Source organism: Acinonyx jubatus, chromosome X (genome assembly GCF_027475565.1).
Source record: "Acinonyx jubatus isolate Ajub_Pintada_27869175 chromosome X, VMU_Ajub_asm_v1.0, whole genome shotgun sequence".
Taxonomy (NCBI): Eukaryota; Metazoa; Chordata; class Mammalia; order Carnivora; family Felidae; genus Acinonyx; species Acinonyx jubatus.
In genome coordinates this window covers 102,913,051-102,985,139 of record NC_069389.1, presented here as the reverse complement: position 1 = coordinate 102,985,139, position 72,089 = coordinate 102,913,051, and positions in this window count along the sequence as shown.

Genomic DNA, 72,089 nt, shown 5'->3' with positions numbered 1-72,089 from the left:
TAATGTCCTCTGAGAAAGTAGCTAGTTCAGCTGGTGACTCAAACAGTAACAGAAGTGCTTTTCCTTGAGACAGGTATCATAGTTCAGTATGTATCAGAAGTGCTTTATGCAAATTTTATATTTTGTCACACAGAGTATTAAAAAGACACACACTCAAGGATCATGATTTAATAAAATTAATAATTTTAATGCTTTACTGAGGGTATTTTAAAATGAAACTTTTTTTGTCATGCATTTACTGCAAATGCGTGTCAGTGAAGACTACTGTAATAACTACATATTGTGCTACTGCCTTGACTCATACTAAGCTACCAGAAGTTTTAGCCACCATTGCTTTTGTACCATCAGAACAAATGTTAGCACAATTAAAAGACAACAGTTATTCTTATGAAAATAGATTTGAAGTCTCCCTGAATCACTGAACCTCAGGTATGCAGACCATACTTTGAAAATATCTTTAAAATGCTATTTTTTTTACCAGACTTTCAGAAGTTCCAATTCAAGAATTTGGGGGAGGAGTCCAGTAATGTGCATTTTTAACTAGCATTCCAGAGGATTTTGAGAGATTTGGCCTGTGAAACACAATGTTAAAAATCCAGCAGTATAGAAGAGATACTGCCACTTTGGCTCTGATTATGTGAACTGGAATATATGTCTGCCTAAAACACCTAATTATTTAATTTAATAAAATTTATTTTGTTTATAAGCAAAGGATTTTGCTTATTCTATTAAAGGATTGCATTGATGGCACTTTCTAGTGTATAATAATTTCCTCCCTCACATCTCCCATATCCACTTCTTTAATTATCTTTTTTCTTTATTTCTTTGCTAGATTGTGAAAGTTAATATTGGACAGAAATGCAGTCTTCTGAGGCTCTGACCATGCTAATAGGAAGTCCTTGCTATGTTTTCACATCTTAAAATAGTAACTGTTCTCCTTAGCTCTTCCTTCTTAGCTATATCTTTCTAGCCCTGTTTCTACCCCTGGAATTCTGACCATTGCTGCCATGCCTGTGGAAAGGCAGAGAATGAGTCTTGCCCAGGACTTTTATAGTTGAACAGCCTGTTATGTCTGACAATGAGGAAAAGAGTAAGTGTGAGTTGGAGATAAACCTTGAAAGTGAGTATGAGCATTCCTTATGTAATTGTCCTACTTCTGTTCCGTTTCCCATCAATGAAATCTCTGAAACTAGGACCCAGCCACTCTTTTGATCTCTATTCATCTTTCCATGTTCAGGTATCCTGCAGTTGACTGCCTGGTTTCAGAGCTTTTTTTGAACTTGGGAGACTTCACACCCCATTGTCCTCCCTTGCTAAAATGTACAAGAAATTTGCACAGCTCACCCCTTCAGGCTTAAAATCTTCCCAGGTGAGAAGAGATTGCATAGGTCTTGTTTGCATTTTTGGCTTGACCTGTTCACCTCATCCTTTAAGCCATTTCCTTTGATTTTGAGGGCTCACATTTTATCACCTCAAATACAGTTATGGATCACTATTAGTTTCCAAGGCAGTTGGGTAGTACTAAGCAAAATTTGCTACCCTAAATGCTCAAGCAGGCAACATCACACATCAGGGAAGCAGACTTTCAATTACAAAGTTGTTTCGTTTTAAATCTTGCCTGGGGGTCATAATTTGTGTGATAGTGGTATTGATGTAATTTAACTGAAAAGACTATTGTGTATGTGAAATTTTGTTAAAGAGCTACTTTAAAGGGATATAACTTTAATTTTCAAAGATTTTTAATTAATGAGTATGGGACACTGAGACATTTAGTATTTCCTTTTAAAAATCTTACTTTCAAATGTGTGTATTCTTCCCTATTCACTGACCCTACTCCATGCATAGATATGTATATATGTACACAGCTGTTTAAATTTTTAAGATCAAGCACTGGTGCATGTAAGGAACCTACGGCAAATAGAAAGTTCCTGATTACACTTCTATTCCTAAAACGAATTAGATATTTGTGCAACTAATACTTTCAGACTTTATCAGATGTTAGCAAATAGATGTATTTGTAGAACTTACCCTCCTTGATAAAAAGTTCAAATCTATTTGTGGCAAAGCAAGCACATTTTTATAATGATTATTCCAATCAAGTCAGAATCTTTCATACTTACACAACCACTAACAACAATAAAAACAACATTGGGAATAGAAGCATAAACTAAACCATAATTCATGCAAATTTTTCTTCCATGCAATAGGAATTAACTTAATTTTATTTTTGTCTGTGACTTCTACTGACTTATGTGTGACAGGAAAATTTATTGTGATATTGATTTCTGTATTATTGATTTCTATATTCTTATCACTGAAGTGGACATTTCTTCCACCCCCCATACTGAAAAAATAGCCAAAACTTTTTGTGTCTTTGCCAAAGAAGTGGCAGAAGTGAGAGTGGAGGACTGTTAAATTTTGAGTCACTGAAGGTGGTAGTTTCCAGAAACACAGAAGGTGACCACTATCTAAACCTTTTAATTTTCAAAAACAGTTTCCTGGAAGGATTGGTTAAGAGGAAGAGAAGTTTCAAGATATGGAAAAGGTGGAATAAGGCCACCTGGAGAGTAGAGATTTGGGGTACAGCTTTCCTAGGTCTCATAATCAGGGATTTTTAATTTGTCAGGAGCAGGGGAAATGGAATCCACTTGCTTACAGTGCTCCAGATAGGAATTACTGCAGAATGACTATGGAGGTATTACCGTATGTATCATGTACTTAAGAACAATGGTGAAGTTCTTTGTTAGCGAATCTTTGGTTACTTAGGCTTATTAGTATAAGAGGCAATCTGAATCCCATCAGAGCAGAATGACTAAATTAACTTGGAGGGTCTCCATGACAGTGGAATTATATTGTCTAAAATAAAATGTAAACGATGATAACTATTATGTGCTATCGATTTGTATCACCCCTCAATTTTGAGTCACCACTTAAGCCTGGGATTCTGATATAGTCTTGTGAGGGTTGGGAAGATGTCTCCAAAAAGACTAACATCCAGGTTGGTGAACAGTTTGGGAATATTGCACAATTGGGAAATGTAATAAAGACATTCCTTAAATCTAAATATTGTGGAATAAAATCATATCTATCACAAATGTCTCTACAAACAGGTGATCAATGAGTGGTGATATTTTTCTCATTAGTTTACTTATTTCTCCAATTTACAGTAGCTCAGTTTTTATTAAAGTACAATGCTAATTATAATTACATGCAATCTTACTAAGGAAAAAAATATTGCTGGTCCATTTGAAATACTGTGATGGCATTTTTATTTGTTATTATTTTCTGACCACCTATCAGAGTGACATAGTTAAAGTCCTTGCAAAATATGATCAGCATGGGGGGATTGAATCTTGTACAGTAAATATTTATTTTGATTTAGATTATGTAGAAAATAATAACAAATCTAGATTTCAAAGAAGACAGAGGTATAATTTATATCTCACACTGTTGTCCAAGGGTGTACTTGTTCAGAAAATCTCAAAGAGAATAAAATGACTTTTATGCTCTGTTCTTTTCCTCTATGACTTACAGGATTGGTTACTATATATTGTAAAATTTGTGGTGTGTGTAGATAGCAAAATGGCTACCTGAAAAACTTATTTGAACTTAATGAAAAATTGCCCAGTTCATGACATGGATATAGGAAGCTCTAAAGTTAGAAAAGATCTCACAGCTAGCCTAGTTTATTTTGTTGACTGTTACTTGACTTCCACATAATAAACACCAAACTTAAGGCTTTGATAGTCTGCCTTTCTGTCACTAGATCATGTAGTAAGTGGTAAGCCATGCATTTTGTATACATACACATCTCCAAATCAGAGAAGAGGTGGTTAGAGGAGGACCATGTCTCTTCCTACCTCTTTGTCCATATTTAGTAATCAAAGACATTAACTCAGGAAAAACATAACAAAATACAACAGCAAAACAATACTGAGTGGCTTAGTTCTTTGTTCGAGATTAATAGAAAAATGAGTCAAGTCATGGAAGATGTTGAATTCCCATTCAGGAGCTTATGTTTAGTCTTTTTAGGAACTCACTGGGAAGCAACCAGAGTTATTTGAGGTGAAGAAATAGAAGTGGCATTTTAGGAAATAATTTTGCAGTGCTGTGCAGAATAGACTGGAATATGAAAGACATGGGAACACTGGGAGACCAGTTGGGAGGTACTACTAAAATTCAGTTATAAAATGTATTACTTGTTTATATAATATGCAATTTATAACACTGGATTGAAATACATACCACTATCACACTGTTCAACTATTTGTTCCTTTAGATTTCAAGTCTTAAGCATTTTTTAACTCACAACAATTACTTTAATGTAATTAAATGTAATGACTTCCTGAGTGTCAAAACACTCACTGTAACTGTTGAGAAACAAAGGAAAACATGCTATGATAACATAATTACTCATTTTTTAAAGAGTATGTGAGCTAAAGTGTTCCTCATTACTAATAGAGAAAAATTCTCTCACAGTCTAATCTAAATTTAAAAAACAATTTATCTGATAGAATAAATTAATTTTTGCTAGAGGTAGGCTATCTAAATTTAGTCCAGGATAAAAAATGTATTCGATAGAATGTTTCCCTCAAGTATTGGAAGTGAGATTCTGAATTTTGAGCTTGGATTTAGTCTGACCCAGTAGTGCTTTGACTTCGATGTTAGGTCAGTGTCCTAAACTCAGCTCTGTTGGTAATATATAATGTAGTTACATAGTATCATAAGAATAAGTCACATGATCTCAAAGGCATCAATCAATTTTGCCATTTAGAAAGAAATATTAGAGAATAAATGGTAACACCCCATATGACAGGGCTAACGATTCATTTGGCTTTACCATATTGTTTATTTGTGGCATTTGCATCTCCAATGCACACCCAGAAGGAGTTGAATAAACACTTCCTGAATGAATAAATAAAAATGAAACAATAGCATAACACTAAACCATATGTAGTTCATTCATCATTGTACCCTCAAGTACTTAAATTCTTGGCACTTGGAAGGAGAATTAGTCAAGTATAAATCTCTTTGAAGAAAAACAGCAACCTAGTACATTTCAAGCAATTAAGTCCATGATTATATCTCATTTCTGGGGAAACAAAACTTTGTTTTTTAAAATATTTTTTAGTGTTGGGGCGCCTGGGTGGCTCAGGCAGTTGAGCGTCTGACTTTGGCTCAGGTCATGATCTCACAGTTCATGGGTTGAAGCCCCGCATTGGGCTCTGTGTTGACAGCTCAGAGCCTGGAGCCTGCTTTGATTTCTGTGTTCCCCTCTCTCTCTGCCTCTCCCCTGCTCATACTCTGTCTCTGTCTCACAAAAGTGAATAAACATTTTTAAAAAGTTATAAATTTTTTTAATGTTTATTTTTGAGAGAGAGAGACAGAGTGCGAGTGGGGAAGTGACAAAGAGAAAGAGGGGGAGACACAGAATCTGAAACAGGCTCCAGGCTCTGAGCTGTCAGCACAGAGCCAGATGCAGGAATTGAACTTGGGAACAGCATGATCATGACCTAGGCAGAAGATGGCTTCTCAACTGACTGAGCCACACAGGCGCCCCAGAAAACAAAACTTTGTAATGGGATTTACTTTTTTAACTGATTTCTTCCTTTTGTATCAATAACCAAACTGAAATCACTAAGACAAATTGGTCATTTCGGGGTTTTTTAGTAGCAACGGATGCTATGCAGACTGATGACCATGCCTAGAGGACACATATGAGAGCTCCTGAAAATTAATTGGCTACCTGTTAGAATCATCTGTAGGATTCCTTGGGGTCAGGGGACTTTTTAAATTCAGAGGTATACAACACCAATGATTTACTTTTTTTTCTAATGTTTTTATTTATTTTTGAGAGAGAGAGAGGGAACGCTAGCTGGTGAGAGGCAGAGAGAGAGCGAGACAGAATCAGAAGCAGGCTCCAGGCTCTGAGCTGTCAAGCAGAGTCTGATTCAGGGCTCAAACTTACAAAGCACGAGATCATGACCTGAGTCAAAGTCGGACACTCAACTGACTAAACCACCCAGGCGCCCCAACACCAGTGATTTCTAAGACTACTTGTGTGAATAAGAGACGGAGTAACTATTATCTCTATGAAATAAATCCCTTGGAGCTTAGGTGTGTTCTGGAACATCCTGTGTTTCCTAGCAAATTCAAACCAGGGTATACCATATTTAAAATGTGTACTAGGCAGAGGAAGACCCACAATTCATATGAAGACATAAATTTTCCAGGAATTTTAGATTAATGGTGATGATGAGGAGGAGGAAGAGGAAGAGGAGGGGGTGTAGTAGTTGTAGCAGCAGCAGTAGTAGCTAGCACTTATATAGAATGCTGGGGATATGCCTAATATTGTTACATGTTTTACACTTAATCCTTATATTTGTCCTGTGAGGTGGTGGTTGTTATTAAATCACCATTCTACAGATGAGGAGACTCAAGCACAAATATATTTAGTAAGTTGCCCAAGATCACATAGATAGCAAGTTGGTGGAGCTGAGATATGAAACCAGGCAGTCTGACTTCAAACTCTTGACCCTATTGTAAAGTGCCTCATAATCAGGTGCTTTTCAGACACAATTTCCTTGAAATGTAAAGGACTACAATTTTATATAGAAAGCCAATATGCCAAAGTTTATGGTTTTCCAAATTTTCTACCTCAGGCAACTAAAATGTACCTGAAGGCTTTACTCCATGTGTTTCAGAAATACCTATATAATTACCTCATTAACCACTATTGCTTCCTTGAGGCCAAAATTGGAATCATTATTTCTTTAGAGGATTTAGTGTTTTCTCTTTTCTTCAGCTCAGATTACCTTAATCAATCCTAAATTCTAGAAACTTCTATCAAGCTTTCCCTGGTAAAAAGGAAGTATGGAACTACTGTGTATTTTGCTCTAAAGGTTGTTCAGACGTATGCTTGAAACTGAAGAAATTTTCAGTGTCTTTGTCCTTTCTGTTTAATAATTATGGCTTTTATTTTAAGCTATTCAAATAAAACTATAAATAGTTTGTTGTGCATTTATTTGTATTTAGTAATTTTGTGTAAAATTTATTATTAATAGTTAAGTAGAAATTCTGTTCCCTTAAAATATTCTGTGGTGAAAAAATATGATGCTTTTAAGTTTTTATTTTAATTACAGTCAACACACAGTGTTATATTAGTTTCAGGTGTACAATATAGAGATTCATCACTTCCGTAAATCACCCGGTGCTCATCATGACAAGTTCCCTCCTTAATCCCTGTCACCTATTTAACCCATTTCCCCAACCTCCACGCTTCTGGTAACCATCAGTTTCTTCTCTATAGTTAACAGTCTGTTTCTTGGTTTGTCTCTGTCTTTTTCCCCTCATGATCATCTGTTTTGTTTCTTAAATTCCACCTATGAGTGAAATCAAATGGTATATGTCTTTCTCTGCTTTATTTCACTTAGCCTTATACTCTCTAGCTGCATCTATATTGTTGCAAATGGCAAGAATTAATTCTTTTTTATGGCTGAATACTATTCCATTGAATATATATACCATCTCTTTTTTATCCATTCACCATCCATGGACACTTGGGTTGCTTCTATAATTTGCTATTGTAAATAATGCTGCTATAAACATAGGGGTGCATATATCCCTTTCAATTAATGTTTTTATATTCTTTGGGTAAATACCAGTAGCATGATTGCTGGATTGTAGGGTAGTTCCTTTTTTAAATTTTTGAGGAAACTCTATACTGTTTTCTAGAGTGGCTGCATCAGTTCTCATTCCCACCAACAGTGTGAGAAGTTTCCCCTTTCTCCACATCCTTGCCAACACCTGTTGTTTCTTGGGTTGTTTGTTGATTTTAGCCATTTTATATGTGTGGGATGATATCTCATTGTAGTTTTCATTTGCATTTCCCCGATGTTAAGTGATGATGAACATCTTTTTATGTGTCTGTTGGCCATCTGCATGTCTTCTTTGGAGAAATATCTATTCATGTTTTATGCCCATTTTTAAATTGGATTATTTGTCTTTTTATTTCCAAAGTTTATTTATTTTGAGAGAGACAGAGAGAGAGTCAGAGAGAGGGAATCCCAGGCAGGCTCCACACTGTCAGCATGGAGCTCAACGTGGATCTCAAATACACAAACTGCAAGATCACGACCTGAGCCAAAATCAAGAGTCGAACACTTAACTGACTGAGCCACCCAGGCGCCCCAGATTATTTGTGTTTTGGCTGTTGAGTTTTATAAGTTCTTCATATATTTTGGATACTAACCCTTTATCAGATATGGCATTTGCAAATAATGTGTTGCTTTTTAAAAGAGTAATTTGATTATGCTTGAATCAAATTTTTTTTCCAAAGTAATACATAATCAATTTTACAATGAAAATCAATGAAAAACTTGAGAGCTTCTATATAGAATTGTGCATTGTAAGCAAGTTTTGGGACATACCTCCACTCCAAAGAGGGAGAAATTTTTATTTTCTATAGTTCCCCACTGTGGCAAACCCTAGTGCTTGTGAACTTTTGCTTAGTCTTACCTTTTTAGGGAGTAGTGCTTTGCTGTGGATGCAAGCTTTAGTCAGTGATATTGAGGCCAGATAGGAAATGGGTAGGCTTCAATGTTTAACTATACCACAGATTAGAAGTTCTTCTCAAAGGAGTTTTGGGGTGGTGGTCCACTCTGAAACTGGTAATACTTGTTTGTGAGTCAATTCTGAAATGATCCAGGCTCTGCTGCAATTAGAAGAAAGTGAAAAAGTGTTGAAAGCTTCCCACTACCTACTCCTTCAGACTGAGAGGGAGGATCCTGGTACATTATTTACAATGCTTGATTTTGTTCAACTCAGTCATAGCAGATACAGCATCTCTTTTAATGGAAAGCTTCTGATTGGCTGAAGACAAATTTACATAGACTTCCATCAGTAATGGGCCTTGAAACAATTATTTCTGAAAAACTCTCAAGAGAATAGATCAGGGACTAGCCAAGTTTTTCTATAAGGTATTAGGCCTTGTGAGCCATATAGTCTCTGCTGCAACTATTCAACTCTGCCATCACAGCACAAAAGCAGTGATAGTACATTTAATTTTTGCATATCATGAAATATCCTTCTTTTTATTTTTCAACCATTTGGTAATATAAAGCTTGCAGACCATACATAAAAAGTTTATAGGACAAATTTGGCCCATGAATTAGAGTTTGAAAACCTCTGAGATATACCAAATGAATTTTTACTATAATCTATTCATCCCTTCACACTTTTCATGCCTTACATCCCTTGCCATAAAATGAAACCCAAACCACCAGGTGTTGTCTGAAAAGGTGGAAACTATTGGGTGATTTATAGTTGTTGTGTAATGAATCAAATCAGCTTCTTATTTCAATCAGATAGTATTGACAGCTCCTTATTTTCAATCAGATGGTATTGACAGAACCATTATCATAATAGAAGCAGGTCAAACAAGGGGTGTGAATCAAAGAATGAGAGACTACAAGGTGTTGGGCATATATGTCCATTACAGGCCCAGCAACTGGAATTGATGGATTAGAGTATGAATAAGTCTATTCTTCTGAAAAAACACACGAGACAGCTAAAACTGTATTATTATGGATCCTGAGTTATCAGGTTCATTTTTTTGTTAGTGAAAGTCTTGGCTTTACATGGAATTACTTTGTTAGGAGGTATGATTATGATCCTTTTGTGGGTATAAAGGAAAACAAGACACATGAAAATAATGCTTATAAAACAAATAGAAAAAATGATGTTCGTACATAACAAAGGTTAAATAAATGTTTACTATTTTTAATTATCATCATCTTTGGGACTTCATGTTAAAGAGGAGAATACTGAAGCCCAGGAGAAGTGACTTTTCCAAGGTCACAAAGTTAATTAGTAACTGTAGTGCAAATTTCCTGACATCTAAGTCACTACTCCTTCTGTCATATCAAACTGCCTCTTAATCTCCTATGTAAATAGAGCTTGGTAATTTTTGCATTACGCAAGAATATCCATGAGGAGAAGAACCCCTCCTTTTCTATTTTGGAAGGGGGTTTCCTGCTAATAGGAAGTTTAGTCTTACTCTCTTTCATGCCTGAGGATGGGGGTGCTCCACTGCCACTGCTGGCCTATAGACCTATCCATAGATGTTAATTACCATTGGTGACATTGTGCAATAATTTACCCAGGATTTGATGCTACCTCAGCCCTCTTGAAATTCTCCCACAAGATTATTGCCCAGTGGTTCAGTCCTTCTCTGAGCGCTTCTTGCTCCATCAATCTTCCCCAGACCAAATGTGTTGGGTATAAATAAAGTAGTTAGTGTTTCTTAATTAAGAATCAAGTAGCTCTTAGAACAATGGTATGGCTTGGATAAACAGAGGTTGGAGCTCTAACCTAGCAGTTCCTTGTGTCAAACAAGGGGAGGTCTATATAGGTTTGGGCCTTTGAGGAAGAGAATTTTTCTACTCACCTCCCCTTTCATTCCACAGAGACCCTTTTTCAATTCTCCTAGATTTGTGTCCTATCCCTCTCCCTCTGAAAACCCTAAATTCTTCATAGGAGGAAATATTTTAATTCTACAGTTTCTTATTTTGACAAGTTTTTTTTTTTGGAAGTTTTAGGTTTTTGTCAAATGACCAATGAATTTTTCCTTTGCTTCAGAGAGTGAGAGGGACTGCCTCTAGTCTAGTCAAATATCTGATTCCAGTTCAATCTTCCCAACAGAGGTAGCTTGGGCTTATTTCCTAGTGAGGAAATGCCCTAAGAATTAAGCATTAGAGACAATTTAATCTATAATACCTAAAAACGATATTTTTTCCTAGCAACAGGACTTTCCCTGGCTCCTTAAAAGAACAAGAGAGAGAAAGAGAAAGAGGAAGAGACAGAGAAAGAGAAAAAGAATCTGCTGTTATTAGGATAAGAAGCATTTGCCTCTTTTTAAAGTCTGCCTTGAATTACAAGACCTACCATCTCAAGTATTTCTCAAGGTGAAAGTCGTTCAATTGGACCAATCTATAAGAATAAAATTACCCCCGCCAGTAAAACATTTAGGTAGGCATCTCTGGAATATTTGGACACTGATGTCAAGAATATGTCCACTTAAATAATCCTGTACTGTGTACAATGAGACATTTTTATACAAATACTATAAAAGTTTGTTCAAAGATTATAGGCTTACTCTGGATAAATTGTCATTTTAAAGCTTGTGGATTAATCACACCAGGTATACACTAGCAGAATGAAAGTGATAAGCTGAGTTAATTATCTGAATTATTCAGGTCAATACATTTCAATTGCTTCCATTTCCTGGACCTATCAGGTAAAAGCCTATTTTGGCTTAAATTATTTGTACAAATTTCTCAGTTTAAAATTTCTGACAGTGGAGCCCTAAGGCTTTGAGTCCAGTAAGCATTACTTAGAGGCATGATGTAAAAAATGCTTATGGGCCTTGGCACCATATTACTTTATTAAGCCTCCTTATAGTGCCATGTTGGAATATCTTAATGGTGAAATGCAGCACCATTTTTTTAGACAAGAAGAAAGAACCATCTAATAAAGATGATAGGTGCAATGAAAAAGATGAGTGGAAGCAAAATCCCTTTTCCCTGGGTGGGAATAAGGAGAACTGACTTTACCAGCCTTACTATCACTTATTATCGTCAGCCATGCTATCACTAGGCATGAATAAATTGCTTCCTTTATTTTGTAAATTGCGATGAACTAAGGTATCAGTACAAGACAGGCAGAACCTGTTGCAGGCAACCTGATAAGTAGATCAGGTGTGCTTTGCGTGCTGTGTTCCTCTTTCCTGTATTATTCTTTTCCTAGTGCCTTCGTGGATGTCCAGGAACATTTCACTTGGCTATACTCTGTCCTTGCTCACATCTCCTTGTGTGACTCATCACTCTAGGGTCTGCTTCTTCCTGAATGTACATGAGCTAAGGTTATTGGTGATCCACAATCACTAATATAATAAACTTTCTAAAAACTACATTTACACTATCCTACCTATTTACACTATGACACAGCAATAGCACTGCTAGGAATTTACCCAAGGGATACAGGAGTGCTGATGCATAGGGGCACTTGTATCCCAATGTTTATAGCAGCACTTTCAACAATAGCCAAATTATGGGAAGAGCCTAAATGTCCATCAACTGATAAATGGATAATGAAATTATGGTTTATATACAGAATGGAATACTATGTGGCAATGAGAAAGAATGAAATATGGCCCTTTTTAGCAACGTGGATGGAACTGGAGAGTGAATGACCTAAAACATGTTCTCACCTCCTTATGTATGTCTTTTCCTTGGTAAAGGAAGGAAATGATCCCTATCCTAACAATTCCACAAGATTGAAGATGGAATAAAATGATAGGTATACTGTTAAAAGGCAAAGGCAGAAGCATGGAGAGCTCTTAGGAGATTATCAGTAATCCAGGGGAGAGCTGATGATGGCTTGGCTGGCATAGTAGAGATAAAAGTGGTGATTAATACTAGTTAGTGGCACCACTTACCTAGAGCAGAGGAATTTCCTAGCCTAGTCTTGCCTGAGTTTCTGTCCCAAAATATCATGAGATATAATGGTTGTTGTTTTAAGCCAAAAAAATTTTGGCATAATTTTGGCACAATTTGTTGTGAAGCAATATATAGTGCTAAGCCACTGAATTCTAAGCAGGCCAGATACATGTTAAACTCACAAGAAAAGTCTTATATTTGATGAAACAGTAAAATAACTGTTTAACCAACCTAAAATGCTTGACACATAGCAGTCACTCAATAAATGAATGAATAAACCCAGTGTGTACAGTAACAATTTAGATTTTTATACTTTCTGTGGAGTGTGTGTGTGTGTGTGTGTGTGTGTGTGTATGAAATGCGGTACCCTGTCGAGGTTCCTGTGCTGGTAGACAAATAAGTACTGAATAGTTACAGAAGACCCAACTCTCCATAATCCCTTGGGACTTGCCTTTTTCTTACTGGTGACATTGGCAAGAGATATGGCAAGGAAGATATTTTTTGTCATTTTAGTCACCAGCACCTCACTCTTTAGAGATCAAATTCCCACTTTCCTCCAATCCTTGGCATGTATTTTTAGTGTATTATTCCCTCTGTACTTGCTTCCATTTCCTGATAGAGCATAAAGAATCAGGGAGTTGAGAAAAGTAAGGTATTGCCCTATGTGTACAAGTTATTTTCAACAAAATGTCAGTTTTAGCAGGTGAAGTAAACTATGAAATGCAGCATCTGAGTATTTGGTCAATGTTTAAATCCCTAAAAGCCCATTGCAACTTGGAATATGAGCCATGAGGGCATACCTGATCAGAGAGCAATCTCAACATTTTCTTCTCAAAAAATTCCCATAATAAAGATTTACACCCACTATCAGAATATGCATTTAAAAGACCCCACATACATATTTAATGAACTGTAAAATGTACTTTAAAAAGTTGACTCTGGTTTTAAAATCCACAAAATTTAATTTGGACTAGAATTCTAGAACTCTTAAATTTTAGAGAGAATACAAAAGTTTTGAATGATATATTTAGTGCCTGCTTGTGTTGAATCCTCTCATGTATTGTATTTATAAAATAGCTTTCACTTTTGAAAGAGACCTTGCCTCTCCTTGCCAAAAGGACAGTTCTCTTTCTACCATCTCCCTCCCTCTCTCCCTCCCTCTGACAGTCCTTTGCCCCTTGTCTCCTCTCCCCTATCCTCCCTTCCTCCAGTTCCATCCTTCTTTCCTTCCTTCCCCTCTTTTTTTCTGCTCTTTCACTTCCTGTGTTTCAAAGATCTGTCTCAGAAAAATGAAGATTTATACCCTGTATCAATCATTCACTTTTCACCAGCTCAAAGGCATATCTTTGCTGCGAGAGCTTTCATGATTTCCAGCAAGCTGAAATAAAGCAAGTGATATCACTCTACTCTCTGAGATGAAAGTGAAGACTTATCCAGTATGCCAGTTAGAAATGGGTACAAATGGACACAGCCTTAACTTGTGCTTATTGTTACAGCCCAGATGGTGAGGCAAATCCACATTTGTAGAGGCAAGGGCAGAGACAATTTTTGAAAGTGAATTGAAAAAATAGCAGGATTCATCATGTCTGAACCATAGAGCAGCAGCTAGAACTTTTCTGTCAAACCTGCTATTTTCGTTACCTGATTCAAAACCAGTTCAGTAGTAACATTTTTGGAGAAAAGAATACACAGTGCCTTAAAAGTCAGTGGTTTTGGAGTAATGCAGGCTTGGCTGCATACTTGATTCAGAGTCATTAGCTCCTAAGTAGCCTTGGTGAAATCACTTTACTATTCTGAGTTCCAGTTTCCTCATCTATAAAATGGGGATAATAATCCTACTTACCTCATAAGGTTATTATGAGGATTCACTGAAATAGTAGTATTGAACATATTGCCTGGTACAGATCAGTGCTCAATAAACAGTAACAATAATAGTAGTTGATTTGCTCTTATTATGATTATGACTTCTTTGTTCAATGTAAAATGCCTGTATTCATACACAGACGAGTTCAGAAAAAAAAAACAGGTGAATTCCAATAACTGCCTAATAAAAGAAGTACTATTTGTTGAGAACCTATAGAGTATGTCATTTTATCATAACAGCAAGAAGGTAAGTGATTTTACCAAGAATATACAATTAGTAAAGGGTAATGATTGGGATTTAGACTTTGTTTAATCTACTTCCAAAGCCTGTTTCTTTCATCCCTCATTATACCGCACAACCAGTTGTTTTCTCTGTGTTCTTTCTGTTTATATCCTATTACTTCATTCAAGCATCCTTGGTCCATGGTGATAAACATACCTCTCATTTGGCCTCCTACAGTTATTTGTATTTTAATTCATTTTCCCCTATAATCAATAAATAGACTACTAGTTCCATACAGGGCAAGAGCCATATCTTTAATTTCTTTGTGGTATGCATAGCATGTGCTCTTATATTTTTTGAATGACAGTATCCTGTTTGTTTGACCTACTTCCCCTTCAAACTGATTTCTGCATACATATCAATACCATAAAGACACAGGATGAGAAGTGTCCTCTTTGATATTATTTGCCAAGCATAGCTACTATTTTCTCTTGAATATTTACATTCCTTTTATTATATTTAAAAAATTTGAGGATCCACTCTTCTCCAAATCTTTCTTCTGACTTCTTCAGTATCTTCCTTCTTTTTGAGATAAAGAAGTCACTCCATTAAGAAAATGTCACAATTAAATCAGTGTACACAAAATAACTTTCAAAATATATGACAAAAATTAGCAGAACTAAAAGATGAAATATACAAACCCACAATAAATTGGGAAACTTGAAAACATCCTTCTCAATAACTTAATGAACAAGTAGACAAAAAGGTCAATGTTTACAAAATATCTGTGCAATACTGTGAACAAACTGCTTAATTGACACATAGAATATGTTGCCTTCCACTGATAGAATTCTTATGCTTTTTATAATTTAAATTGAGGTATATTTGACATGTAGCATTATATTGGCTCCAGGTGTACAACATAATGATTCAATATTTATATACATTGCAAAATGACCAGCACAATAAGTCTAGTTACCATAAGTTACCACACAAAGTTAACTTTGGCAACCTCAAGTATGTTCTACAATATTATTTTATTGTGGTCACCATGCTGTACATTATATCCTTGTGACTTACTTATTTTATAACTGAAAATTTGACCTTCTTCACCCATTTTTCCCATTCCCCAATCTCCTCTCTCTCTGGCAACCACATTCTTTTCTCTGTATTTATGATTTTTGTTTTGTTTTGTTGTATAGTTCCCTCAAGATCTACCCATGTTGTTGCAAATGACAAGATACTACTCTCTTTAATGGCTGAGTAGTATTCCATTGTGAGGTGTGTGTGTGTGTGTGTGTGTGTGTGTGTGTGTGTGTGTATCACATCTTCTTTACCATTCATTCATCAATGTACACATAGGTTGTTTCCATATCTTGGTTATTATAAGTAATGCTGTGATGAACATAGGGGTGAACATATCTTTCTGAATTAGTGTCTTCATTTTCTTCAGGTAAATACCCAGAGGTAGAAGTGCTAGATCATATGGTAGTTCTATTTTTAATTTTTTGAGGAACTTCCATATTGTTTTCCATAGTGACTGCACTAATTTGCATTCCCACCAACAATGCACAATTGTTGTTCCTGCATATTTTTGCCAACGTTTGTTATTTGTCTTTTTGATAATAGTCATTCTAGCAGGTATGAGGAGGTATCTCATTGTGGTTTTGATTTGCATTTCCCTGATGATTAGTGATGCTGAGCATCTTTTTCATATGTCTGTTGGCCATCTAGATGTCTGCTTTGGTAAAAAATGTCTACTCAGATCCTATGCTCATTTTTTAATTGAATTGCTTGGGTTTTTGTTTTTGTTTTGTGGTTGTTGGTTATTTTTGTTTTTGTTTTTATTTTATTTTTCACTTTTTGCTATTGAGTTGTATAAGTTCTTTATATATTTTGTATATTAAGCCATATTGGATATATTTTCTCCCATTTACTAGGTCATCTTTTCATTTTGTTGAAGGTTTCCTTTGGTGTGCAAAAGCTTTTTAGTTTCATGTAGTCTCACTTGTTTATCTTTGCTTTTGTTGACTTTGCTTTTGGAGCCAGATCCAGAAATTTACTGCCAATACCAATGTCAAGTGGCTACTGCCTATATTTTCTGCTAGGAGTTTGTGGTTTCAGATCTTACACTGAAGTCTTCCATTTATTTTGAGTTCATTTTTGTGTATGGTATAAGAGAGTGGTGTAGTTTCATTCTTTTGCATGTGGCTGTTCAGTTTTCCTAACACCGTTTATTAAAGAGACCATCGTTTCCCCACTGTATGTATATTCTTGCCTTCTTTGTCATAAATTAATTGACCATATGTGCATGGGTTTACTTCCGGCTTGTCTGTTCTGTTCCATTGATCTATGTGTCTGTTTTTATAACACCATACTCTTTTGATCAATCTATCTTTGTTGGAGTCTTTCACGGTTTCATACAAACTTTAGGATTGTTTATTTTATTTCTGTGAAAAAATGCTACTGCTATTTTGACAGGAATTGCATTGAGGGGCGCCTGAGTGGCTTAGTTGGTCAAGTATCCGACTTCGGCTCAGGTCATGATCTCACAGTCTGTGAGTTCGAGTCCCATCCCGGGCTCTGTTCTGAGAGCTCAGAGCCTAGAGTCTGCTTCGTAGTCTGTGGATTCTCCCTCTATCTCTCTGCCCCTCCCCTGCTTGTGCACTCTCACTTTCTCTCAAAAACAAATAAATAAACATTTTAAAAAAGGAATTGCATTGGATTTACATATTGCTTTGGGTAAAATGGGCATTTTAATTTTTCTAGTCCATAAGCCTGGAATATCTTTGCATTTCTTTGTGTCTTCTTCAATTTCTTTCACTAGTGACTTACAGTTTTTAGTGTACAAGACTTTAACCTCCTTGCTTAAATTTATTCCTAGGTATGTTATTCTTTTTAATGCAATTGTAAATGGCTTTAATATTTTTTAATATTTTTAATGCTTGTTTATTTTTGAGAGAGTGGGAGACAGAGCACAAAGGGGGAAGGGCAGAGAGAGAGACAGAGAGAGAGAGAGGAAGAATCTGAAGCAAGCTCCAGGCTCTGAGCTGTCAGCATAGAGTCCAAGGTGGGGCTCGAACCCATGAACTATGAGATCATTACCTGAACCAAAGTTGGATACTCAACTGACTGAACCACCCAGGCGCCCCTTCAATATCGTTTTAAATGGAACTTACTCATTTAAAACTTTTTATAATCTCTCTCACCCTCAGTTTTCTTAAAAAAAAATAGAGGTAATAAATATGTAACATATAGGTTTTGGAGGAAGAATTAAGAGCAGAAAGTGTTTAGGATAGAGCTTGGTACATAGCAGGTGCTTACTAAATGCTAATGTTTATTTCCTTTCCTTTTAAGGTAAAGGTGTGCCATTGTTCACTTACTGAGATGTACTCTTTCTGTCATAGTGACAAAGGCCACCCTGGGCCCATTGTCACATGAGTAAGAAACATATGATCAAGATCTAGGAACAGCTTAACTTACAGCTAAGTTTTTTGAAAAAGCCATTTGGCCCATAAAAGACCAAACCCATGATCTTGGCTATTTATTCACCTTTTTATCGCTATGGAGAAGAAGGCAGTAAACCAGTGTTTTGGTGATAATAATGATGATGGGGAACCCTATTTGTTTATGGTGGCAGCCAAGCTTTTGTCTATTTCCCCTCCTTGGAGGAGAATTCTTTCAAGATTCTCCTTGGAGGAGAGATTCTTTCAAGCCTGCCTGGAATCAAAGGAGAAGCATTTCTGATCTGGAGAGAAACCTTGAGAGAGCTGCTGAATCCACAGCAGAGGTGAAAGGGTATCCAGGAATTATTTTCTGTTATGCCTGACTTTTTACAAATTTGTTCATCCTCTTATGGTAAGCCAAACATATTGGTCAAGCCAATGACTTTTGGGACTTTGTTATGAGACATGAGGCACTCAGTGCTTGCTAAGCTTATATCTTGCTTTGAGGTTGACAGTTTTTTAGAAAGGTGCTGGGAATTGGTCAGGGAAAAACAAAATACCCAGCTCCCAAAATTTAGTTTTTTTCTAAAGTGCAATGGAAACAGAGTTGGTTTTCTGGGGTTGGAGAGAACAAAATAAACTGCAGGCATACTATCCAAACAGTAAGGGTCAGTGATCTCTCTTTTTGTACCTCTTTGTCCCTTCTTGATTCTTCATTAGTACAGAGAGGAAAAAGAAAATTTTTTTAAAAGGCACATTTGAACAGTTCACACTGCTTTCATGAGAAAGTGAAAAGCATAGCCTTAACGCTATTTCCTGAGCACAATGGGAATTCCAGATGCAATTAGCAACTCCATCTAATGTTCTAGGAAGATACCAATGCCTAAACTTATAGCTGTCTGTTGACACAACCATCTTTAACCTTAATATATAGGCTAATTTTCTTGCCCTTTTTCTTATTCTTTTCATTCTAGTACCTAATTATCAGAAATCTATTGTTGTTCATATTGGGTCATGCCTACATCTTCTTTCTCCATTTACTTATTCAATATTCATCTATTAAGAGCCTATTTTGTGTCAATATCCTGTTTAGCCACCAAGGATAAAGATATGAGTAAGGCCTGGTCTTTGCCCTCAAGGAGCTTACATTCTAGTGATATTTCAATTATTCTCTATAATAATCTAGTACAGAAACCATGACTTCTATATCTTAGTACCTACATAAAAATAGAAACACAAAATATGGTAAGGTAAGATTTATTGAATTAAATTTGGTAGGATTTTGCTGAAAAATCTTGTTTTCTAGGTTGGCTTCTCAGTAGGTAAGGCAGTACATGAGAAAATGCAAGTAACCTAGGATTGCATCAAGTTTTATTGCTTGACACAGCATCCCAAACAACTTCAAATACAGATTGATACAATATATATATTTTTATTGTTAGGAAATTATCAAGTATGTCTATGCAAGCTATCCCTGGGCAGCTTCAGCTTCCCCAGCATCAGCTCATTATTCTTCTGTTTCAGTGTTTTTTATTTACACTTACGTGTATACACAGCCCCTATTTTCTTGTGTGTGAAATATCAGAGAGGAATGCCCATTTTTTTCCTGGTCTTTCTTTTTCTAATTCATTCATTCATTCATTCATTCATTCATTCATTCTCAACTTATTTAACAAACAGTGTAGTCTTGCCTTCAAGAGTAGAACCCAGTGATTCATCTCTTACACATGACACTCAGTGCTCATCTCAAAAAGTGCCCTCCTTAGTGCCCATCACCCATTTAACCCATTGCTCACACCCCCACTGCCATCAACCCTCAGTTTGTTCTCTGTATTTAACAGCCTCTTATGGTTTGCCTCCCTCTACGTTTGTATTTTTCCTTCCCTTCCCAGGTGTTAATCTGTTAAGTTTCTCAAATTTCACATATGCATGAAATCATATGATATCTTTCTCTGACTGACTTATTTTGCTTAACATAATACCCTCCAGTTCCATCCACATTGTTGCAAATGGCAAGATTTCATTCTTTTTCATCACTGAGTAGTATTACATTGTGTGTGTGTGTGTGTGTGTGTGTGTGTAAATGTACATACATACATACATACCACATCTTTTTAATCCACTCATCCCTTGTTTTTTCTACCCCGAACTGGGCTGTCTGCAGAGAAGACTGGGTAGTCTAGTTTCCCACCCCTTACTTATCCAGTGACAAATTGAATTGTTTCTTATTGTGGGATACACAGCAGTTAGTCCTTTACAGACTCTCCAAAGAATAATATAGCTTTCCACAGCCTTAATTTATCAAGCGAAGCAACTTTTCAAGGCAACACTGGCTAATCCAAGAGTTCATATTTCGGGTTTTGCCAAATCAAAGACCCTAAGGAAAGCAGGACAATCTGGGGATTAAGAAGTACATTTTTAGTAAAGATGAAATGGGTCACATAAAGTCTACCTACTGCCTAAGCAACTGGACTGTTTCATGAATTTCCTACAAAATTGTTAACTTGCGTTTTTCCTATTTCCTAAGCCCTCTGGTAGGGGTGATAAACCTCTGGACAAAGAAATCTTTTTTTTTTTTTTTTTTTTTAAGAATTAGTAGTATAATTCCAGCTATTAGGAAAGGGCTGAGCTCATATCCCGTGTAAGCAAGCTGCAGCATTAATGTATGTCAAGTTATCTTTTCTTTCTTTTTGTAGGGATCCCACCATATGGCTTATTTGAGTAATCTTGGCATGTTTTTGAAATGTTTGTTTTGAATGGATGAGTTTAAACAGTAGCAATTTGTTACATCAACACTTCTTGCACACCTAGAAAAAGATAGCTCTTTGCAGATATATTGTCTTCTCTTTACCGAGGACCTCTTTTTCTCTTGGTATTTTTCAGATGACATGAAAGGAATGGAAAAGTTTAGGCCTGAACAGGAGGTCAAAATTGATTGATTGACTGAAAACTAGTCGTGGATGTCTAGATTAGATGGTAAATCTCTCTGAAAACATCCTTTCACTCATTCTCTCTCTCTCTCTCTTTCTCTCTGTCACACACACACACACACACACACATACACACGAAAAGAAAAATTGAAAAACTTCTGGAAAATGATGTTCTCTCTTAACTAGTGTATATAATTTTATTTTGTACTTTTCTAATGCAGATATTTCAGAAAATGTATTTGTATATCTGTTTTCTAAAATCATTTGGTTAATTTAGCATATTAGAGTACTTTATTTTTTAGATAAGCTACATTTTATTCTTAAAGTCTTGGGGGAAAATATGAAATTTATGTAATATAAATATTAAATTGAAAGGACATCCTTCTTCATAATTTCCAAACTCTTTATAGTTGTAGATTATTGAATCTGAAAATTAAATACCATTTACCATGGCTGTCCCTAGGTGGCACAGTGTCTTTAACTCAAAGGGGTATGATTTCCCATTGGATATCAAATGCTTTTTTAATTTAATATTATTGTCAAGTTAGCTAATATACAGTATAGTCTTGACCTCAGGAGTACATTCCCTTGATTCCTCACTTACATACAACACCCAGTGCTCATCCCAACAAGTGCCCTCCTCAATGCCCATCACCCATTTTTCCCAACCCCCCCCACTCCCATCAGCCCTCAATTTCTTCTCTGTATTTAAGAGTCTCTATGGTTTGCCTCCCTCTCTGTATCTTATTTTTCTTTCCCTTCCCCTTTGGTCTTCTGTTAAGTTTTTCAAATTTCATACATTAGTGAAATCATATGTTATCTATCTTTCTCTGACTTATTTCACTTAGCATAATACCTTCCAGTTCCATCCACAATGTTGCAAATAGCAAGATTTCATTTTTTCATCACTGAATAGTATTCCATTGTATTTGTGTGTGTGTGTGTGTGTGTGTGTGTGTGTGTGTGTGTGTGTCTACACTGCATCTTCTTTATCCATTCATCACTTGGTGGACACTTGGACTGTTTACATCATTTGGCTATCATTGATAATGCTACTATAAATGTTGAGGTACATGTGCCCCTATGAATCAGCACTCCTGTATTCTTTGGATAAATTCCTACTAGTGCTATTGCTAGGTCACAGGGTAATTCTATTTTTAATTTTTTGAAGAACCTCCACACTGTTTTCCAGAGTAGCTGCACCATTTTGCATTTCCACCAAAAGTGCAAGAGGGTTCTGCTTTCTTCATATCCTCACCAACATCTGTTGTTTCCGGAGTTGTTAACTTTAGCTACTCTGACTGGTGTGAGGTGGTATCTCAATGAGGTTGTGATTTGCATTTCCCTGATGATGAGTGATGTTGAGCATCTTTTCATGTGTCTGTTTGTCATCTGGATGTCTTCTTTGGAAAAGTGTCTATTCATGTCTTCTTCCCATTTCTTCGTGGGGTTATTTGTTTTGTTTGTTTGTTTGTTTTCTGGGGGGTGTTGAGTTTGGTCAGTTCTTTATAGATTTTGGATACTAACCCTTTATCCAATATGTAATTTGCAAATATCTTCACCCATTCCGTGGGTTGACTTTCAGTATTGTTGATAGTTTCCTTTGCTGTGCAGAAGCTTTTTATCTTGATGAAGTCCCAATAGTTCAGTTTTGCTTTTTTTTCCCCTTCCTTCAGAGACATGTCAAACAAGAAGTTGCTGTGGCCGAGGCCAAAGTTGTTGCTGCCTGTTTTCTCCTCTAGGGTTTTGATGGTTTCCTGTCTCACATTCAGGTCCTTTATCCATTTTGAGTTTGTTTTTGTGAATGGTGTAAGAAAGTGGTCTAGTTTCATCCTTCTGCATGTTGTTGTCCAGTTCTCCCAGCACCATTTGTTAAAGAGACCGTCTTTTTTCCATTGGATATTCTTTCCTGCTTTGTCAAAGATTAGTTGGCCATTCGGGGTCTTTTGTGGTTCCATATGAATTTTAGGATTGCTTGTTCTGGCTTTGAGAAGAATGCTGGTGCAATTTTTATTGGGATTGCATTGAATGTGTAGATAGCTTTGGGTAATATTGACATTTTAACAATATTTATGCTTCCAATCCATGAGCACGGAATGTTTTTCCATTTCTTTGTATCTTCTTCAATTTCCTTCATAAACTTTCTATAGTTTTCAACATACAGATCTTTTACATCTTTGGTTAGGTGTCTTCCTAGGTACTTTATGATTCTTGGTGCAATTGAAAATGGGATAAGTTTCTTTATTTGTCTTTCTGTTGCTTCATTATTAGTGTGTAAGAATGCAACTGATTTCTGTACATTAATTTTGTATCCTGCGACTTTGCTGAATTCACCTATGAGTTCTAGCAGACTTTGGGTGGAGTCTCTCAGGTTTTCCATGTATAATATCATGTCATTTGCAAAAAGTTAAAGCTTGACTTCATCTTTGCCATATTTGATGCCTTTGATTTCCTTTTGTTGTCTGACTGCTGATGCTAGAACTTCCAACAGTATGTTAAACAACAGCAGTGAGAATGGACATCCCTGTCATGTTCCTGATTTCAAGGGGAATGCTCTCAGTTTTTCCCCATTGAGGATGATATTAGCTGTGGGCTTTTCATAAATGGCTTTTATGATGTTAAGGTATGTTCCTTCTATCTGGACTTTCTATTAAGAAAAGATGCTGTATTTTGTCAACTGCTTTTTCTACATCTATTGACAGTATAATATGGTTCTTATCCTTTCTTATATTAATGTGATGTATCATGTTGATTGATTTGCAAATATTGAACCAGCCCTGCAGCTCAGGAATGAATCCCACTTGATCATGGTGAACAATTCTTTTAATATACTGTTGAAATCGATTTGCTAATATCTTGTTGAGAATTTTTGTATCCATGTTGATCAGAGATATTGGCATGTAAGACTCCTTTTTAGTGGAGTCTTTGTCTGCTTTGGGCATCAAGGTAGTGCTGGCTTCATAGAATAAGTCTGGAAGCTTTCCTTCCATCTCTATTTTTTTGTAACAGCTTGAGAAAAATAGATATTTACTCTGCTTTAAATTTCTGGTAGAATTGCCCTGAGAAGACATCTGGCCCAGGTCTCTTATTTTTTGGGGGGAGATTTTTGATAACTGATTCAATTTCTTCAAAGGTTATGGGTCTTTTCATATCTTTTATTTGTTCCCTTTTGAGTTTTGGTAGTGTGTCTAGGAATTTTTCCATTTGTTCCAGATTGTCCACTTTGCTGACATATAATTTTTCATAGATTTCTTTAATAATTGTTTGTATTTATGTAATATTGGTTGTGATCTCTCCTTTTTCATTCATAATTTTATCTATTGGGTCTCTCTTTTTTGAGAAGTCAGGCTAGGCGTTTATCAGTTTTGTTTTTTCTTTCAAAAAACCAGCTCTTATATTCATTTATCTGTTCTACTGTGGGTTTTTTTTTTTTTTTGGATTATATATTGCCAATTTCTGCTGTAATCTGTATTATATATCTTCTGCTAGCATTGGCCTTTGTTTGCTGCTGCCTTTCTACTTCCTTTAGGTGTGAGGTTAGATTATGCATTTGGGAACTTTCTTGCTTCTGGAGATAGGCCTGAATTGCAATATATTTTCCTCTTTGGACTGCCTTTGCTGCATCCCAAAGGTTTTGAACTGTTGTTTTCATTTTCATTTGCTTCCATATAATTTTTAATTTCTTCTTTAATTTCCTGGTTTTGACCCATTCATTCTTTAGTACGATGTTCCTTAATCTCCATGTATTTGGGGGCTTTCCAAATTTTTTCTTGTGGTTGATTTCAATTTTCCTAGTGCTGTGGTCTGAAAATATGCATAGAATGATCTCAATCTTTTTATACTTGTTTAGGGCTGTTTTGTGACCCAGTATGTTATCTATTTTGGACAATGTTCCATGTGCACTTGAGAAGAATATATACTCTGTTGCTTTTGGATGAAAAGTCTGAATTTATCTGTTAAGTCTATCTGGTCCAATGTGTCATTCAGAGCCATTGTTTCCTTAATGGTTTTCTGCCTAGATGATCTGTCCATTGTTGTAAGTGGAGTATTAAAGTTTTCTACAATCATGGTATTTATGTTTGTGAATAAATGTTTTATATATCTGGTTTCTTTCATGTTGGGGGCATAAACATTTACAACGGCTAGCTTTTCTTGATGGATAGACCCCTTAATTATGATGTAATGCACTTTTTCATCTCTTGTTAAAGTCTTCGTTTTAAAGTCTAGTTTGTCTGATAGAAGTATGGTTACTCCAGCTTTCTCTGGATGATGTTCAGTTGCATATAGATAGTTCTCCTTCCCCTCACTTTCAATCTGTAGGTATCCTCAGGTCTAAAATGAGTCTCTTGTAGGCAGTATATTATATTATATAATATGATGATATTTATTTATTAAAGATATATATACATATCATTTCTTTCTTTCTTTCTTTCTTTCTTTCTTTCTTTCTTTCTTTCTTTTTTTCTTTCTTCCTTTGGTTGTTTGCTTGCATATATGTATAATGAGAATTGCCCAAAAATCAAATCAGAAACTATGGGCCTGATTCCAAAGGACAAAAAAAGAGGAGGGTAGAAAGAAAAAGAAGGTACAAGAGAAGAAAAGGAAAGAAAAGAAAAGAGAAGAAAAACAGACTAACATACAAAACCACAAGTCAGTTGTCTGTTGGTGTCTGGGACCGGTGGCTATGGTGGTCTGGAGGAGAGGCCATCTGGTTTGTTCAGTGTTAGTCCTGCTCCAGTAGATAAGCAGTTACAAGGCATGGAGAGGCTGGGTTTGGTGTAAGTCTGTCCCACCTCCCCTGTGGGCCACTGTCCTATTCTCTGAATCCCCACCATGTTGGTGATGGGAAGAAAAATGGTGACACCCCAATCTCTCCTCCCTGGACCAGGTGTCCCAAAACACGCTGTTCAGGCAGCCCTCACAGAATAATGTGGGCTGGTGGGTTTGTCTTGCTCCATAGTTCTGCTGGGCCTCCCAGGCACTCGGATGGGATTCAAAACTCCATGTCTTAAAGGATCCTACACTATGTGGACCTTGTTCTGGGGTAGCACCATTCTGCCTTGCTAAGAAATAGACTCTGGCTGGCACCTGCAGGGTCTTTTGTCCTTGGGGGGCAATAAACCCTCTTCCCACAGTACTCGAGGGAAGAGACTGTTCTCTCCCAGTGTACCCCTAAGATAGCTACCATGCCCTGGGGCTTGCTCTCTCTCCCTTAGGCATGCACACATGGTGGTGAATCTGGTCCAGAGGAAGCTGTGTACCCCTGAAAACTCCAATCTATGGTCTGGAGAGGTTTTTCTCTTATCCACACTTCCACAGCCTCTCTTTCTCTCCATTTTATCTCTCTACAGATCCCTTCCCTCTGTGCCTCTGCCACCTGCCATTTTATCTCTCCTAATTCACATACATGCACCTCTGTCCTGGGAAGCTGTCTTTGTCTACCTGTGGGGACTTTTCTGTCACTTCACAGACTGTATTTCTTGGTGTTCCAAGTGTTCTGACCTCAATATAACTGTATTTGAAAGATGAGGGAAATCCCAGTCCCCTACTTCTCCACCATCTTAACTCCCTCTAGAGTACTTTAATCCTGGTTTAGAAATTATTGTTTTGGTGCCTAGGAAGATTATGAGAAACTTATAATTATGGCTGTGAAAAAATTATATATTATATGTGTTCATGTGTGTAATATATACAAAAACGTGCTAAATATAAATTGTTAAACTATTGTCTGAAAAATAATAACTGGATGCAAAATTTTGAGTGTGACCAAAAATTAGACAAGTATGTTGATCATTATATTCTGAAGCAGCTAAATCTAATGGCCTCTAAGGGGAGAGAAAACACCCTAAAAGCAAAAATGAATGAGGTCAGTTAATCCTATAGAACCATGTAACTATTTTTTATTTCAAGTGAGAAAAATAGGGTATGATTCAACTTTGGCAAAACCTATGGTTGCTGAATTAATATGAAAACGATTACATTTGTTTAACAGCCTGATGTAATTTTGTGACATGGCTCTCCTGTCCTTGCTATTTGCAGGTCAAACAACTCAAGGGTAAGCTCATCCCTGTCACTGAAAAAGATGATAGTGACAATCCTATATGGATCATCTGGGTAAGAGGCCTCAACCTCAGGCAACCAAGAGTGAAAGTGAACTTAGCTTGAATTGATTAAGCTGTCATGACTTTGTGATGATAGATGAAGTCTACCAAGTATACTATGGGGCAAAGATAATAATGAGCACATGTACTGCTAAGTGTAGAGGATGTTTCCGAGTAAGTGCATGTTCTCAATCTCTTTTGTAACATTTGTGGAGGATAATATATTTTCTCTGAGTTTTATTGAGATATAATTGACATACAGCATTGTATGTTTAAGATGTACAGCATGATGTCTTGATACACATGTATAGTAAAATAATAACCTCACATTTAGTTAGCATCAATTACCTCAAATAATTACAAAAAAAATTTTCCTTGTGATGAGAACTTTTAGGATTTGCTGTTTTAACAGCCTTCATATATGTCATATAACATTATTAGCTATAGTCATCAGGTTGTACATTACATTCCCAGTGCTTATTTATCTTATAACCAGATTTTTGTACCTTTTGAGCACCCTTACTCAATTCCCCTACCCTCCACCCCCTGCCTCTGACAACCACAAATTTAATCTCTTTCCCTGAATGTGCTTTTTTTTTTAAGATTCTACATATAAGTGAGATCATACAGTATTTGTTTTTCTCTAACTTATTTTACTTACCATAATGCCCTCAAGGTCTATCCATGTTTTTGCAAATGACAGGATTTCCTTCTTCTTTATAGCCGAATAGTATTCCCTTGTTTTATTTATCCATTTATGTTTATCTAAGATATCTAAGATAGCCAACGGATAGTTAGCTATCTAAGCTATTGTGAATAATACTGCAGTGAACATGGAGGTGCAGATATCTCTTTGAAAGTGATTTTCTTTCCTTCAGATATATGCCCAGAAGTTAAGTTACTGGATTATATAGTAGTTCTATTTTTAATTTTTGAGGAACTGCAATGCTGTTTTCTATAGTGGCTCTACTAGTTTACATTTGCACCAACAGTGTACAATGGTTCCCTTTTCTTCACATCCTTGCCAACATTTGTTATCTCTTGTCTTTTTGATAATAGCCACTCTAAAAGGTGTGAGGTGATATCTCATTGTGGTTTGATTTGCATTCTCTATTGATTAGTGATGTTAAGCACCTTTTTATTTGAATAACTTCTTTGGAAAAATGTCTATTCAGGTCTTTTGCCCATTTTTTAATTAGATAATTTATTTTTTTGCTATTGAGTTGTATGAATTATTTATGTATTTTGGATATTAATCCCTTATCAGGTATATGATTTGCAAACGTTTTCTCTTATTCCATAGGTTGCTTTTTGATACTTTATCCTCATCTCAACCACCTTCTTTTTCTCTGCCCAAAATAATTTTTTGTGATCCTCACTGATTGTTGCAAAAATGTGCTGACTCACCACGAAATCATGGTTTGAAAGGTTGATTGTTTTAATAGTATAACGTTTTAACAGCATAATATATGTAGTTCTATATATATTGATACCTTCTCACAGAGATAAACTAGTTATTGCATATATTTCGGAAATTTGGAAATTTATGATATTCAAACCATTCCCTTTAGTATGATAAGATGTTCAACAGGTGTCTTTCATCACCTCTTTTGCACATTAGTGCTTCAGTACAGTTATTTTACATGACATTGTATATGTTTCTTAGTACTGTTTTATTGGTTTTATTTTCCCATACTTTTTCTGTTCATCTAGATTTTTAACTCCTTGAATTCAGAAAATACATATTCTATTTTCATGGATTAGTTTACTATGATTAAACTAAAGAAGGGAGAGAGAAGAAGGAAGTTCCTGCTGAATCACAATGTACCAGGCAAAGCAGGAATGGGAATGGGGAAAGGTGATCATAAAAACGGTACATTTACTTGAAGCTGTGTGATCATTTTAACATCTCTCCCTCACTTTTTTTCTGGGGCAGAGTTCAACTAAACTGATTTGCTTCTTTCTGGAAATTATTATCCGTTATGAGATCAAGGCTCTTAATATCCATTAGGAAGTATAAAATAGGGCAGAGAACAAATCATCTCTGTCTAGGGTTAAAGTTCAAGTTTGCTCATTAATGCTGATCTTTTGAGTCCTTTAACCTTATGGACTCTGAATCTTGTCTGATTACTTATCCATTTATGACCTGCCTGCTGCTCCCCACCTTAACCAACCTCTATAAACATAACCCTTTTATTGCCTACCTAGATGGGTCTCCCACTTACTTAATGGAACATATAGTGCTAGTACCTCCTGACCAGCCACATCTTTTTGTCACCCATACCTCAAGTAACAGAAGCTAAAATGTTGAATTGCACATATTGAGTTAATCTATATACAGGAAGAATAATTTCTTGTTTGGGAATTACCAATGTAGATTGAGGGAGATATGGTTTATAGCAATATTTACTTTATAAAAGTGATAGGACTATTACAGGAATGACTCCATACACAGGGCTTGGCACATGATAATAAGTACACAATGAATGCTATTTTAGCTTTTGCAATATTTTCTAAATTGCTCATCTATTCTTGCCTAAGATCATAAACATTATAAAGTACTCTGATGATAGTCACACTCCCATACCCACCCACACCCCCACACACACTACTCTGAAGATCCATTCTTTCCCCCACATTTGTATAACTAAAAGCTGCTGCTGCAGTGGTCAGAACTGAAAGGTCAGTGCTTGATCCTTAAACATCACTTGATATGTGGACAGACTTTTTGATAAATTGCCTCTTATATCATTTAGGTTGTATGCTTATTGACTAATACTGTAGTTAGTTTTGACAAAGGTAGTATCAAAACGACAATGACTGAGTACAAGGTGGCTCATAGTTTTCTCCTTTCATCAGTTATTCAGTGAAATCTCAGTCTTGGTAACATGCAACGAATGAATGAAGTGCTCTTGAAACAGGTGAACTACAACATGACAATCCCATAGATCAGAGCTGATAGTCCAAGAAATCATTTTTGATATTCAGTGGTGATTTTTCATACTGAAAATTGGGCTAAGAGAGAACACAATGGCTGGTAAGAATAGAGCTTTCCATTTGTAACTTATGATGACTGTCACTTAAATGGTCTATATATTACACTAACCTGTTACAGGCCCATGGCACCTAATGCAAAGAAGGTGTCATGCAAATAATTTACAGCCTATTGTATGGGTGATGAAGTGTCTTGCATGTACACTCTTTCCAACTTGCAGATTGAAACAGAGGCTTTCAGAGCCAAGGCTTCCATGTACTCATCCACCTACAAGCCAATATTTTCAGTTAGGTGAATTTCATATTCTCATCAGAACACTGGTAAGGATAAAATTTTGGTTCATTTGACCAATTTTGTAATATTCTTTAACATTGTAACTGTATTTGTTAATCTTTCTAACCATTCTCCCCTAGTCTTAGATGTTTAAAGAAAAAAAGTATTTTAGTTGATATGGTTTTAAGTGTAATGTTAAAGTAGAAATTCTCTTAGGGTACTTTCTACACAAAACAAACAAAATGAGTCTGCCCAACTGCCCTTCTAACTTTCAAATTCAGTATATACTTCTGATGGAAATATGCTGGGACAGCTTTAAAGTAGGATAGAATGGTCATTCTCTATTACCTTTATCAGCTTTAAGGCAGCTGGACATCCCCCATGCATCTTAACCTCCTTTAATGATCCACAGTTCTATTATCCACAAGGTTTTCAAAACTTTCTTTCATCCTTTATATTTGTAATGTGCACCATATGTTCATTCCCTGTTGTATAAACTAAAAGAGCAACTTGATATTATGGAGATTGAACAAGTAGCTTTTTGTAAAAGGAAGAACTATGATCAGTTCCTTATGGTATACCTTTTTCACTTTATTTGGGCAGTCTAAGGGATGTGTAGACATCTGCCAGTTAGCTGTGATTTTGATCAGTATGGACAGCTGAACCAGATAGTTCATCCAAATCCAGGTTACACTCTGAAGTTACTGAATAGAAGGGGGTTGGAAATGATTCATGAAGTGTATAGCCTAGGATTCAGTTCATCCAATGGAAGAAGTATAAAGAGCTGATGAGAAAAAGGATAGAGGCTGAATGTTCCTTTTGGTGTTGGAGCAGATGTTTGTACATTTGGACAATACCACAAGAGAGATATGGGCAACCAGTGCCAAAGTCAGACAGAGCAACAATAAATGTAGCTTTCTGAACTATGGTAAGAAAGTGAAATAGGTTGAAAATAATTCTCCTAAGCAAATAATCTGGAAATTCCTTTAGAAGACCCAGATTGGGGATGCATGGGTACTTCAATTGGTTAAGTGTCCAACTTCAGCTCAGGTCATGATCTTGCAGTTCATGGGTTTGAGCTCCACATCAAACTCTCTGCTGTCAGCACAGAGCCTGATTCAAATCCTCTGTCCCCCTCTCTTTCTGCCCCTTCCCCACTCATTCTCTCTCTCTCGCTCAGAAAAAAAAAAGAAGAAAAGTTTAAAAAAAAAGAAAAGAAAAGAAGGCCCAGACTGGGCTCTGCCTTCTGGCATCTGTTGTCCATACTTATACAAACAACTAGGTGCTATTTGTAAAGGCAACTAAAATGTGACTATCATTAAATAGAATCTATGTTCAACTATATTTCTCAGTTCTCTTTTCAAAGTGCTTTCATATAATACATCTCGCTTTATATGTGAAGAGATGTCTGCATTTTTCCACAATGAAATTATATAATCCTAGTAGTTAATCCAATCTAAGTGTATTTCTATAAAAATTCATCTTTAAGAGTAGAATTTCCCTTCAGAGTCAACTCTGCCTTTTGGCAGTGAAATGGTTTCAGGTATAGAACCAGGAGCTATGGAACTGTTATCTCTTTCCTGACCACATATGATGATCTTCTGAGTATACATGTTCACATGAGATTAAGCAGGACTATAGTCTGATTTCATTTGGGGTTCAACAAGCAAAAGAGAAAGGTAAATGTGGAAAGGGTAGGCTCTTGTCTTGACAAGTGGCACATGTGGGATTTAGGGTTCTATAAAGAGATGTCTTTTCAAGCTAGGGCATAGTTAGTGAATTGAAGGAATTGGGTAATAATATATTTAAATATAGTCATTCTTTATACACATTCTTTCACTCCCAGGGATAGGAGGTTTTCTTGAAATATCTGTTGTAAGTTGAAAGATTTCTTTGTTAGCATGTACTCTCCTGTTAACTCATGAAAAAGATGACCAAAATATCCTCATACTAGCAATCTGTATTATGTGTAAAACTATATTATGCATAATATAGTTTATCTCACATATGGTTCTGGGCCCAACTCCAACACTGCTTATATCATAAAAAATATTGATTATAATTACATAATTCATTGGTGTACCATAGAAGGAACAACAGACTGGGATTTAGGGGATCTAACTGCACTGGTCCTAATTGTACCTCCAGATGGCTGTGTGAATGTAAGTTTATCACTTAACCTTTCTAGGGATCTTTTTTTCCTACCTCTGAAATGGGAAGTGGGAATATTGGTCCAGATTAGTAATTTTAAAAGTGGCTTATTTATATGTATGTTTGTGTGTGCATTTTCTCAGCATAAATTTTTCTCTGAGTAAAATTGTATATAGTACTCCCACATATAGAACAGAATAAAATAGAGCTGGTCAGCTTGAAGCTGGCCTCTATTTCATCAAACCTGTCCGATATGTATCAGCCTTTAGGTTCATTGCAACATAGTTTAAAAATAACTAGTTAGGATCTAAGGCCCCCTCATCACTCTGATCTTTCATGATTCCTAGACTTGGCAGTGTTGAGACAGTAGGTCCAAATGATTCAATTAAGGTGAACATTATCTTTATTCACCAGGATGAGAGACCCCATTGACTTATTTAACAGTGCCTAACATGGGGAAGATTCATCCCAACTATTTATTGTGGTAGACACTTAGTGTCACATGTGGTGAATTAATTGTTGCAGCCCTATTTAAAAAATGATCAGAGCTCTATGTTTAATCAGCCACACACTGTGCTAGAAATGAATTTGTCCCATTAAGAAGGGGCATCAAGAAATAAAGTCTATCCCAGAGGAAGGCAGCTGGAGAAGTTACTAAATTACTCGTGTATGTTTATGTGTATAATATGTGGTGGTAGAGATGTTTGAAGTTTTTACTGCAATGAGTTTGCGGTGGCCACATTACTTATAAGTGGCAGCACTAGGCGTAAGTTATGCTGGTCTTCCCAAGTAAGTGGCAATAAAAACTTTATAGCACCCCACACCATCATCACATATTTTATTTAAACCACTTATTTTCCTTGGACTTTGTCTCTTTTAATCCATCTCTATTTTTTCCTTCTTCTTTATGTTATTCAACATGGAAATATGGCCTCTTTGGAGTGGGTGGGGTCAAGAACATTTCAAAACGGCAGTGTGGACTCAATTTATGTTCCAGTTAGAAATTTATGATTTGGTGTATGAAGCCCATAGTTTATCTGCTGATGGTTATGGTCAAATATGGATTAGGAAAAATAAATTATACACCATAATTTATAATAATAAATGTGAAAGGCATTTAATACACTGAAATGGGTATAAAGCTGTTAAGTATCGTTAACTGTTTTCAGTAGCTTTGCTAATTCAGTGTGCTCTTTATAGTAGGCTTGGTGAATATACATAATCCAGCCCTCTACATAGACAATAACTTTGGCTTTGCTTCTAGATTGAATTAATATTGGAATATAAGCTTCACTGGAGCACATATCGTGTATGTGACTCACCACAGTCCCTAGTGCCTAGAAGACTACCTGGTTCTCAGTATTTTTTGAATGAATGAATAAATGATACAATCCTTATTTTTAACAAGAAAATGCACATTTTTAGCCTGTATCACTGAGTGGGAAAAAACGTTTATCAAACTCTTGCTTGAATCCCTACCAAGCATCTTATGAATCTTTTAACCTCCTCCAAATTTAGAAGTCAGTAGCTTAAAATACATGCAGAATGGAAACCTTGCATCTGGACAGCAGTGAAATGTACCAGAATAGAAAGTTATGTTACTTGGCAACCAGACACATCCATTCAGGTAGACTGGGTGATTGGGGATAAATCTAGTTTTCGATGATGGAATAAATTTAACTGAGTTTCCTGATAGTACAATAGAAAATGGTCAGTAGCACTCCAGGAAGACCATCAGTATTATCCCATGAGATAACCTAAATGGGAAAAAACAAACAAAAAGTAATAACAACAACATAGAGATGGAGGGCAAATTATTTCTGTCCTAGAGTCATTATTAATTCATTTATTTTCAATTAAGTATTTATGAGTATCATTTATTAGTCCTCAGTAGAGACACTGTCTCACATTCTCTGGACATTTGATTTTTACCAGATTGAACTTTCATGTCCCTAGCTTTATCTGAATTTCTGTTCTTAACCCATCACCTTCTCTGATGTTAAAGCTTTGTGCTATTCTTTTAGATTCTCTAAGTCTTTTAAACTTTCATTCATCTATTCAGTGAGTCAACAAAATATTGTCTAATGATGTATATTACCAGGGATTGAAATTATAGTGATAAAAACATAGATAAAGCCCCATCTATCGTAGTGCCTACAGTCTAGACTTTCCTATTCCCCATGCTTAGGTGTGAAAAAATGCCATGACTTTTTCATGTAAAAGTGCTTCTCTTTCTGGGCACCTGGTGGCTCAGTTGGCTAAGTGTCCGACTTTGGTCCAGGTCATGATCTCGCAATTTGTGGGTTTGAGCCCCACGTCGGACTCAGTGCTGACAGCTCAGAGCCTGGAGCCTGCTTCGGATACTGTGTCCCCCCCTCTCTCTACCTCTTCCCCCCTCAAAAATAACATTAAAAACATTTTTTAAAAAGTGCTTCTCTTTCACCTCTTAACAACTTATTTGTACCTACTCAGCATCATTTCCTTTCCATTTTCTCCATATTTATTTGCTTTGTTTATATAAGCTAAGTCTGTAGGAAAAAAGGGATGCGATGGTTAATTTTATATGTCAACGAGACTGGGCCACAGGGTGGCCAGATATTTGGTCAAACTTTATTTTGGATATTTCTTTGAGGATATTTTTGGATGGCATTAACATTTAAATTGGTAAATTGAATAAAGCAGACTGCCCTCATCCAAACATTTGAAGCCCTGAATAGGACAGAAAGGCTGACTTACCCCCAAGTAAGAGAGAATTCTTTGTGCCTGGTGGCCATCATTCTAGAATTTTGGCTTTTTTCCTGCCTTTACACTCAAACTAAAGCATCAGCTCTTTGGGGATTTCTAGCCTGGTGACCTTGGGATTCAGACTGGAACTAGATCATCTGTTCCTGGGTTGCCAGGACTCATCCTGTAGATCTTGGGGCTTGCCAGCCTCCACAATCACGTGAGCCAATTCCTTGCAGAATCCTGATTAATACAAGGAGCTCCCAGGAAGAAATATCACAAGTATTCTCCCATAATCATACTTCTCAAGTTTAGTTTTCCAAAAGTAGCCTTGTTTAAAGTTTGTGCAAAATATGAGAACATAAATAAAGTCAGTACTCTAACTTCCCTGACGATCATCAGACTTTATTCATGTTTCTTACCAAACTAGAATAATGATTTTACCTAACTCATCACATAGTTTATTTGAGCTAAGCATGCCCTCATCACAGGATATATTTATACCATAATTTGGACCCCTAATTAATGAATCATTTTGAAACTTTAAACTTTTTAGTGACCTCAGATACTGAAGTAATTCAGCCAGGAGGATTCTTTTTGGCCCCAATACCTTTCCCATAGACCTTCATATGAGTGGGGCTATCCCTGTTGACTGCCAATACCACTAATAAATATCAGACATTGAACACATTTCCAAATTATGGCAAAGAATAATATCATACATGTATATTTGTGTTAAAGGTAATCTGTAATTAAGCCCATGGAATCTCAGCATTAGTGAAATCTTTTATTTCTTCTCTTTTATCTTTGTTTTGGTCTGGATAAAGACCAAGTCATTTTTCATGTTGCAGTCTAGCCATGAAACAGCAGGACTATCATGCAGTGAAATCTGTAAAGTGTTACTTCTACAGACTGTCAGAATATATTTAATTGAGTTGATTAAAACATGAGTGATATTTAATATGAATATTTAAAATATGCTGAGTTCGTGATATCTCTTTCTTGTCTCCTCTGCCCCCACCTTTCTACTCTCAAAGGAAGTAACTTTCCCTAGGTCATGATGAGTTAGTTAAAAATGATCCTACTGAGAAAGCATTAAACTAGACACAAAAGTGATAACATTAGCTCTTCTGGGCTATTGCACATCCCATTTCTACTTTTAATGATTCATATGTTTTCTAAACCTTTGTATAATTAATATTGCTTAATAGGTATGGAAATGTTCATAGGGCATTCATCCAAGGGGATTAAATATTTTTTAATGGCTGCAATATAAAACTTTAAGCAAATGAGTTTCTCATATGATACTGTTCTGTGCATCAAAGTAGATATTTTCAAATAGCGCACATTAAAATTTCAACTGCAGATTTCGCCTTTAATGTATGCTTCACTAGCTGCTGGGGGCTGGGAAAAATCATTACTAATTGATATGCCTTAATGACCTGAGACTTTCAAAGTTGGGTGAACACAAGAGAAATGCTAAGAGGTAGATATTTGATTTTAATTATGTCTAGTACATGCTAAAAGTAGGACCATTGTGACAGTTGTATCATTGTCAAATTGCTAGACCTCAGGTTTTCTATTAATTTGACACTATTACCAAACACTATCTCACTGAATTCATGAAAAGAAAAGTGTGGTAAAGGATAGGGCAGAGAAAAGTAGGGCTTCATGATCTCTACTTGTTATAGAAATTGCTGAATTAATAGAAAAAGAGGGTGAAAAAAATCAAACCTGAATATGAGAAATGATATTAATTGACTTTATCCTTATTTTCCTTTATGGCCTTTGTATTATAAACTTGAAAATGGGAAGAGAAGATATTTGGAAATCCATTTAAATTGTTATTATCAACCTCCTCATAAAGAATTGCATCTGTTTAGTATTTCCTGGATAATTTAGAGTTCTGGGAGAATTACTACTGGAATCTGCTTTTCCAAAACTGGAAAACATGGTGACGCTTATACGGATGCATTTTTTTCTACCTACACTGATATGCTTTTTTATTTTGGTTTTCTTAAAAGGGTAGAAGAGTAGACTTTATTAGCTTTCTCTGACTTGTTGAGATATAGGGATAATTGAATATGTTTTGGAAGAAAATTAAAAGCTAGATGTTAGCTCTTCATTTCTTATGAGAACCATTCTATTACTTTCTAAATATGCCACATATTGAGCAGGAGGATTTCTGGACTTTTTCCTGGTACAATTCTGTTTCTGGAAGAAGTACATAGAGTTATTTCAGATTCATCATCTGAGTAAGCTGAAGGTGTGAAGCCACATTAGAGCCTAAACACTTCCAGATCTGCTTCTCATGACCATTAAATATAAGAGCTCAAAAAGACCCACTTAATACTTTAATCCAACCTTCAAGCACGGGATAAATTTACTTGGATCTATGATTGGTCATGATTAAAATTCTGAAAGTCTTTCAATATTGGCATCAATAATTAATAATAATTGGCCATCAAAGATAAAGTTTTCAATATTTTAAGCCCTATAACTCCATTAATGAACAAATCAACTACTCTATTGTTGATTAATTCAATAAAGAATTATTGAACAATATGAAAGTCACTATCCTTAAGTACCTTATATATGGTATGGTTTCTGTTCACAAAGAGGGTTATAGTGTAGTATGAGTAATAAAACATGTACACACAAATCTAAAAAAATAAACAGGATGTAATGAATATCATAGTCATATAGGTATGATGCTCATATATTATCTAAACTGCAATGCTTTTGAGAGTAAAAGGAGCACTATTAATCAATATACCAGTAAAACATATGTAAAACATGTACTTACTCTGCCTATGAATGATACATGCAAAAAGCTTTCAGAATTCATAAATAATTATGGAAGCCTTTGTGGAGGGTATATCATTTGAACTGAACTTTGAAGGATAGATATGAGCTTGAGAGGTAGCTGTAGGAGGAGGACATTCTAAGATGTGGGATTACTATGAACAAAGTCCTGGAGGTAGGGATGAGTGCTTAAGGAAAAGCAAGCAGTATACCTTGAATTAAGATAAAACAAAGATAGTAATTGGAATATGAAACTGAAGTAGTTAGTAAGGGACAGAATATGTGAGCCTCACAGCTTTGAATTTCATGCTAAGGGACTTAGACTTTATTTCAGTAGGCATTGTGGCCTATTGCAAATGCAGTCGTGTTACTTGAAAGGTCAGTGATCATTATTGCCTTAACTATTTAGGATTGGTTGTATTTCCTAATTAGCCTCAGCAGTAATCAAGATATTAATGGAAATCAACATGAAATGGGCCCATTTGGTGGGCTAATAGATGATCATGTTGAGATATTTAGAGCAAAGTTCATCACCATGGGGTGGAAAGCATGGGTATACACTGCATGTTGTTAAGAACAAATGTATAAAGTGTACATTATCATCTATCATTGTTGTTATTTCTAAACTTATTGGCTGGATGAGCAGGCATGCTTTTATGATGCTTTTTTTAACGTTTATTCATTTTTGAGAGACAGAGTGTGAGCGTGGGAGGGACAGAGAGAGAGAGAGAGAGAGAGAGAGAGAGAGAGAGAGAGAGAATCTGAAGCAGGCTCCAGGCTCTGAGGTGTCAGCACAGAGCCCAATGTGGGGCCCAAACTCCTGAACCACGAGATCATGACCTGAGCCAAAGTTGGTCGCTCAACCAACTGAGTCACTCAGGTGCCCCTTTTATTATGCATCTTATTTGTTTTTCAATTTCATGTCTTGTACTTTGTTGAGTCAGGTTTTGCTTTTCTTTCTCCCAAAATGGACTTTTGTTTGGTATGGGCAAATGTAGCCTTATTTTTTTTATTGTTTTTATTTAAATTCCAGTTAGTTAACATACAGTGTAATATGAGTTTCAGGTGTAGAATTTAGTGATTCAAGGAATCAACTAATTCACAGCAAGCCCACATATACCAAAACATCCTGTCTTTGTTGGTACTTCAGAAGTAGACAATAATACTTAGGCACAAATCTAGTTGTATGGCTGGACTAACTCTGAGGGGAACAGGGAAAAACTGAAATTTGGAAAATAGATGCAGATTCAAGCCTGACCACTTGCATATCAGATTTTATATTTCTTTCTTTCTTTTTTTTTTACCAAATGCTACTTTTCATTGGGAGATATTTGACATACAATATTGTATTAGTTTGAGGTATAGTGATTTGACATTTATATACATTGGGAAATGGTCACCATAATAAATCTAGTTACTATCTGTCACCTTACAAAGTTCATACCATATCAGTGACTATTTCCCCATTTTGTACAATACATCCTCATGTTTTATTTATTTTATAACTGGACATTTATACTTTTTAATCCTCATCACCTCTTTTTTTGCCTTTACTCAAAATTTCTCCCCTCTGGCAACCACCAGTCTGTTTTATGTATCTATAAATCTGGGTTTTGTTTTGTTCATTTGTTTTGATTTGTTAATTTCACATATAAGTGAAATCATATGATATTTCTCTCTCTGTGTCTGACTCATTTAACTTAGAATAATACCCTCTAGGTCCATACATGCTGCAAATGGCAAGATATCATTCTTTTTGTGGCTGAGTAGTAGTCCATTGTGTGTGTGTGTGTGTGTGTGTGTGAGACACATCTTCTTTATCCATTCATCTATGAACAGACACTTGGGTTGCTTTAATATCTTGGCTATTAATGTAAATAATGCTGCAGTGAATATAGGGGGTGCATATATCTTTTTTAATTAGTGCTTTCATTTTCTTTGGGTAAATACCTGTAGTGAGATCACTAGATCATATAGCATTACTATTGCTAATTTTGGAGGAACCCGCATACTGTTTCCTACAGTGGCTGCATCAATTTACATTCCCAATGACTATGAAGGAGGGTTCCCTTTTTTTCTCCACATCCTTGGCAACAGTTGTTATTTCTTGTCTTTTTGATACTAGCCATTCAAAAAGTGTGAGGTAGTATCTCATTGTGGTTTCAATTCACATTTCCTCAATGATTAATGATGTTGAACATCTTTTCACCTGTTGGCCATCTTTATGTCGTCTTTGAGAAAATTTCTATTTAGATCTAAGGCAAATGCTTTATTGGGGAGTGTAATCTCAGGGAAAATGAGTGAGGGAAAAGGTGAATGAGACAAGGAAAGAGGGAAAGCCAATACAAGGGTTAAACTGGTCAGCATTTGATATAAGAGCTTGCTCAAGTTCATGGGATTCTCTTATGAGAATCTGTATAAATAAATACTTCTCTTTATAGTAGGTCTAGGGACAGAAAGAGAAATAATTTATTCTCCAGCACCCATTTCCCATTACTCAAAGTTAAGCCCATGGCCTTAATTCCTCCAGCACTTTGAAGTTGTGTTCTAAGAAGGTCCCTGGTTTCTCATACCCTGACAAAAATAGTGAAGCCCTAGAAAAAAAATGGATAGATGCTATCAGGTTTGCCCATATGTAATGGAATAGAATATAGTGTGAGATCAGACTGTGAGTTATTTATGTCTAATTCTTGATTGCCTTACTGGTTTCTTAATTTGTGTTTTCTCAAGGTCTCTCAGTGTAAAGTGTTACCATAGGTCAAAGAGTGTAGTGGGTATAGACTTTTGTTTCTATGGCATAGCTACAGGTGTTGGAAGTGCTAATTCTTTATGACAATTCTTTTGTAAAGTATGAACGATTTTGATAGTGATTTGGAGATTTACTTTGCAGTTTATTTTGTGTTTGCGTTATTTAACATCCAGATTTCTGGGTGTTTGCTTTCCACTGGGCTCTATTTTTTTTTTCTTTTCCCAGTGCTTTGACAATATTTCTCTGTATTTCCTTTCTGTTATTTCTTTCCTCCACATCCACTTGATTCTTCTCCTCCTGCTTTCTCTTCTTTTCCTCTTGATCTCTTCTATCCATTGTCCTTACCATTATTTCCCACTTTTCCCCTTATAAGTTTTCTGCTCTCTACCTTTTAAAAAATGTGTTTTTTTTGCCTCCACTTCTCTTTTGACTTAGTTTTTCTTGACTCCTTAAGAGAGATTAGGCTAGGAGGAAGACCCTGTGGTAATTTATTTTAAGATGAGGGTAGCTCTGAAATACAAAGCCATGAAATTAACAGAAAGACATGTAGTTTTCTGAACAAAAATTTGTAGAAAAGCAAAAGAAATTAAACTGGGTTAAGGTTGAATAACTTATTTCTATCATACAAAATTGCTGTTGCTTTCTGCCTAAAGAAATAAATGCCCACACTTTTAACCTTTAGGATTTTGTAAACCTTTATATATAGTTGGAGGCTTAAAGTGATTTAGCTTCCTTGTACCTATCACTTCCCATATCCTACCACACAGACACATGTGCACACACACACACGTGTGCACATCATATTTATTTTGTGACTGAACATAGTTCCATCACAAATGGATTGCATACAAATTTTATAATTCATTGCCTACTGAGAGAAGATGCTCTTGCATACTGCTTAAGGGAAAGTGTGAGTCACTAAGCCCACAGGCATGCAAAATCGACTACTTGCTTTCCAAAGTTAGAAAATGGATTGATATTCAGATGATTTTGCCTTGGCTTATTGTAACCATTTCCAATGAGGAAAGAATTCTAGAAAGCTTCCTTTGCTCTGTTATATTATTGGGTGATGAAAAGAAATGTTCAGATTATGTTTTGGAATGTTCAGAGTGCCAGAAGATTGATTTTTTAGGAAACAGTTCTATTGCAGTACAGCATATAACAAGAAAAGTACACAAAACATAAGTATATAGCTCCGTGAATTTTCAGAAAGTAACCACTACTCAGATCAAGAAACAGAACATCTCTGGCACCCCAGAATGCCAAGCATTTTCCCTACACCTCAAGGTAGCCACAAGCTTGACTTCCTGAGTTCTAATTCCATAGATAAGATTTACTTGTTTTTAAACTTTATATGAATATAAAATATGTATACAATATGTACTGTTTGTTCAATAGTGTGAGATCCATTCATCTTACAGTAGGTAGCAGTGGTTTATTTATATTGTATATAAACCTAATTGTGGAATTGCTGGGTCATAAAAATGCCTATTTTCAGCTTATAAAGACATTGCCAAAAATTTGCCAAAATGGTCGTGCAATTTATATTTCTACAAGCATGTATGAGAATTCCAGTTGCTCTACGTTCTCTACAATATTTGGTATTTACAGTCCTTAATTTAAAAAAATTGATAATATATATCACATAATTAAGCATTTTAACAATTTCCAAGTGTACAATTCAGTGGCATTAAGTACATTCACATTGTTTTGAAAACATCACCAGTATCCATATCTGGAAGATTTTCATTATCACAAATTGAAAGTCTGTACTTATGAAATGATAACTTCATAATCCCCTCTTCTCCTACCTCCTGGTAACCACTATTTTACTTTCTGTCTATATTAATTTGATACCTCTTGTAAGTGGAATCATAGAATATTTGTCCTTTTGTGTCTGGCTTATTTCACTTAGCATAATGTGTTTAAAGTTCATTCACATTGTAACATATCAGAATTTCATTCCATTTTAAAGATTTATTCCTATTTATTATTTATTTATTTTATTTATTTTTATTATATGAAATTTATTGTCAAATTAGTTTCCATACAACACCCAGTGCTCATCCCAAAAGATGCCCTCTTCAATGCCCATCACCTACCCTCAATTTGTTCTCCCACCCCCCATCAACCCTCAGTTTGTTCTCGGTTTTTAAGAGTCTCTTATGCTTTGGCTCTCTCTCCCACTCTAACCTCTGTTTTTTCTTTTTTTCCCTTCCCCTCCCCCATGGGTTTCTGTTAAGTTTCTCAGGATCCACATAAGAGTGAAAACATATGGTATCTGTCTTTCTCTGTATGGCTTATTTCACTTAGTATCACACTCTCCAGTTCCATCCACGTTGCTACAAAGGGCTATATGTCATTCTTTCTCATTGCCATGTAGTACTCCATTGTGTATACAAACCATAATTTCTTTATCCATTCATCAGATTTATTCCTTTTTAATATTCCACTGTAGGTATATACTACATTTTGTTTACCCATTTTTTGTAAATGGACATTTGGGTTGGTTCTACCTTTTGACTATGTGAATAATGCTGCTATGATGAACATGGGTGTACAAATACCTGTTTGAGTCCTTGCTTTCAATTCCTGTGGGTATATACCTAGAAGTGGAGTTTGCTGGATCATATGGTAATTCTATTTTTAATTTTTTGAGATGTTATCATAGTAGTCTTTTAGTTATAGCCATTTTGATATATGTATGTAATGCTATCTCTGGGATTTTAATTTGCATTTCCCTGGTAACTAATTAATATGAGTACCTTTCATCTCTTTACTTGTAATTTGTATGCCCACTTTCTATTGCATTATCTTTTGCATACTGCTTTGTAGGAAGTTTTATATATTCTGAATATGAATCTTTAATAGAATAAATTAATTGCAGATATTTCTTTACGCACCATGGATTGCATTTTCACTCTCTTAATGGCATTTTTTTGATGAACAAATGATTTTAAAATAGTCCAGTTTATCTTTCCTATATGGCTGATGCTTTAAAATTTTTCCTATTTAGAATATATTTGAACCTAAAGCTAATGAAGATACTGTGCTATGTTATATTCTAAAGACTTTGTTATTTTACCTTTCAGATTTGTATGTACAATCTATCTAGAATTATTTTTTGTATATATGAAATAGAAGTCAGTACTTTTTTCATATATGTGACCAAATGATCCCTTCCACTTGTTTGGGAAAAAAAAAACAACCCAGCATTTATCCAGTTCATTACATGTCATCTTGCCTTTGACATAAATCAAATCCTTTATATATGTGGATCTGTTTCTGAGACTTCTTTGATTTTTGTATTTGTCTGCCTTTATAGAAAACCCTTTGTTTTAAATATAGTAGTTTAATAAGTCTTAATATCTTCTAATATAAGCCCTCCAATTTTGATTATCTTTTAAGATTGTCTCAGTTATTCTTTACCTGTTGAATTTCTATGAAACTGTTAGAATCAACTTACAAATTTTCAAAACCAAAAAACCTGCTAGGCTTTGATTGGGATTTCATTTAAATTATAACTTCTTTTTCACAGAATTGTTATGTTTACAATGTTGTCTTCCAGTCCATTACTGTGGTATATCCTTCCTTTTATTTAGGGTTCTTTGATATCTGTCAATATTGGCATGTGATTTTCTGTGTTGAAGTATTGTGAATACATTTCCTTAGATTTATTGCTAGGTATTTGATGTTTTTACAGTTTTATACATGTTACCTATTTTTTAAAAAAAAATTATAAGAGGAGAATGGTATCTTTATAAAAAAATATATTTTCTAATGACAATTCTGTAGAAGTATAATTTTTTTTTAAGTTTATTTATTTTTGGGTTGGGGGGCAGGGGGAAGGGAAAGAGACAGAGAATCCCAAGCAGGCTCCATGTAGTCAATGCAGAGCTTGATCTCATGAACCATAAGATCATGACCTGAGTCAAAAACCAAGAGTTGGATGCTCAGCTTACTGAGCCACCCAGGCGCCCTAGAAGTATGTTTTCAAAAATATATATTGACCTTGTATTCTGTGAATAGACTACATTCATTTATTAATTCTAATTTTCTATCTAAAGGTTATTTTGGATTTTCTATGTACCCAATCATGTCACCTGAAAATATTAACTACATGTATTATATATTACTTATTGTATTGGCTAGGACCTCCAGCATAATGTTGCATATATTTGGTGATGATAGGATCCTTGTCTTGTTCCCAATTCCAGTTTAAAAACTTTCAATATATTACTATTAAATATAAATCTTGCTATATTTTGGATATACTATCAAATGTTTAAATTCCCTTCTATCCCTTTGTTAAATGTTGTTTTTCTTATCATTGTTAATGGATGATGAATGGTATAAAATACTTTTTCATCATCTACTGACATGATCACATGATTTTTCTTCTTTTGTTACAGAGATAAGTTAATTGTTTGGTTTTTAGTTCTAACTACCCAAGTTTTGGGGTATGGTGGCAATTTATCTTACTCTATTATCTTTAAATTCCTTGGATTCAATTTGTTAATATTTTCTTTAGATCATTGACATATGTGCTCATGAGAAAGAATGCCATATATTTTTTATTTCTGTTAAAGTCCTTTTCAGGTTTTAGTACCTTTAGTTATGGTTGCCTCATAAGACTAGTTGGGAAGTATTTTTTATTTCATCCTTAGAAATATTTAAGAATAATTGAGATTTTTTATTAAATATTTGGAAGAATTTATTGTTTAATTCATTTCTTCCTGGAGATTTTTTATTTGTTGAATTTTAATTACAGACTTAATTTCCTTAATAGTTACTAAGCTAATCAAATATTTATTTATCTATGTCCCAATATTGGTAAGTTTTTAAAATTGTTTATTTAATGTAAATTTTCATAAATTTTGAGAAAAAAATTTTGTCAGTGTTTTTCATTATACCCTTATAAAATTTATTTTTAATAAATTACCCACAAAGTTAGTATCCTAAAACACACATACGTATTATTTCACATTGTTTCAGAAGGTCACAGATCTGGGAGCAGTATATTGGGTGTTTCTGAATCAAAGTCTCTTCATGAGGTTGTAGTCAAGGTGTGAGGTGGGTCTGTAGTCATATGAAGGCTTTACCATGGCTGAAGGATCTACTTCCAAGATGTCTCACATGACTATTCACAGGAAGTATCATTTGCTCATTGGCTTTTGGGTGGACGCCCCAGTTCCTAGCTTCTCCATAGGTGACTTGGCATCTGTCTTCCTTCAGAGCAAATAACCCAAAAGAGAGAACAATCAAGAAGCTGAAGCACCTTTATAATTTACTCTCCAAAATTGCACACCATCACTTCTTATTCTATTTGGTAAATGTAAGTGGCAAAGTCCAGTCCATACTCAAGCAGACAAGAGAATTTGGATCTACCTCTTAAAAGGAAAAGTATCAAAGAATTTGTGGGCATTTTAAAACCGCCACAACACTTTTGTTAGTTTTTTCATATCCACAGGATCTGATATTGGTTATTTGCACCTTCTTACTTCTTTTTAAACATCTTATTAGGGTTTATCTATTTTATTAATCTTTTCAAAAATTCACTTTTGGTTTACTAATGTTCTCCCTTATGTTTGTTTTCTATTTTATTAAAATCTGCTCTTTGTTATTTCCTTCCTCCTACTTTGCATTTATGTTGCTATTATTTTACCTTCTTTTTGAGATAGATAACTGAAATGATTTTTAGGCATCCTTCTTTCTAATATAATATTTTGAGATTATAAATATCTCCATAAGCATATATTTAAAGGTATTCTGTAAGATTTGATATACTCACTATTATTTAGTTCAAGATATTTCATTTCTCATTCTTATTCCTTCTTTTTGGTCCATGGGATATTTAAACATAGATTTTTTTTTTACTTTTTAAGATATTTGATGATTTTCTAGTTATAATTGTTGTTTATTTCCAGCTTAATTATACTGTGGTCAGAGAACACATGATTTCAGTAATTTGAAAAATGTTGAGATTTGTGATAAGATGCATCTTTTAAATTTTGGTTAATTTTCCATTTACATTTGAGTAGAATTAATGTTTTCCAATTGCTATGTGTAGCCCTTGTTAAAATGTCATTTAGATTAAGTTTGTCAATCACATTATTCACATCTTATACAGTATTACTGATTTTATATGTGACTATTTTATTTAAGTTAAAATATTTGTGATTATGGATTTAAAAAATTTTTATGCCTATTATTTTTTGTTCTGTATATTTTTATTTTATATTAAGTACTAACATTTTGGGACTGTTAGTACATACATTTTTGATGTATGGGGCCTTTATCATTATAAAGTATCTTTATTTACAACATTTCTCTTAGTATGGCCTAAAAATTATCTAAAACATTGTTTTAGTATTCAGAAAGTTTTTTCATTTCACTTTCATTTTTAAAAGACATTTTCACTAAGTATACACCCCTAGGTTAACAGTTTTTCTATTATCTTCTGCTTTACCTTTTTTAAAATAAGGCAGTTATAAATCATATTGTTGGTCCTTTGAAATCTATATGTTTTTTATCGCTGTTTTAAGATTTTATTTCATTGTATTTGTTTTATGAGATGCTTAGGTATTGTTTTTATTATATTTTTTCTGCTTTTGATTTATAGCAAAACTGGCAAAATTCTTCACTGGTGTATTTTGAAATATTTGTTCTGCCCCATTCACTCTCTCTTCTTCGCCATGTCCTTTATATTCATTATGTTCTCTTCTATATGTTTTATCTTTATCTCTCTCTCTATAATTCCAATATGCAGGATCGATCAAATGTACTAACGTATTTTCCAGTTCACTGCTCATTCTTTTTTAAAAAAAATTTTAACATTTTATTTATTTTTGAGAGACAGACAAAGACAGAGTGCGAGCAGGGGAGGGGCAGAGGGAGAGGGAGACACAGAATCCAAAGCAAGCTCCAGGCTCTGAGCTGTCAGCACAGAGCCCAACGCGGGGCTCGAACCCACAAACCGTGAGATCTTGAAGTGAGCTGAAGTCAGACGCTTAACCTACTGAGCCGCCCCAGCTCCCCACTGCTCATTCTTTAATTGTTTCTAATCTTTTCTGAGACACTGCTCATACTTTTTTTTTTAATGTATTTTTTAATTTACATTTAAGTTAGTTATCATATAGTGCAACAATGATTTCAGGAGTAGATTCCTTAATACCTCTTACCCATTTAGCCCATTCCCCCCCTCCCACAAACCCTCCAGCAACCCTGTGTTTGTTCATTCTTTAATTGTTTCTAATCTTTTCTGAGACCAGGCCCATTTATTAAATTCTTAATTTCTTCTTTTATTTTTTTAGTTTTATGTTTTACATTTAATTTTTATTGACTGCAGTTTTCTGTTGAACTCCATCATTTCATGTATCTTTTAGAACATATTTAACATATGTTTCTTAAGCTATGCTTTGATAATTTCAGTAATTTTATCTCCTTTATATTACTTTATATTGCCTTTTTTATGCTATTTTTTTACTCATTTTATCCTTTTTTCTGGCATGCTTAGTATTTTGTATTTAATTTAATGATTTTTACTAAAAATTATTACCATAATTTAAGAGTACGGCATATATTTTCTTCCTGCAGAGAGGATTTTCTTTTACATCTAAGGAAAAATTAGAAGAGGACGAGATCACCTTAATCAAGTCTTGAATTTAGTTTATTTTTAAAATCGGTTTTGTTCCCTGTGGGAGCTAGACTAATTCTGATTTCTCCTTATTACTAGAGAGTTGTTTTTCAGGAGTACCAACTGCCACGACCGGCCTGTTTTCAGGGTTGTTCTTCCTTGAGAGGATGTGAATATCATTTCTGAGTTATTCTAATCCATGAGATTTCTGAAAGCTTGTTATATCTCCACCGCTTGCCATCCACTAATTTCTGTTTGATTTACTAGTCTCTCTGTTGCTGATTAAAAATTGGCAAGTACCTCAATGGGAAAATAGAACTGTATTTTGGCCTCAGTTCTTTGTTCTCCACCTCCCGCCTCCAGAATCTTAGACCCCCAAATGTTTATTGTCATAGAAATTATCCAATACATTCAAATAGATTAATTTAAATTTTTTCTTTCCTGGTTGCTATTGGCAGGAAGGCATCTATCATAAAGTAGTCTGCTATATCTGGAAGAAGAAGTACTAAGAAAGTTATGAAAATGAATGAGAAATCAAAGGTTACATGGTGGGGGGAGCCAAGCCTCATAGTTTACTTACTAACTCATTTTATTCATTCACTCAGAAAAAAAATTTTTGAATGTATATTCTAGGCTACACTAAATGTAAGGCATTGTGGTGGTTATGTTGGTAAATTTGATATGAACTTTGAACAGATGATGATAGTTCGTCTTCAAATGAGGAGTATGATTATTTTAATTTTTTGTACTGTGTTTCAAGGGAGAGAAAAAACTGTGATTATTTTAAAAAGTTCTTGCAGGAAATACAAAATGTGTACATGCATTTCTGATAGAATGTAAAAAGTGCCATGGGGGAGAAAAACATAAAGGAATGTGAGGAAAAAATTCAGAAAAACGTGAAAATATTCTAGATGGATAATCTGGAAGGTCCATGGATTAGGAAGCATTTAAATGAGACTTTGTAGACTAAGTTGAATTTGGATATGCAGAAATGAGAGAAAGACATATCAGGCAGAGAAAATTATGTTAGCAAGATCATAGGCACATGGGTGGAAAGATGTAAAATATGTTCTTTAGATGAATAGTAGACTAGTTTGCATACAATATAGAATACATAGAGGGGAATGTTGAAATATGGGTCTGAAAGGGAATGAGATGGATCATGGAGTGTTCTAAATACAATTCTTAGGAATTTAGTTTTCACTATTTCAAATATTAACTTGACTATTTTACTTCTTCATTCCCTCTTGTAGCAATTTTTAAACTCATTATTTTATTTTGTTTTCTTTTTCATTTTTTTTTCCACTGTATTTTTTTACCACACTCTCTTCATCTAGGCACTGACAAAATGGGAGAAGTAAAGAATTCATAGGTATCTGTTGATCATGATTTTTTCCTAAATAGTAGAAGAAAAACTTCAAACAGAGGTAAAGACTTGATAATTATCTGCATCATTTAATAATGGAATGATCATTAACAGCTTAAAACTGTGAATAATGGGGAGACTTCTGGGAATATGGTGGAGTAGGAGGATACTAAGCTCACCTTGTTTCATGGACACACATAGATAACAGCCACATCAGTGCAGCTAACCCAGAAATTGACCCAAAGTCTGACAGGGCAGATTTTTCACAGTTAATCATAGAAAGGAGGCCACATCAAAAAGGGTATGAGGAACAGAGACATAGTTGGGATACAAACTACTAGCAAGACTAACTACAGACAAGAGGGACACCACAAGCACAGAGAAGGGAGAGGACCAGATCCCACCCCAGATACCCCAGATGTTGCACTGAGAAACTGAGTCTTCATAACATTTGGCTTTAAAAACAAAGTGAGGCTTAACTTCTTTAGCTTTTACATTCAGTAGGGCTTAACTCAATGTACTTTAAGAGTAGGCTTCTTCAAGGAGAGCCAGAGAGCAATAGGAAAGCATAGAAGCAGCAGTTGGAAAAGTACCAGGTTTATACATGAAGAAAATTTATTTACTAATCTGAGGGCAGAAATCTGATCTGCTGCTAACTGTACCCACAAACAAAAAAAACCTCTTGAGGTGCAGCACAGGGAGAAAGCACTACTGTTAAGGGTCACTGCAGTCCTGGCAGATGGACTGGGGGCAGGGATCTGGTTTGACTGCAGGTCCCATTGCAATAAAAGTTTCTCAGGGGACAGTGCACAGAGAACTCCCTTTAGTTCCATGTGATCACAGCCCCAGCAAACAGGCTGAGACTAGGAATCTTGTCAAACTGCTGACTCCACCTAACTATAAGTCCACTGCAGCCCCAAACTTACCCCTTAACAGCACAGAAACCAAAGCCTGCCCACAACAGGCAAACTGGACTATTGCACTTGACTGGAGTGAAGACAAATGTACTCAGCTATAACAGTGAAGGACACACAACCCATATAGGAGACACTCCTAAAGTACCTGGTTCTGGTAAGCAGGGGACATTGCACTATAGAACAACATAGGACCTCTTTTTCATAAGGATACCACTTTCAAGATCAGGAGACATAGCTGACTTTCCTAATACATAGAAACAAACAGAATTGGACAAAATGAAGAGAAAGGGAAATATGTCCCAAATGAAAGAATAAGACAAAACCACAGCAAAAGAGCTAAATGAAATGGAGGTAAACAACTCACAGTAATGGTCATAAAGATACTTAGTAGACTTGAGAGTGGAGGATCTCAGTGAGACCTTCAATAAAGAGATCGAAAATATGAAAAGAACTAGCCAGAGATGAAGTCAATTGCTGAAATTAAAAATACACCAGAAGATTCAATAGCAGATCATAAGAAGCAGGAGAATGGGTAAGTGAGCTAGAAGACACAGTGATGGAAAGTAACCAAGCTGAACAGGAAAAATAAAAAATAAAATAAAACAAAACAATAGGTTAAGGGAATTCACTGACATCAAGCATGGTAACATTCACATTATAGGGATCCCAAAAGGAGAAGAAAGAGAAAAGGGGACAGAGAATTTAGTTCAAGAAATAATAGCTGAAAACTTTCTTAGAGACATCCAGGTCCAAGAGACACAGAGAGACCCCAGCAAAATCAACCTGAGGAGGTCCACACCAACATACATAATTAAAGTGGCAAAAATTAGTGATAGAGAATTTTTAAATCATCAAGAGAAAGCAGTTACATACAAGGGAAACCCCATAAGGCTATCATCTGAGTTTTCAGTAGAATCTTCACAGGTCAGAATGAAGTGGCATGAAATGTTCAAAGTGCTGAAAGGAAAAACCTACAACCAAGATTACTCTACCCAGCAAGGCTATCATTCAGAATACAAGGGGAGCTACATATTTTCCCAGACAAGCAAAAGTTAAAGGAGTTCATCACCACTAAAGCAACCTTACAAGAAATGTTAAAGGGAACTCTTTGAGTAGAAAGAAAAGGTCATAATCAGGAGTAGTAAGAAAATTAAGAAAGGAAAATATTTCACAGGTAAATACAAACAATAAAGTAGTAGATTAATCACGTATAAAGCCAGTACAGAAGTTAAAACACAAAAGTAGTAAAATAAATTATGTTAATAAAAATCAGTCAAGGGATGCACAAAATAAAAGAACGTTAAGTATGACATCATATACATAAAACATATGGAGAGGGAGTAAAAATTTAGTGTGTTTAGAATGGGTTCAAACTTAAGTGACTATCAACTTCTTATAGACTGCTACATGCATAAGACATTATATATGAACCTAGAGGACAAATATAAAACCTGTAATAGATACACCAAAAATAAGGAGAAAGATATCCAAACATATCACTAAAAAAAGCCATCAAACCAAAAGGGAAGAGAACAAGAGAAGAATAAAGGAGCAGAGAACTACAAAAACAACCATAAAACAAGAAACAAAAGTACATACCTGTTAATAGTTACTTTGAATGTAAATGGATTAAATACCTCAATCAAAAGACACAGGGTGACTGAATGCATAAAAAAGAAAGATCCGTCTACATGCTGCCTACAGGATACTCACTTCAGACCTAAAGACATGTGCAGATTGAAGTGAAATGATGGAAAAATATTTATCATTCATATGGAATAAAAAAGAAAGCTGGGGTAGCAATACTTATATTGGACTGACTAGATGTTAAAATGAAGTGTATGAAAACAGACAAAGAAGAACACTAAAATAATGATAAATTATCAAGAGGTTATAACAATTGTAAATATAATTGCATCCAAATTGGGAGAACAAAAATACATAATGCAACTATTAATGAATATAAAAGAAGAAATTGACAGGAATGCAATAATACTAGAGGACTTTAACATCCCATTTACATCAATGGATAGACAGAAAATGAACAAGTAAACAGTGGCTTTGAATGATACTCTGGATCAGAAGGACCTAACATATATTCAGAATATTTCAACCCCAAACAACAGAATAACAATCGTTTAAAGTGCACACAGAACCATGTCCAAAATAGACCACATAGTAGGCCACATAGCAAATTTCAATTCAAAATGATTGAAATCATACAATGCGTATTTTCTGATTATGAAACTAGAAACCGATCACAGGAAAAAAATATGGAATGAACACAAATACATGCAGGCTAAATAACATGCTACTAAGCAAAGAATGGGTCAACCAAGAAACCTAAGAAGAAATAAAAATTACATGGAGACAAATTAAAATAAAAACACAGTGGTCCAAATATTTGGGATGCTGCAAAAGCTATTCTAAGAAAGAAGATTGTAGCAATATAGGCCTACCTCAAGAAGAAGAAAATATCTCAAATAAATAACCTAACATTACACCTAAAGGAGCTAGAAAATGAACAGTAAACACAGTCCAAAGACAGTGACAGGAAGGAAATAATAAATACTAGAGCATAAATAAATGAAATATAAACTAACAAAAACAATAGAACAGATCAATGAAACCAGGAGTTAGTGTTTTGAAAAGATCAACAGATTAATAAAACTTTAATCCAACTCATCGGGAGAGAGACAGATAGAGAGAGAAGAATTGATATAAAATCAGAAATAAAAGAGGAGAAATAATATAAACCACAGAAATACAAAGGATTATTAGAGAATATTATGAAATATCATATGCCAGCAAATTCCACAAACTAGAAAAAATTGATAAATTCCTAGGAACATAAACTTTTGAAACTATGTTGGAACGAAGTAGAAAATTTGAACAGAACCAATTACTAGCAATTAATTTAAATCAGTAATCAAAAAAAAAAAAAACTTCCAACAAACAGAATTCCAGCACCAAATGGCTTCATAGGTGAATTCTTCCAAATATTTAAAGGAGAGTTAATGCCTATTCTTTTTAAAATAATACAAAAGAATAAAAGAGATGGAATTTAAGAAACAAAACAAATGAACATAGGGGAAGGGAAGGAAAAATAAGGTAAAAACAGAGAGGAGGGCAAACCATAAGAGACTCTTAAATACAGAGAAGAAACTGAGGGTTGCTTGAGGGGAGGTGGATGGTGGGATGGACTAAATGGGTGATGGGCAATAGGGAGGGCACTTGTTAGGATGAGCACTGCGCATTGTATGTAAGTGATGAATCACTGGGTTCTATTCCTGAAACCAATACTACATGATATGTTAACTAACTTGAATTTAAATAATATATTAAAAATATGTTAAGCTGAAAAAAGAAAATAAAGGAGGAAGGAAAGCTTCCAAATTCATTCTAGGAGGCCAGCATTACCCTGATACCAAAATCATATAAGACACTCCAAAAGAGAAAACTACAGGCCAATGTCTCTGATTAACACAGATGTAAAAATCCTCAAGAAAATATTAGCATATTAAATCCAACAATACATTAAAAAAAATCATTCACTCTGATCAAGCAGGATTTATTCCTGCATTGCAAGGGTGGCTTAGTATTTGCAAATTAATCAATGTAATACATCACATTAATAGGAAAGAATAAAAACTATATGATCATCTCACTATATGCATAAAAAGCATTTCACAAAATATAATATTCATTCATGATAAAAACTCAACAAAGTAGGTTTAGAGGTAACATACCTTAACACAATAAAGACCTTATATGAAAAAGCCACAGAAAACATAGTCTAATGGTGAAAAACTGAGACCTTTTTTTCCTTTAAGATCAGGAAGAAATCAAGGATGTCTATTCTCACCATTTTTATTCAACATAGTACTGGAAGTCCTAGCCCCAGCAGTCTCATAGGACATAAATAAAAGGCATCCAAGTTGGTAAAGAAGTAAAACTTTAACCATTTGCATATCACATGATACTATATGTAGAAAACCCTAGAGACTCCACCAAATTAATATACAGAAACCTGTTGCATTTTTGTATACTAATAATGAAGTAGCAGAGATTTAAGAAAACAAGGTAATTTACTATTGTAACAAATAGAATAAAATACTTACAAATAAGCATAACCAAGGAGATGAAAGACCCATACTCAGAAAACTATAAAACATTGATGAATTGAAGATGACAGAAACAAATGGAAAGATATTCCATGCTCATGGATTTAAAGAATATTATTAAAATGTTCATATTACCTGGGACACCTGGGTATCTCAGGTGGTTAAGCATCCAACTTTTGATTTCACCTGAGGTCATGACCTCACGGTTCTTGAGTTTGAGCCTCACATGGGGTTCTATGCTGACAGTGCATAGCCTGCTTGGGATTCTTTTTCTTTCCTTCCTTCTCTGCCCCTTCCCTTCTCTCCTTCTCTCTCTGTCTCTCTCTGTCTTTCTCTCTGTATCTTTGTCTCTCTGTGTCTCTTTCTCTCTCAAAAATAAAGAAAGCCTTTTTATTTTTTTATCTTTTACACTTATACTTTTATTTTTTTTATTTTTTTAAATATATAATTTATTGTCAAATTGGTTTCCATACAACACCCAGTGTTCATCCCAATACCTCAATACCTCCCTAATACCCTCCCTTTCCTCCCACCCCCCATCAACGCTCAGTTTGTTCTCAGTTTTTAAGAGTCTCTTATGCTTCGGCTCCCTCCCTCTCTAAACTCTTTTTTTTTCTTCCCCTCTCTTTTTTTTCTTTTTTTTCTTCCCCTCTCTTTTTTTTTCTTCCCCTCCCCCATGGACTTATGTTAAGTTTCTCAGGATCCACCTAAGAGTGAAAACATATACTATCTGTCTTTCTCTGTATGACTTCTTTCACTTAGCATAACACTTTCCGGTTCCATCCACATTGCTACAAAAGGCCAGATTTCATTCTTTCTCATTGCCACGTAGTATTCCATTGTGTATATAAACCACAATTTCTTTATCCATTCGTCAGTTGATGGACATTTAGGCTCTTTCCATAATTTGGCTATTGTTGAGAGTGCTGCTATAAACATTGGGGTACAAGTGCCCCTATGCATCGGTACTCGTGTATCCCTTGGGTAAATTCCTAGCAGTGCTATTGCTGGGTCATAGGGTAGGTCTATTTTTAATTTTTTGAGGAACCTCCACACTGTTTTCCAGAGTGGCTGCACCAGTTTGCATTCCCACCAACAGTGCAAGAGGGTTCCTGTTTCTCCACATCCTCGCCAGCATCTATAGTCTCCTGATTTGTTCATTTTAGCCACTCTGACTGGCGTGAGGTGGTATCTGAGTGTGGTTTTGATTTGTATTTCCCTGATGAGGAGCGACGTTGAGCATCTTTTCATGTGCCTGTTGGCCATCCAGATGTCTTCTTTAGAGAAGTGTCTGTTCATGTTTTCTGCCTGTTTCTTCACTGGATTATTTGTTTTTCGGGTGTGGAGTTTGGTGAGCTCTTTATAGATTTTGGACACTAGCCCTTTGTCTGATATGTCATTTGCAAATATCTTTTCCCATTCCGTTGGTTGCCTTTTAGTTTTGTTGATTGTTTCCTTTGCTGCGCAGAAGCTTTTTATCTTCATGAGGTCCCAATAGTTCATTTTTTATTTTAATTCCCTTGTCTTTGGGGATGTGTCAGTAAGAAATTGCTTTGGCTGAGGTCAGAGAGGTATTTTCCTGCTTTCTCCTCTAGGGTTTTGATGGTTTCCTGTCTCATATTCAGGTCCTTTATCCATTTTCAGTTTGTTTTTGTGAATGGTGTAAGAAAGTGGTCTAGGTTCATCCTTCTGCATGTTGCTGTCCAGTTCTCCCAGCACCATTACTTAAAGAGACTGCCTTTGTTCCACTGGATATTCTTTCCTGCTTTGTCAAAGATTAGTTGGCCATACTTTTCTGGGTCTAGTTCTACGGTTTCTATTCTATTCCATTGGTCTATGTGTCTGTTTTTGTGCCAATACCATGCTGTCTTGTAGTAGAGGCTAAAGTCTGGGATTGGGATGCCTCCTGCTTTGGTCTTCTTCTTCAAAATTACTTTGGCTATTCGGGGCCTTTTGTGGTTCCATACAAATTTTAGGATTGCTTGTTTTAGTTTTGAGAAGAATGCTGGTGCAATTTTGATTGGGATTGAATTGAATGTGTAGATACCTTTGGGTAGTATTGACATTTTAACAATATTTATGCTTCCAATCCATGGGAATGGAATGTTTTTCCATTTCTTTATATCTTCTTCAATTTCCTTCATAAGCTTTCTATTATTCTCAGCATACAGATCTTTTACATCTTTGGTCAGGTTTATTCCTAGGTATTTTATGCTTCTTGGTGCAATTGTGAATGGGATCAGTTTCTTTATTTGTCTTTCTGTTGCTTCATTGTTAGTGTATAATAATGCAACTGATTTCTGTACATTGATTTTGTATCCTGCCACTTTGCTGAATTCATGTATCAGTTCCATCAGACTTTTGGTGGAGTCTGTCGGGTTTTCCATGTATAATATCATGTCCTCTGCAAAAAGTGAAAGCTTAACCTCATCTTTGCCATATTTGATGCCTTTGATTTCCTTTTGTTGTCTGATTGCTGATGCTAGAACTTCCAACACTATGTTAAACAACAGTGGTGAGAGTGGATATCCCTGTCGTGTTCCTGATCTCAGGGAGAAAGTTTTCAGTTTTTCCCCATTGAGGATGGTATTAGCTGTAGGCTTTCATAAATGGCTTTTGTAATGTTTAAATATGTTCCTTCTATTCCGACTTTATTAAGGGTTTTTATTAAGAAAGGATGCTGAATTTTGTCAAATGCTTTTTCTGCATCGATTGACAGGATCATATGGTTCTTATCTTTTCTTTTATTTACGTGATGTATCACATTGATTGATTTGGAAATGTTGAACCAGTGCAGCCCAGGAATGAATCCCACTTGATCATGGTGTATAATTATTTTTATATGCGCTTGAATTCGATTTGAGAATTTTTCCATCCATATTAATCAAGGATATTTGGCCTCTAGTTCTCTTCTGTTACTGAGTCTCTGTCTGGTTTAGGAATCAAAGTAATCCTGGCTTCATAGAATGAGTCTGGAAGTTTTCCTTCCCTTTCTATTTTTTGGAACAGCTTGAGAAGGATAGGTATTACCTCTTCTTTAAATGTCTGGTAGAATTCCCCAGGGAAGTCATCTGGTCCTGGACTCTTATTTGTTGGGAGATTTTCAACAAATAACTGATTCAATTTCTTCACTGGTTATGGGTCTGTTCAAGTTTTCTATTTCTTCCTATTTGAGTTTTGGGAGTGTGTGGGTGCTTAGGAATTTGTCCATTTCTTCCAGGTTGACCAGTTTGTTGGCATATAATTTTGCATAGTATTCCCTGATAATTGCTTGTATTTCTGAGGGATTGAGTATAATAATTCCATTTTCACTCATGATTTTATGTATTTGGGTCATCTCCCTTTTCTTTTTGAGAAGCCTGGCTAGAGGTTTATCAATTTTGTTTATTTTTTTAAAAAACCAACTCTTAGTTTCCTTGATCTGCTCTACGGTTTTTTTAGGTTTTATATTGTTTATTTCTGCTCTGATCTTTATTATTTCTCTTCTTCTGCTGGGTTTGGGGTGTCTTTGCTGTTCTACTTCTATTTCCTTTTGGTGTGCTGTTAGATTTTGTATTTGGGATTTTTCTTGTTTCTTGAGATAGGCCTGGATTGCAATGTATTTTCCTCTCAGGACTGCCTTCGTTGCATCCCAAAGCATTTGGATTGTTGTGTTTTCATCTTCATTTGTTTCCATATATTTTTAATTTCTTCTCTAATTGCCTGGTTGACCCATTCATTCTCTAGTTGGGTGTTCTTTAACCTCCATGCTTTTGGAGGTTTTCCAGACTTTTTCCTGTGATTCATCTCACGTTTCATAACATTGTGGTCTGAAAGTGTGCATAATATGATCTCAGTGCTTTTATAGTAATGAAGGGCTGTTTTGTGACCCAGTATATGATCTATCTTGGAGAATGTTCCATGTGCACTTGAGAAGAAAGTATACTCTGTTGCTTTGGGATGCAGAATTCTAAATATATCTGTCAAGGCCATCTGATCCAATGTATCATTCAGGGTCCATGTTTCATTATTGATCCTGTGTCTAGATGATCTGTCCATTGTTGTAAGTGGAGTATTAATGTCCCCTGCAATTACCACATTCTTATCAATAAGGTTGCTTATGTTTGTGATTGTTTCATATATTTGGGGGCTCCCATATTTGGCACATAGACATTTATAATTGTTAGCCTTTCCTGATGGATAGACCCTGTAATTATTATATAATGCCCTTCTTCATCTCTTGTTACAGCCTTTAATTTAGTCTAGTTTGTCTGATACAAGTTGGGTACTCCAGCTTTCTTTTGAGTTCCAGTAGCATGATAGATAGTTCTCCATCCCCTCATTTTCAATCTGAAGGTGTCCTCATGTCTACAAGGAGTCTCTTGTAGACAGCAAATAGATGGGTCTTGTTTTTTTATCCATTCTGATACCCTATGTCTTTTTTTTGGTGTATTTAGTCCATTTACATTCAGTGTTATTATAGAAAGATATGGTTTTAGAGTCATTGTGATGTCTGTAGGTTTCATGCTTGTAGTGATGTCTCTGGTACTTTGTGGTCTTTGCAACATTTCACTCACAGAATTCCCCTTAGGATCTCTTATAGGGCTGGTTTAGTGGTGATGAATTCCTTCAGTTTTGTTTGTTTGGGGGAACGTTTATCTCTCCTTCTAGTCTGAATGACAAACTTGTTGGATAAAGGATTCTTGGCTGCATATTTTTTCTGTTCACACATTGAAGATTTCCTGCCATTCCTTTCTGGCCTGCCAAGTCTCAGTAGATAGGTCTGCCAGTAGTCTTTATGGTTGTCCCTTTGTAGGTTAGAGCATGTTTATCCCTAGCTGCTTTCAGAATTTTCCCTTGTATTTTGCCTTGTATTTTGTCCTTGTATTTTGCCAGTTTCACTCTGATATTTCGTGCAGAATGATTCACGTTACGTTTGAAAGGAGTTCTCTGTGCCTCTTTGATTTCAATGCCTTTTTCCTTTCCCAGATCAGGGAAGTTCCCAACTATGATTTGTTCAAGTACACCTTCCACCCCTTTCTCTCTCTTTTCCTCTTCTGGAATTCCCATTATAAGGATATTGTTCCATTTGATTGCATCACTTAGTTATCTAATTTTCCCCTCATACTCCTGGATTTTTTTTATCTTTTCTCATCTTCCTCTTTTTCCCTAATTTTGTCTTCTAATTCACCTATTCTCTCCTCTGCCTCTTCAATCCGAGCTGTGGTCGCCTCCATTTTATTTTTCAGGTCATTTATAGCATTTTTTTTTTAGCTCCTCATGACTATTTCTTAGTCCCTTGATCTCTGTGTCAATAGATTCTCTGCTGTCCTCTATACTTTTTTTCAAGCCCAGCGATTAATTTTATGACTATTACTCTAAATTTTTTTTCTGTTATATTGCTTAAATCGTTTTTGATCAATTCATTAGCTGTCTCTACTTCCTGGAATTTCTTTTGAGGAGAGTTCTTCTGTTTCATCCTTTTGGGTAGCCCCTGGGGTGGCGCGGGGCACTTCCCCTGTGCTGTCTGGAGTAACTTTTTTGGTGGGTGGGGCCACAGTCATACCAGGTGTCTGCCCCCAGCCCACTGCTGAGGCCACAGTCAGAATGGTGTGTACATTATCTTCCCCTCTCCCAGGGGCAGGACTCACTGTGGAGTGGTGTTGCCCCTGTCTGGGCTACTTGCACACTGCCAGGCTTGTGGTGCTGCTTCAATGGGATCAGGCCTATTAGCTGGGGTGCATCAGCAAGTTGCAAGGTGGTGGGGGGGGAGGAGCAGGTTCACCTTGCTTTCCATGGGTGGTCCCATGCAGGAGGGGCCCTGCAGCACTGGAGGAAGGCAGACCCTTTGGAGGGATGAATCCACAGAAGCACAGTGTTGGGTGTTTGTGTGGTGCAAGCAAGTTCAGTGAAGGGAACTGGTTTCCTTTGGATTTCAGCTGGGGGATGGGAGAGGGAGATGGTGCTTGCCAGTGCCTTTGGTCCCCCACGGAGCTGAGCTCTGTCTTCCAGGGCTCAACAACTCTCCCTACCAGTGTCCTCTCGCCCTCCTGCTCTCCAAGCAGAATTGTTGACTTATAACATTCCAGATGTCAATTCCCCCTGGCTGTCAGAACTCATGCAGTCTGGCTCCTCCGCTTTTGCAAGCCAGACTTCGGGGGTTCTGCCTTGCCGGGTGGGCTGCCCCTGCACTGCCCTGGTTCCCTCCCACCAGTCCCTGTAGCGAGCACTGCCTCTCTGCCTTTCCTACCCTCTTCCATGGGCCTCTGCTTGGCTCCAGAGAGTCCATTCTGCTAGTTTTCTGGTGGTTTTCTGGGTTATTTAGGAAGGTGTGGGTGGAATCTAAATGATCAGCAGGATGAGGTGAGCCCAGCACCCTCCTATGCTACTATCTTACCCCAAGCAATCTTGAGAAAGAACAAAGCTGAAGGCATCACAATCCTAGATTTCAAGATATATTACAAAGTTGTATTAACCCAAACAGTATTATAGTGGAGCAAAAATAGACATATAGGTCAATGGAACAGAATAGAGTATATAAATAAACCCAAATGTTTATTTTTAATTAATCTACAGCAAAGCAGTCAAGAATATACAATGGAAAAAACTCTCTTCGATAAGTGGTGCTGGGGAAACTTTACAGCTACATGCAAAAGAATGAAACTGGACCACTTTTTTACTCCACACACAAAAATAAGTTCAAAATGTATTAAAGGCCTAAATGTGAGCCCTGAAACAATAAAATTCCTAGAATATAGCATAGGCTGTAATTTCCTTTACATCAGCCATAGAAAAAATTCTTAGATATGTTTTATCTAGAAAGGAAACAAAAGAAAAATTGAAATATTGGGACTATGTGAAGACAAAAACTTTTTGCAGAGTGAAGGAAATTGTCAATGAAATAAAACAACAATCTACTGAATGAGAGTAGATATTTGTAAATGATATATTTAATTAGGAGTTAAAGCCTAAAATATATAAAGAATGTGTACAGTAAGACACCAAAATATATATAATCCAATTAAAATCAGGCACAGAATGGTAACAGACATTTTTTCAAAGAAGACATACAGATGACCAACAGACACAGGAAAAGATGCTCAACATCATTCATCATCAGGAAAATTTAAATTAAAACCACACTGTGATATCACTTTACTCCTGTCAGAATGGCTAGTATCAAAAAGACAAGAAATACCAAGTATTGGGAAGGATGTGGAGAAAAAGGATCTCTCATGCACTTCTGGTGGGAATAAAAATTGGTGTAGGAACTACAGAAAACAGTATCAAGATTCCTCCAAAAATTAAAAATAAAATTACTATATGATCCAATAATTCCACTACTGGGTATTTACCCAAAGAAAATACAAACACTAATTTGAAAAGATATATGCACCCCTATGTTTATTGTAGTATTATTTACAATAGCCAAGATATGGAAGTAACCCAAGTGTCCATCAATAGATACATGGATGAAAAAGATGTGGTTGTGTATGTGTGTGTGTGTGTGTGCGTGTGTGTGTGTGCGTGATGGATTATTGCTCAGGCATAAAGAATGAAATCTTGCTATTTGCACCAATATGGTTGGAGCTAGAGGGTATAGTGCTAGATGAAATGTCAAAGACAAATACCTTTTGATTTCACTCATATGTGGAATTTAAAAAATAAAACAAAGAAAAAAGCAAGCAAACAAGCAAAATGTTAAATGTGGAGAAGAAACTGGTGGTTGTCAGAGTAGATGTGGGTGGAGGGTGAATGAAAGAGATAAAGTGTATTAAGAGTGCACTTATCTTGGGGTGCCTGGGTGGCTCAGTCAGTTGAGCATCCAAGGCTTGATTTCAGCTCAGGTCACCATCCTAGGGTCATGGGACTGAGCCCTTCATCCAGTTCCACATCAGGCTTTGTATACTGCTTAAGATTTTCTTTTTCTCCCTCTGCCCCTCTTCCCCACTTGCATGCTGTCTCTCTTTCTCTAAAATAAAAATTTAAAAAAGAGTACAAATATTTTGATGAGCACTGAGAAATGTGTAGAATTGTTCAATCATTATGTTGTACGCTTAAAACTACTATAACACTGAATTTTAATTATGCTTGAATGAAGAAAAAAATTCATGGAATAATGATGGTAAAACAACAAGAAGAGGTATAAATATAAGAAAAAAAGTTTTCAATTTTGATGAGAGCCCTGCAAACTTGCCAGTTATCAGTGCCTTGTTTCTAATAATCATGTTATAAAACACTGGCCCATAGTAAACAGTAAATTTTTTACTTTAAAAAAAATCTTGTGGCCATTTGTATTAAATATTAAATAAAATACTTACAATAACTTTTTAATCTCTGTTTATAAATGAGAATGTGTCTTCTTTGAGATAGCCAAATACATGTAGATGTCCTAGTTGAGGTTCATTATTTTTTTGTGTATGTATATCAAACTGTTTCAATGCCATTTGTTAAAAGATTGTCACTTCTTCATTTAATTGCTTGTGCACATTTGTAAAAAAAAAAACCAATTAACTGTATTTGTGTGGTTCTATTTCTGGATTATGTTCTATTTCATTGATCAGTGTGTTTATTCCTTGCCAGTACCATACCCTTCTTGATTATTATAGAGTAATTTTTATACCTTAAAATCAGAGTGAGTCTTCCAACTTTATTCTTTTTCAAAAAAATTTTTTTCTATTCCTGTTCACTTGTAATTCCAAATAAATTTTTAAGTCATCTTGTCTGCATCTCCAAAAATCCTGCTTGGATTTTTCTTAAAGTTGCATTGAATATTTAGATCAATTTGTAAAAAATTGACATCTTGACTACACAGGGACATATTTTCTTACATCTTGACTATTATTTTTTTAGTGGGCTACTGGACACTGTTGATGTTGATTGAATTTAGTCATCTTCTATTAAAGGTGTTGAATTTTGTTTTGGCAAAAATAAATAACTTGCAGGTCAGTTTGATCCCCTCAAGGCTTGTTTTTAACATTTTTAAAGGGAGTTCTAGGTTAATCTTTATTCCCAGGGATACTTCATCTGTGCTACTAAGAAGGAATTCTTCTGGTGTCTCCACTCAATATCCCTGGGTTCACCACAGACTCTCTGCTCTGGCCAGTTGAAACTTAAATTTTTCCTCATTTACATGAGATTTACAACTTCCTATCTTAACTTATGGAAATTAGTTAGCTTACAACTGTCTGGTCATTCTTTGCTTAGCTTTTATAAGGTTTTGTATTATACATTCACAAAAGGATGGCTATATGTATGTCTAGAAATTTTCTTCTGCATAGCTCTCTCTTATTCAAAATTCTGCCTTATAGATTCCAGCCTTCTCAGTATCCCTGAATTCTGAACTCCATCTCTTCAACTCAGCAAAGTCAATTAATTCTGTTTAGATTCTCAACATCTATACATTCACTGTGGGGCTGGGGCTCTCATGAGGTTTACTTTCTATGTTTCCCTTCTCTCAGGGATCCCAGGCCAATGCTGTCCATTGCCCAATATGTGAAAACAGCTGTTTCATATTTTGTCCAGATTTCTGGTTGCTTATGTTGAGAATCTAAGCATCATTCTTGTTACTACAATACAGCCAGAGTATAAATCATTTAATAGTTTGCTGCTGTCTATTGTCTTTGTATCTCAATTGATTGGTATCATTATCAGCAGTTCTCTTTCTGAGGCTTCTTTATGATTGACTGCATGAATACTATTATTACAGTATTGATTTAAACAATTAAAGTATAATTTCTAAATTATAACTATAGGCAATTCACTACTTTGGACTAATCTATCCCCCTCGTCTGTTATTCTAACTACCTCCTATGTATGCTACGTTCATGTACAATGACAAGTCTTCCCACACCTTGAATATCTTCATCCTTTTCTCCAAATCTTCCCACCCCACCAAGAAGCCTTCTATAACTGGGTGTTAAACTTGAGTACTTCAATTGGTCAGAAAGCAAATTCAGAAGTGGAGCTATCCAAGCTTAATTCATGTGGAACCATTGATACAGACTATTGTGGTCACCTTGCATCACTCAATTATAGAGATCTTTGGCAACTAAAACTAAAGACAATTCAACATTATTAAAAACAAACTGGCATGTAAGTATCTTGAAATATAATCAGAAAGAAAACCAGTTTAGACTATACTAAAGAGGTTTGGCAGCTAAGTGGAATGATTTTAGACTGGATACTCAATTAGAAAAAAAAATGACATAAATTAAAATATTGGCAATATTTGCATACATAGCTTATATTAGATGATGTAACAAGTTAAATTGTCTAAATTGATAATTTTACATGGTTGATTAAAAGAGTGTCCTTGTTCTTGAGAGATGTATACTGTGGTGTTTGGAGGTAAATATTTACTGTATCTCTCACTTGCTCTTAAATAATTTGGTTGGGAGAAAGAGCAAGCAAGAGAGAGAATGAGAAAATGCAGTCATGTGCATGCCAGTGAGATGAAATGTTAACATTTGGTGAATCTAGGTGAAAGTTTGTGGGAATTAATTTTATTATCATTGTAACATATAGCTTAGAACACATTTTTAAAAATAAATCAGGTTGAAAAATGAACAAAACAGGTTGAAACCAAACAAACAAAGCTAAACAGACAAAAATAACACTCTTCTATTAGTAAAAAAAATAGACCTATATGTAAGATTTGCTGACAAATTACTGTGACATCTGATTAATCCTTAGAGTGTCTTTTTTTTAGAAGATCTTTTATATGTTTGGATCCTTATGGTATTTGTCTCTACAACACGAGCTTGATTACATTCTACTTTCTCTTGTTTCCTCTATGTGTATCTTATTTTTTCACAACTGGATAAGCTACTTCAGGGCAGGTTCTAATCTCTTTCTTAGGACAGTTCTGAGCATAAAGTGTTCAGTGAATAATTCTTGAATTTGGTAAGTTTACATGAATTTGGTAGGCTAATCAAATGAGAACTTTCTCTATTGTGGGCTGGAGATTCCTATTATCTTTATCATTTTTACTAAAGTATTTACTTCCTGAGCAATAAGGAGAGTCATTTAATATTTCTCCTTTTTAAATTATTTTAAGATTGGAAGAAACTCAATGAGTGTTAGGATAGGAGGAGGAAATATTCTAGAACACACAAAAAGGTCACTATTCTTTTTTTGATATAAAATGTAGGTCACTCTCTCTGTACTTTTATCCCAGGATCAGTAGAAATTCAACAGTGGAGACTTACAGACGTGCTCTAACTAAAAAAGGCTGAACAAAGCACTGACATCTTATTGAAGCTCAAAATGTTTCAATAGAAGAGCCTCTGTTTTTACATTCAAAGGACTGTAATATTTAATGTTTTGTTTTTATGGAATGTCTACTCAGAATGTTAGGTCAAGGAGAATTGTAGATCTCCTTGTATGGGACTAGTTGGGAAGCTATAATGAATCAACAATTAAGAGTAGCCATGTGCAAGCTGCATTCACGAGTCACTGTTAGGGTATATATATTTTATCATTAAACCCATGTACATTGCCTCTGCCCTGGAGGGCTCAGTCTGTTAAATGTCTGACTCTTGATTTCAGTTCAGGTCATGATCTCACAGTTTGTGAGTTCAAGGCCTACGTTGGGCTCTGTGCTGACAACATAAAACCTGCTTGGGATTCTCCCATCTCCTCTCTTTCTGCCCCTCTCCCCTCGCACTGTCTGTCTCTCTCAAAATAAATAAGTAAACTTAAAAAAGAGAAAATCATGATAAAATGTTCAAAGGATTCTGAAAGACTAATAACGATTACTATAGAAGTATAGAATCCTGGGTATTCCAGACATAATTAAAATTTGCATACACTTATAAGCTCTTTTGCATAAGTTTCCAGTATGTGCTCATTAGAAATAGAGTTGGTGATAGGAAATGACCTCCCTAAGTGGCAGTGAAAAATATATGTAGCTATAGAAAGCACTCAGTAAATCCAAAAGATGACAGAGAAAGAGGAAAAAAGAAGCAAATAGCAGATGGAACAGATTGTAGATTATATTTCAATGATATAAATAATTATATTAAATGTAAATAGTCTAAACACATTAATGGCAGAGATTTTCAAATTATGTTCTTTATATGAAGTCTGCCTTAAATATGAAGACAAAGTAAAAGGGTTGAAAAAGTTATTCTATTTAAATAGATAAATTCACATTTAATAGAACTTTTAGGCAAAAAATCAGCAAAGATAAAGAACACTGGAACAATATGGTCAACCAACTTGCATTGATAGACATTTATAGAAAAATTGACAAAGCAGAAGTTGAATACATGTTCTTTTCAAGTAAATATAAAACATTCACAAGCATAGATCATATTCTGGTCTATGAAACAGATCTAAACAAGTTTTTAACCATGTTTTCATTTTTCTTTTTTGTAAATTGCCTTTTATGTTTTTAGCCTATTTAAGGAGATGTCAGTGTTTTCACTTCATTTTTCATTTTTTTAGTTTATTTGGCATGCATTTCTAATAGATCTTTACAGGGTAAATATATTAAACTTATTTTATTTTCTGCAAATATTTCTCCAATTTTATTGTTTGGCTTTTAATTTGGGTAACTTTTTACATAAGTTTGTAAAAACATTCATGTAGTCAAATCTTTTGATCTTTTCCTTTGATCCTTCTTCCATTCTGTGTGTTCCTGAAATGTCTGTCATCATTGATAGTTATGATAAATATTTGCTTGTATGTTCCCACGTATTTTTTCAATTTTGAGTTTTGTATTTAACTCTTATAACCATTCTGCATTTGTTTTCCCACATTGTGTAATATATGCATTCAAAAGGTCTTTATTTTTTAAATGAACATTTGCCTCAACACTGTTTATTGACTATTCTATTCCCTGCCCCACTTACTTGTAATGCTTAATTTATGTACATATTAAATTATTATAAATCCAAAAAATAAAGTAAAATCTATTTTGTCTGACATAAGTATGGCCACTCTGGTTTTGTTTCAACATCCATTTGCATAATAAATATTTCTCTATCCCTTCACTGTCAATCTGCAGGTATCCTTAGATTTAAAATGAATCTCCTGTGGGCAGCACATTGATGGGTCTTGTTTTTTTATTCATTCTGTCACCCTATGTCTTTTGAGTAGACTATTTAGTCCATTTACATTCCCAGTAATTACTGATATGTGTTTGTTGCCATTTTATTACTTGTGTTATGGTTGTTTCTGAAGTTTTTATCTGTTTCTTTTTCTTATCTTTCTCTTTTTCATGGTTTGATGGGTTTCTGTAATAATATATTTGTATTTCTTTCTTTTTATTCTCTGCATATCTATTAGTGGTTTTTGATTTGTGGTTCCTATTAGGCTTATATGTAACATCTTTGCATATAGCAGTCTGTATTAAGTTGATGATTGTTTAAGTTTGAACCCATTCTTTACTCCTCCCCCATGATATTGGTATATGGTGTTATATTTTACAGCCTTTTATTTTGTGATTTCCTTTACTGATTTTTTTACATGAATATTCATTTTTACTGCTTTTGTGTTTCCCACCTTTAAACTGTCACTTTTGGTCTCTCCTTTGCACTCAAAAAAAGTCTCCTTTAATATTTCTTTCAGGGCTGGTTTATTGTTCATGAACTCCTTGTTTTTGTCTGAAAAAACTTTTTATCTATCCTTCTGCTCTGAATGATAGCCTTGCTGTTTAGCGTAGTCTTGGCTGCAGATTTTTCCCTTTCAGCACTTTGAATATATTATGCTACTCTCTTCTGCCTTGCAAAGTTTCTATTGACAAATTCCCAATGGCCTTATGGGATTTCCCTTGTATGTAACTGTCTTCTTTTGTCTTGCTGCTTTTAAACTTTTTTCTTTATCACTACATTTTGCCATTTTAATTACAATATGTTTTGTTGCAGATCTGCTTTCATTGATTTTGTTGGGGGTTCTCTGTGTTTCCCGGATCTGGATTTATATTTCCTTTCACCAAGTAGGGAGGTTTTCAGGTTATTTCTTCAAATAAATTTTATACTCCCTTTTCTTTTCTTCTTCTGGGATCCCTATAATACAAATGTCGAGGCACTGAGTTCCCCCAAGTCTATTCTCATCTTGCATAGGTTTTTTTTCTCTTTTTTTTCAGCTTGATTACTTTTCATTACTCTGTCTTCTAGGTCATTAATTTGTTCCTCTGCTTCTTCCAGCCTGCTGTTCATTCCATCAAGTATGTTTCTCATTTCATTTATTGAACCTTTTATCTTTGCTATATTGTTCCTTATATCTGTGTTAGAGGTTTCATGCATGTCTTCCCCTTTTTTTCTCAAGTCCAGTTTGTATCCTTATGATCATTACTTTAAATTCTCTATCAGACATGTTACTTTTATCTGTTTTGCTTAGATCTCTGGCTGTGGCCTCGTCCTTTTCTTTCATTTGGAACAAATTTCTGTATTCTCATTTTGACTAATTCTCTGTGCCTGTTTCTCTGTAATAGGAAAGTAAGCTACATCTCCTTTTCTTGAGGGTAATGGCCTTATGAAGAAGATGTCCTTTAGAGCCCTGCAGTGTAATCTCCTCTGATCCCCAGCACCTGATTTTTCCAGGAGTGTCTCCAGTGTATGATGCTTGTGCTCTACTGTTGTGTCCTGGCTGCTTTATTCTTCAGGCCAGTCATCTGCAGAGTCTCTCACAGAGCCTGATGCAGGGATTAAACCCACGAACCATGAGATCATAACCTGAGCCAAAGTCAGACATTTAACCAACTGAGCCACCCAGGTACCCCGAGGGAATGAGAATCTTAAGCAGGCTCCATACTAGGCATGGAGCCTGATGAGGTGCTTGATTCCACAACCCTGAGATCCTGACCTAAGCCAAAATCAAGAGTCAGATGCTCAACTCACTGAGCCATCTAGGTTCCTTGACAATGTGGTGAGTTTTAACTAGGTGTGCTCTGGTATGCTTGTGAAATGAGGCCTGTCACCACTGATATCAGAAGTGAGACCCCACAAAACTCCTGGGTCAGGAGATGCAGTGTTGGCAAGGGGTTGGGCTAGTCTCCTGGGGAAGGGGGTCTGCTGGGACTGAGGCAAGTGCGACTGGGATGGGCATGTCCACTGGAGCACAATTTGGGGGTGGGACTTGGTATAAGCAGGTTATATGAGAAGTCTCAGTGCTGTGCTGGTTCCCCCAGGTGGCTCTGTGTTTATGCTGAGGAGTAGGGGAAGGAAATGACACCTTCTAGTTCTTTTGTTCCCAAACGGGTCTCTCTGTCTGCCTCTCTGGGACATGCTGTAGGATGAGCAAATAACCTCCCCACTGTGTGCCCCAGGTGGTCTTCAGGTTGCTGTTTTCCACACTGTATGTCAATGGGTTGTTTGCTGTGCCTTTTCTCCTAGAGCAGCCCCAATGCCCTCTGTGCTCTCTCTGAGCCAATCTCATTGATCTTTAAAACTTCAGGCTTTAAATCCCGCTGGTTTCAAGAACTCACAAAATTCAGCCCCTCCTGCTTTCCAAGTCAATTGCTAAGGGTATTCATCTTCCCCATGTGGGCTCCTCTGTGTGCTAGTCTGTCTCCTGCCATTCTCTGGGTCCCTGGCTGCTTTCCCACCACTGGTCACCATCAGATTTCTCTCCTAAATCATGTGTCAACACTTTCTACTTTCTTGGATGTGGCCTCTTCTCTGTCTTTAGTTGTGGAGTTTGTTCTGCCTTTCTTCAACTCTTATTTCAGGGATATTTAATGTAATTTGATAGTTATCTAATTGCACTTGTGGGACAAGGTGGGCCTAGGGTCCTCCTACTCTGCCACCATCTTCCCAACCCACTCCCACAACAACTTAACTTTGCTTGCATACAAGAACTCTACGCTTTTGCTCCCTCCTCAAAGGTTGTATGTTTTTTATGTCATAATTTGCATATTTTTATATTGTGTATCCATTAACAAATTATTATAGCTGTAGTTGTTTTTTAATACTTTTGTTCTTTAAGCTTTATGCTAGAGTTAAGTTATAACACACCCTACTGCAATATTAGAGTATTCTAAATCTGGCTATATATTTTTATCAATGTGTTGTATATTTTCATAGGTTCTCATGTTACTAGTTACAGTCCTTGTGTTTCAGCTTTAAGAATTACTTTCAGCATTTCTTGTAAGGCAGGTCTAGTGACAATAAATTTCTTTAGCTTTGTTTGATATAGAAAGTCTTTATCTCATTTCAGTTTTGAAGAATTTTGCTGGGTAAAGTATTTTTGGTTTGCAGTTTTTTCCTTAGCACTTTGAATATATCATCCCATTCTCTCCTCAGCTGGAATGTTTCTACTGAGAAATTCACTTATAGACTTATGGGAGTTTTCTTGTATGAGATACTTTGTTTTTTCTTGTTGCTTTAAAAATTATCTCTTTGTCTTTGATTTTAGACAGTTTTACTATAATGTGTCTTGGAGAATGTATTAGATTTAAAATTTAGGGTACTCTGTTAGCTTTATTAACATGAATGTCTAAATATTTGCCCAAGTTTGGGGTTTTCTGAGCCATTATTTCTTAAAATATGCTTTCTGACCCTTTTTCTTTCTCTTCTCTGTCTAGAACTCCAATGATGAATAGACTGTTTGTCATAATGTTGCCCTATGATTCCCATAGGCTTTCTTCATTCCTCTTCATTCTTTTTTTTTTCTTTTTGCTCCATTGACTGGATAATTTCAAAAAATGTCTTTGAGATCACTAATTCTTTCTTCTGCTTGGTCCAGTCTGATTTTGAAGATCTATATTGAATTCTTCAGTTTAATCATTGTATTCTTCAGCCCTCAAATTTCTGTTTGTGTGTTGTAAATATTTATTCAGATTCTCATTTAGTTCTTGTATCGTTTTTCTGATTTCATTAAATTGTTTATCTGCATTCTCTTATAGCTCTTTGTGTAGCTGTAGACAATATTTTGATTTATTTGTTTGGAAATTCACATATATCCATTTGTTTGGGGCAAGTAACTGGAAATGTATTATGTTCCTTTGGTGAAGTCATATTTTCTTGGCTCTTCATGATTCCTGTAGCCTTTGTGTAGATAATCACGCATTTGAAGAAGGAGTTACCTCTTCCACACTTCATGAATTCATTTTGGTAAGAAAGTGCCTTAACTTGTAGGTGGGATCATACTGGATCTACTTGTTCGGTTATGAAATGTGGGAGGGATATGGTGGAGCCATTTCCAAGGGGCATAGTTACCTGACTCATGCCATTGGGGTCCACAGCATTGAAAATTGTGTGGCTCTTGGTGAGCACTGCAGGCTGTTCATCAGAGACTATAAGGGCAGTTTGACTCTCCAGTAGTGATTCCAAGTCCAGTTTCTAGAGATTAGGATAGGCACTG